Source organism: Geotrypetes seraphini, chromosome 16 (assembly GCF_902459505.1).
Source record: "Geotrypetes seraphini chromosome 16, aGeoSer1.1, whole genome shotgun sequence".
Classification (NCBI taxonomy): Eukaryota; Metazoa; Chordata; class Amphibia; order Gymnophiona; family Dermophiidae; genus Geotrypetes; species Geotrypetes seraphini.
Genome location: NC_047099.1, coordinates 17,671,723 through 17,743,758, shown reverse-complemented (window position 1 = coordinate 17,743,758; position 72,036 = coordinate 17,671,723). Strand labels below are relative to the sequence as shown.

Genomic DNA, 72,036 nt, shown 5'->3' with positions numbered 1-72,036 from the left:
TTAGACTGCTGCCCACCAAATATCATGAAAGTTACTTCAGTCACCTTTAAAGCCAAACTATATAATTGGCTTTCTTCTTTACTATTGACTGGCACATTTCCCGAGGATTTAGATCAGATCTTGATCACACCGATTGTAAAAAATCCCAAGGAATCTATTAAGTTGACATCTAATTACAGACCTATTGCGAGCACTCCCTTATTCGTAAAACTGATGGAAGGTTTGGTTAACCAGGACTTAGTAATGTATTTGGACAAATTCAGAATACTACAAGACAGTCAGGTTTTTGATCTGGGTTTAGTACTGAAACAGTCATTGCTTCATTGCTAGATTTCCTACATAGTTTATTTAGTCAAAGTACAAGTGCACTAGTTCTACAATTAGATTTAAGTAGTGCCTTCGATTTAGTCAATCATGTTATTTTGATTGACTATTTGGAGTCAACTGGACTTTCTGGTAATGTGTTAAAATGGTTTCAGGGTTTTTTTGAGTAAACGATTGTATCGTCTATAGTGATAATAAACAATCCTGCAGCTGGGTAAACTCTTGCGGCGTTCCGCAGGGTTCTCCTCTAACCCCTACATTGTTTAACATTTACCTTGCCTCAATGGGGAATTTATTGCATAGATTAAAAGTCAAATTTTACATCTATGCAGACGATATCACTATAGTTATTCCCCTTACAACCCTGACCTCAGAGACAAAGAATCATCTGTCATTTATTTTAAAGCAAAATGGATTATGGATGACCAAATTCAAATTGAAACTTAACTCAGATAAAACCAAATTTTTAACAACGAGCCCGATTGACAAAATTAATGACTCATCGATTTCTCTGAATAGTCAGGACTTCCCTATTGACTATTCCATAAAAATTCTGGGAGTGATTTTGGACCGTCACCTAACTTTAGATGTACACACGGATTTATTGGTTAGAAAATGCTTCTCGATATTATGGAAACTCAGAACTATCAGAAAATATTTTGATGCAGTATTTTTCTGCTTATTGGTTCAATCTTCCATTTTAAGCATGCTTGACTATTGTAACATCATTTATTTGGGAACCTTAAAAAAAAAAACCTTCAAAGACTGAGTTATTCAAAATTCGGCAGTTCAACTGATTTTTGGTTTAAAAAAATGGGAACACATAAGTCCTTACTATCAAAAATTTCACTGGCAGCCCCTGGAAGCAAGAGTTTTGTTCAAATTTTTCTGTCTTTGCTTTAAATCAGTATTTGGTCTGGCCCCTATGTACTTGGTCTCTCAATTTAATTTGCATAGCTCTATTAAGCCCACACATAGAATTCATATGTTCACCTATCCAACAATAAAGACCTGTCGTTTTAAAAGATTCCTGGACAGAACTCTTGCTTTCCAGGCAGGTAAATGGAACGATTGGCTGGGTAACATTATCATGCATTCCTCATCCTATTTTGGTTTTAGAAAATCAGTAAAAACAAAATTGTTCAATCGATTTGTAACCTAATAATTCTATAGTTTTTTACTTCTTCTATTCTGTATGTATGTATCTGACGACTCTATAGTGTGACTATTTTTCTGATTGTTCAGCACCTTTTATTGTAAACCGCCTCGAACTATTATGGCTTTGGAGGTATATAAGAATAAAATTATTATTATTATTACTGCTCTGAATTTAATTGGCTGAGCAGGCAACAGGCAGAAGCTGCTCAGCCAATCAAATTCAGATCAGTAGTGTTTGGGCGTTCAGGATGTTTGGAGAATCCTCAGCCCAAGAGCCCTGCTTTTTTTGTTATTGTTGTTTCTTTGAAGCAGTTTGACTGGTTGAGCAGGATGCCTACTAGTGCTGCCCTATTCAGGAAAAAAATTTTGATTCGATTCGATTCAGCCTATTGGATTAATTTTACGATTCGATTGATTTTTCTGCCCAATTGGATGTTTTTTTAAAACATCCTGGTGGGTTTATTTTATAGCCTCTTCACCCCCTCTGCCTTCTCCTAACCACACTGGCGCTGTGGTGTAAACAAAATAAACAAACAAAAAAGACTTTTCCTCTCTCTGTTAAATCCTAGCTCATGTTTGCGGTCTAACACCAGAAGAATGCACTTTTCAAATCTGACATATTGTAATCACAAAACAAAAAATAAAATTATTTTTTCTACCTTTTGTTGTATGGTCATTAATCAAATCTTGTTGGTCCCAGGCTCTGGTTGTCTTCAGATAACTTGCTTGCCATGGTCTCCTTCTTTTTTCTTTCTCTGTGCTAACCATCAATCTTTTATCTTTGTCATCCCCTTCCGTTTCATTTCCCTCCCATGGAGGTCTGGCATCTTTCCTTATTTTCATCTCCATCCACAGATCCACCTTTTCTCAACTACCCTTTCATCCAGCATCTCTCCCTCTTTCCCCACCTCCCCAAGGTCCACCATCTCTCCCTTTCTGTTCCTTTCATCCCTAAATCCCATTGTCCACCATCTCTCTCCCTCTCCTCTGCTTTTAGATCCATTATTTCTTCCCCCCAAAGTTCAGCATATGCACGTCTCTTTGAACCCCCCCTTCCCTCCCTCCCTCCTTGTACTTCTACACCAGGGCCCCCTGCCCTGAAGATCTGTCCCCTCCTGAAGGTCTGTCCCCCCTAAAGGCCTGCACCCACCCTGAAGGCCTACACCCCACCCCTGAAGGCCTGCCTATCCACCCTGAGGGCCTGCACCTCCACGAAGGCCTACATCCCATCCCTGAAAGCCTGCCTGTCTCCCTGAAGGCCTACACCCCCCCATGAAGGCCTACACCCCACCCCTGAAGGCCTGTCTGTCCCCACTGAAGGCCTGTACCCCCCACTCCTCCGGAAGGCCTGCATGTTCCCCCTGGCCTCCCGGCATCAATTTACCTAATTTCAGCAGCCTGCATAGGATCGCTAGTGCTAGCGATCTTTGCAAACTGCCATAGGTCTTCAGAGCTGTTTCCTCTGCCACGATCAAGCCTCTGACATCAGAGGAGGGGTGATACCGCGGCAGAGAGATGACAGCACCAAAGACCTATGGCAGCTTGCAAAGATCGCTAGCACCAGCGATCCTATGCAGGCTGCTGAAATTAGGTAAATTTATAACGGGAGGCCAGTGGGGAAGCCAGACACCAGCGGGAGGCCAGCGGGGAAGCTGGACACCAGCACTTCCCGACTGACCCTCCCTACTCGCCCTCTTAAGCAGGAACGGCAGCGGCTGGCCAACAAAAGGCAGCACTGCCACTCCTGCTTTAGGAGCAAGGGGGGAGGGTTAGTCACCAAATCGGGAGGTCAATTTTTTGTCGTTGTAAATCAATTTGAATCGATTCACCCGAAGTGAATCGATTCGAATCGTGAATCAGGCAGCACTACTGCCTACTCAACAAATCAAGCTGCATCAACAAAAAGTAGACCAAAAAAAACCCCCAGCAGGGCTGTAGAGCTGGGGATTCACTGAATCCCCTGAAATCCCTCCCCCTCATGCCACCGCTGCCCATAATGTCCCAACCCCCCATTCCATCTCACAGCTATGCTTGAACAGAAAATTAATCCAGATTTCCTGTTCCAAAATATGTGGGAAGCAGTGACATAGTGAGGAGCGGAGCATCCAGCATCTCCCTCTCCAGGAAGTGATACCCAGCATTCGCCACCCTGCCCTCACAGGTTGTAGTGTCTGGCATTTGTCCTAGTACCTCTTCATGTGTTTACTGGCAGCGAGCAGCATGTCTTTCCCACAGCTTGCGCCAGCTGAGCCTGCCTTCTGGCATCACTTTCTGGTCCTGTGAACAGGAAGTGATGTGAGAGGGTAGGTTTAGCCAGCATGAGCAGTAGATAGGAGCAGGGAAATAACCATTCTCTTAAAAATAGTCCAAAATGTGATTTTTTTTAAAAGAATGGCCTACCTGTATGTTCAGGCATTTAATTGCCCTGACCGCCACTACGACTATCAAGAACATAAGAAGTGCCATCCCCGGAACGGACCCTAGGTCCATCAAGTCCGGCGATCCGCACACGCGGAGGCCCCGCCAGGTGTATCCTGGCATAGTTTTGGTCCCCATATCGCTCTAAGCTTCTCGTAAAGAGAAATGCATCTAGCTTACCCATGTCACTTCATGCCACTCATAAGGAGATGTACATCTAACTTACCCTTAAATCCTAGAAAGGTGGATTCCGCAATTACCTCTTCTGGGCGAGCATTCCAGGTGTCCACCACTTGTTGCGTGAAGCAGAACTTCCTGATATTTGTCTTGAACTTGTCCCCCCTTAGCTTCAGCCCATGTCCTCTTGTCCATGCCACATTGGACATTGGAAATAACGTTTTTTCCTGCTCTATATTGTCGATTCCTTTCAGTATTTTGAATGTCTCGATCATATCCCCTTGTAGTCACCTTTTCTCAAGGGAGAACAACCCCAGTCTCTTAAGTCTTTCCTCGTAATCCAGGTTCTCCGTACCTTTCACCAGCTTTGTTGCTCATCTCTGCACCCTCTCTAGCAGTTTGATATCCTTCTTTAGATATGGAGACCAATGCTGGACGCAGTATTCCAAATGTGGTCTGACCATCGCTCTATAAAGCAGCATTATGACTTTCTCTGATCTACTCATGATTCCCTTCTTTATCATGCCTAGCATTCTATTCGCGTTCTTCGCTGCCACCGCACATTGCACCAACGGCTTCAGTATCCTATCGATTAATACTCCCAGGTCCTTTTCCTGTTCAGATTTTCCCAGAGTTGCACCTGACATACTATACTTGTGTTCATTATTTTTTCTGCCTAAGTGCATCACTTTGCATTTTTCTACATTAAACTTCATCTGCCATTTATCTGCCCAATTCTCCAATTGGCTCAAATCACTCTGGAGTTCCTCACTGTCCTTCTGTGATTTGATGGCCCAGCATAGCTTTGTGTCATCTGCAAACTTGATGATCTCACTGGATGTTCCATCCTCTAGGTCATTGATGAAGATATTAAATAAGATGGGCCCAAGTACCGAGCCCTTGGGCACACCGCTGGTCACATTTTCCCAGTCCGAGAACTTCCCATTTATGTCCACTCTCTGCTTTCTCTTCTCCAGCCAGAAGTGGCCTAAATAAAGGGGTCTCTAATTCTGCACCTAGTTGAGACCATGTCCCTAGACTCTGGATATCTTCATTAGAGGTCCCTGAAAAATTTCATCAATTTCTGAGATGGTCGTGGGGAGCTCTGGACCACTTGACGTGGAATGACCATATGTGAAAAGGTGGGATATTTAGCTTATTTAGAGAAATATCAACTGCATAAATCTGCAAAGTTAGCCTCAGGTATGAACAAATTATGTCTGTTAACACATTTATCAATAAAAAAGTAATTAAGTACCTTTTAGGCACTTGTGGGGTTTTTAGGCTGTAGAACACGAAAAACAACTTAGTTGAGGAAAAAATTGTATAGTTCCTTTCCACTGACCTTACAGTACACCAAACTTTCAAAATAAAAGATGCCCAAATTTACCCCTCCAAACTTTTATAGCCTTTGTCTCTGTTATTTGTAACTTTGCCAGTTTGCCAGTTTGCTAAAATCAGGTTTTACATGAGTAAGTAAGTAATATACACCTATAAATTGTGAAAACCCCTAGGAGGGGTTTAAACTTTACTGTTTATGAAATGTTAAGTGCTATTAAATCTTACCTTTAAATTGCACTTTGGTTTGTGTTCATCTGTAGCTCGTTACGTCCCAGTCAGGGTTCCCTGGCATGCCACGCTTTTTGTATGCAATGTTTTGGGGTGCAACCACCAGTGTTGGTGCTGCTTTATCCCTCTCCTGGTGTTTATCCAAGACTAGCACCTCTTTGTATCTCTCGTAGTGGCTTGGAGTCTTCATGTCAGTGTTGAGGCCCTTTGACCCTCTTTTGCTGCTTTGAGGTCATCATGGCACTCTTAAGTCTTGGAATACTATTGCCTCTGTGGCAGATTCATGCTAACAAGTTAAAAAATTCAATAAAATGGATGGAAAGTCCTACCGTTAGGGTGAACAATTGTAAGCTCAATTAAGATCTTAGGGGTGATATTAGATTGCTACTTAACATTAGAAGATCATACTGATCTTATGATAAAAATTGCTTTGTGATCTTCTGGAAACTGCGTACTATTAAAAAATATTTTGATTTTGTTTCTTTTAGATTATTAGTCCAATCTCTAGTTCTATCTGCTCTTGATTATTGCAACATTATCTACTTAGCATCCTATAAGAAAACTTTAAGGGCTCCTTTTACTAAGCTGCGTTAGCGGTTTTAGCACGCACTTAGCATGCTCTGCATTGCCCCGCGTGCTAGACACTAACGCCAGCATTGAGCTGGCATTAATTCTTGGTGTGTAGCACAGGGTTAGTGCGCGCGGCAATGCCGCACACGCTAAAAACACTAGTGCATCTTAGTAAAAGGAACCCTAAATCGCATTCGAATAATACAGAATACGGCAGTTCGCTTGATCTTTGGATTAAAAAACATGATCGGCAACTGCATTGGTTGCCATACGAAGCGCAAATTCTCTTTAAATTTAGCTGTACAGTACTTGCTTTAAAGCTCTTTTTGGGCTGGCTCCAGGATACCTATCCTCCCAATTTAAAGTATATAAGTCGAATAAAAATACTCGCAATGTCTGTATGTTTATGTTCCCATCTACTAAAGCTTGTCGCTATAGAAGATTCTTAGATAAGACATTCGCTTTCCAGTTAGGAAAAAAGAATTCCTGTTTAAGTCCTCTGATTTCTCCAACACAATCATATCAGGCCTTTAGAAAGTTACTGAAAACCTATTTGTATGATAAATTTGTATTAGGATTATTCTCTTGACTTGTTTACATGTATGCTTCACTGATTGTACTGTCCTTATTGATTGCTAACCGCCCGGAACTCATGGTTGGGCAGTATACAAGAATAAAGCTTATTATTATTATTTTAATGGACCCTGAATGAAATGAAGGAAGCAAAGTTTTCCAAATCTAAAATCGAATTGCAAAGCTGATTGACACCAACAGAAACTAAACCAAACATTTTTCCTGTGCACATCTCAGTCAATTATCTATACTGCTACCGGGCATATGCAGTTCTGTACACCAAACATGAAAGAGATAGTCCCTGCTTTGTAAAAGCTTACAATCTAGTTATGACAGGCAAACTGGACAAAAAAGGTGCATCTATACACAATGCTCAGGTGGAATTACAAGGGAAATGATAAGACAGATGTGGGTGTTTAGCAGACGGGTTGAGTTAGGAATTGAAATCAGCTTCAAAGAATTGGGATTTGAGCATGGATCTGAATACTGCCAGAGAGAGAGCTTGACATACCGAGTCAGGCAGTTTGTTCCAGGCATACGGTGTAGAAAAGATGAAGGGACAAAGTCAGGAGTTGGTCATAGAGGAGAAGGCTACAGAGAGACTTACCCGATGAGTGGAGTTCCCAGGGAAGGGTATAGGGAGAGAGGAGAGATATTGAGGAGTTGTGGAGTGAATATACTTGTATATGCGGAAACGGATAGGGAGCCAATGAAGTGACTTGAGGAGAGGGGTAGTGTGGACATAGCAACATTGGTAGAATATAAGGCATGCAACAGAGTTCTGAACAGATTGAAGGGGAGAGAGATGGTTTTAGCAGAAGACCAGCGAAAAGCAGGTTCCAATAGATTACCATCTCATCTCATAAAATTTAAATTCCAAAAACATAAATATGCCTGGTTGCAAGGACTTTGGGTAAAGGTTCTTGTACCAGGTACCACCGATGGTCACTGAGGCAGCAGGGCTCTGGAGGTCCAAATGAGGTAGGTGTGCTTACTGCATCTGAGAAACAGATCCTGTAGCTTGGAGAGAAGACCTAGTCTGGCCCCTTAGGCTGGGGCACTCCGCTTTCTTTGAAGACAGGACAAAGAAGTGTTCTCCCTGCCTATAGGTCTCCTCCGACTCAGCGAGGGCATCCTTACCATCTTCCATGATCATTTTGCACTTTGTATCCAAAGGGGGGAGCCACAAGGGCAACAGGGCTCTGGAAGTCCGAATGAGGTAGGTGTGCTTATGCATCCGAGGAACAGATCCAGTAGTTTGGACAGACCTAGTCAGGCCCCTTAGGCTGGGGCATCCTTGCTTTGTTTGTAGACAGGGTGGAGAAAGGGCCTCTCTGCCTACAGGTCTCCTTCCACTCAGAGAGGGCTTCCTTACCTTCTCCCACTGATCGATTTAGTGCACCGTACCGACATGTTGAGTGTCCTTGTAGGCCAGCAAGTCCTATGTTCAGGCAAAGTGGTTCCTCCCTTACCACTTTGGGATTTTCTGTGACAGAGGACTGGTGCCCCACTAAGAGTCCATCTATGGCAAAGTGAGGCAGTGTCTGACAGGTAGCTCTCCCTGCTGTAAGAGCTCAGGTGTCTGAATTCAAAAGGGCCTGGGATAGGCACGTGGGATCTCTCAGAGAGATAAAGAGATAATGGTTACTGTGGATGGGCAGACTAGATGGGCCATTTGGCCTTTATCTGCCATCATGTTTCTATGTGTATGATCTCAGGGCCCTGAAAGAAGGGTTAGGCACCTTCCTCCCTGACAGGGAAGCTTGGTCTGGCCCCTCCCTCTTGCATCTCTGCGTGACAGAAACATGTTCCTCATACTTCCACTTTGAAACTTGCCTCTTTCAGCGGTTAGCATTTTGCAAATATTTAAAAATTCTATCTGTGCCTATCTCTGAGAATGGCTCCTCTCAATATGACCAAAATTATGCACAGTGTGGAAAAAAATTATACTTTTAGCTCCATTAGTAGGGAAAATTTTCAGACAACCAATCATCAACAGAAAACAAGTGCAGATGTATAATGGGAAAAAACCTTCATACCCAAGCACATGGTTTTAAAATCTGCCTCCTCTATATTCTTAGGATTGTTCCACGGTGTAAGAACTAGAAAACTCTTACCTTCATCAACTGCCTCTGCCACAGTCATTTCTTGTCACAAAGGTTTCAGCGCCTACTGGAAGCAATACACCAGAACTGATACTGCAGACAGTAAATAGGGTCCCCACTAGCTCCAGGATGGTCCTGCTCTCTTTGGGGGATCAGAGAAGTACAAAAACGATTTTAATAAATGAAGCCAGTTGGTGCCACAGTGCCACTGTCCCCCAGTTTGTCCAACTCAGAAAGAGTTGACACTGTGTGTGATTTCTGGTCTCCAAGCAACAACCTCTGTCATAAAGGACAATAATGATCAGGGACACCAACTCCCCCACTGTGACATCATCACATCTAGTCCCCATAGAAACCTTTGAAAAATACTTATGCGCATAGTTTTGATTTATGGTAACAGATACAAAAAAGGGCTGAATTAACATAAATTAAAAACTTCTGATCAATAGAGTCAATTGGAAATTATTAGACCATGGTTAATCTCTATTTTGCACATCTTTCACATCCATCCATAATTCAATTACCATTAAAAATATATATGAAGTACATTAAGGGGCTCATTGTCAAAAAAAAAAGGGGCAGATAGGTGTTTTTCTCACCAAACCTTTCCAGTGTTTTATATTTGAAACCCATATTCTGGACAGATTCTATGCTGTTCATATGCAGTGCATCTAAAGGACTCGGGACCGTGTTTATAGTCGCGACTGCGGGAAGGGAAAGGGGGGTAGAGGAAACGCTAATGCTGCTGCACAGAGAACTGGTGTGGGGGGAGGGAAATGGAAGGGGGAGGGAATGCTGCTTTGGACAGACAGACAGAGGGAGGAAGGGAGACAGAAAGAAAAGAAGAAAGACACAGGGGCAGGTGCACAGGGAACTGGTGTGGGGGGAGTGAAATGGAGGGGGAGGGAATGCTGCTTTGGACAGACAGACAGAGGGAGGAAGGGAGACAGAAAGAAAATAAGAAAGACACAGGGGCAGGTGCACAGGGAACTGGTGTGGGGGGAGGGAATGCTGCTTCGGACAGACAGACAGGGGGAGGAAGGGAGACAGAAAGAAAAGAAGAAAGACACAGGGGCAGGGAGATACACAGAAAGACAGACAGACAAAGGGGACCAGGGACAGAGACAGACAAAAAGAAAGACAGCAGGAGTCGCGTCAGGAGGGGTGCGGGATGCAGCAGAGGGAACTTTTCCAATGGGTGCAACTGGGTGGCTGTCGGGAACCTCTGATCAGGGGCAGAGCAAGATAAGAAGTAGGAGGGGGGAGAAAAAGGAAGGGACGCCTACTGCTGGACAGGGTGAGAAGGAAAGAAGTGCTGATGGACAGGGGGGGTGAAGAAAAAGGAACGGAGGCCTAATGGACAGGGGGAGAAGGAAAGAGGTGCTGCTGGACAGGGGGAGGTAAAACAAAGGGAAAAGGTCTGCTGCTGCATAAGGAGAGCTGTGAAGGGGTGGTGGTGGACACAGGGGAGGTAAAAGGAAGGGAGAATGGACAGGGGGAGCAGGCAAGGGGTGGTGATGGACAGCCAAGGAAAAAGAAAGACAGAAAGAAAGAAAGCGGCTAAGGAGAGAGAGAGAAAGAAATAAAGAGAAACACACACACATATATTCTAGCACCCGTTAATGTAATGGGCTATAAGACTAGTAGACTTATATTTCGGATAGTATTACTGCTTTACAATATATTTGAACACTTTTATATACGTATTGAAATGGTACAGAGTTAATGTCCTGGGTAAGTAGGTGGAAAGGTAAGAAAGGGGGATTTGTTCAGAGATGTTTGGGGGTTGCATAGAAGAAAAACTGTGCACTGGTATGCTAATCTTTGTTTGAATTTTAAAAAAAGAAATATAAGTGGAAATAAAAAAGTAAATAAAAAAACAGATAAATGGGGTGGGGTGGGCAGGTCCAGGGAGGGCCCAGTGTACTTGTGTGCCTAGGGGCCCTCAAAGAATTAATCCTGCCCTAGGCACTTATGCCATCTGACTGCCTATGAGAGGCACATCCTGTAGACAGTCAGCCGGGGCTGGCAGCTATCCTCCTCTGTGTCTCGTGGCACACAGTTTGCAATATACATGCCTAAGGAATGAGGTGTATACTTAACATAGCCATTTATTTTTTCCTCAAAATGGGGCATCTACTAATTTTCTCTCTCCATGCCCCCCTTTCTCTCTCTCTCCCTGCCCTATCCCCCACACTGCCAATTTCTCCAAGCCATCACCGCTGATTTTTTCCTGCTTTCCAGATGACGATGCAGCAACAGGCCAGGTGCGTGCAGCGACTTTACAAGCGGTGGGTCCACAAGCCTTCTCCCCAACATCAATTCCAGCCCAGAACTTCCTTTACAACATCAGAGTTGACGTTGGATGGGGGGGAGGCTAGCGACCCCGCTGCTTGTTAAGTTGGATCCCATTGTCTCCAAGCACAGTGCCTTTTTTGAAATTGTTACAGTGGGTTGCTCTCTTTCTGAAAACAGGACATTTCAGCATCTCCAAGCTATGCTTGGGGAGAATGGGATAGGCTACCTAAAAATGGGATGGTCCCATTCAAAACAGGATGTATGGTCATGTTACGTATACTCCTCTCTAACTAGTAGAATATGTGAGCCTTCCAAACTCCATCCTAATCCCACTGTCCCTACATATAAGTGACAACTGACAGCAGGAGGGATGCCCAGTCCCTCCTACTCGCAGGCCCACCACTCCAAAATGACTCAGGGGAGGAGCCTTAGGTGTCTGAGCCCCTCTTCCTTATTATGCCACTGAGTACCAGCAATCCTAACCATCAACAGAAAAGAAGCCAGCAAAGGTAAAAGTTAACAAGTGGATCTCGCGGACCTCAAAGAAGCGCATGGCCTTAAAAAGAAAGCAGCCATGGCATGAGGTAGGCAGGGATGCACGTTTTTGTTTTTTTTACTTCTGCTTTCCTCATGGATCCCATTCACTCCACAGATCCTAGTTTTAACTCCAGTGGACCAAATTGATCCCATTCACCCCATTAAGAACATAAGAATTTGCCTCCGCTGGGTCAGACCAGAGGTCCATCCCGCCCAGCGGTCCGCTCCCGCGGCGGCCCCTCAGACCTATCACCTGTGCAGTGGTCCCTGACTATTCCTATAACCTAGCTAAACTCCTATCTGTACCCCTCAATCCCCTTATCCTCTAGGAACCTCATCTTCCACCTCCTCCTCTCAGTGGGATCTGTGAGGTCCATGAGGAGCCCTGCAAACCCCATGTCACAGCTGCTTTCTTTTTAAGGCCATGCACTTTTAGTTCTGTGGGATCCGCAGGTTCCTCTTTTTAATTTCTACCTTTGCTGGCTTCTTTTCTGTTGATGGATGGGATTGCTGGTACTGAATACTGGGGGTGAGGTTGTATAATTTTGTGTTGGTTCTACAACGTGCTGTTGTAGAGTGGAGGCAGTCTCTCTATTGTTTGTGTGGGTGGATTTGCAAGATTTGCAAAACGCTTAGTTTTGTTGTGCCCAGCTTTTCTGTACCCGGAGCTAAAGCGCACAGCCTTAAAAAAAAGCAGCCATGACGTGGGGTCCGCAGAAATCCTTGTTTTAAATCCCATGGACCATGGAGTTACTTTGGGATTCCGGAATCTTGTTACTCTTTTGGGATTCCAGAATCTTGCTATTTTTTTTTTTTTTTAATTCTGCATGGAATGTTGCTACTATTTGGGTTTCTGCAAGGCACTTGTGACCTGGATTGGCTACAGTTGGAAACAGGATACTGGGCTAGATGGAATAATGGTCTGAGCCAGTATGGATTTTCTTATGTTCTAATTTTCTCACTGCATTAACAATCTACTAAGATTGGTCAATCTATCAGCAATAGTTATATGACAATATAAGAAACAGTGCATAATCTTTAATTTAGAAATCTAGAATTATTTTTTTTTATAAAGTTACTCTGGCTTTTACAAAGCCATGGTAAATGTTTCTACTACAGCCTCCCTAGGTAAATGCACCAATGCTCAATATGAGCATCGGAGTATTTACATCACCGGCCAACGGTAGAAACCTCTGCCTCGGCTTTTTAAAAGGAGCAATTATTTTTTTAGAGATTTCCATGAATTTCCCTTCCCTTCTGTTTATCCAAGCTGCTAATAGGCATTAATAATTTATTGAGCGTTCCTTTGGTCAGACACGACACATCTTTGATCATAACTCTGATCCTGCCTCCCTAACACTGTTGTGGTGCTAATATCTACTTGAGTATTTGAGTCAACGTGTGATTTTTTTTTTTTTTTTTTTACCACAAGTGCATTTTTAACCTACAAAAGAGCTTCTTACTGCCGGCCGGTGAGGTAAATGCTCTGACGCTTATTGGAATTAAGTCAGCATCGGAGCATGTACCTCATCAGCCCAAGTTAAGAAGCTATTCCACGGTTTAGTGCAAGGAGACCTTTGTACTGAGCAGAATAATAAGGAAAAAATTAATATCTGCATTAGAAGAAGAATCAAATCAAGTTAGAGTAGAAAATTCAATTTCAGGATTACAATTCTACCAATAAGTAATGAAAGTACATAAAAATATTCACACTCTATTTCCAAGAATACCTCATGTTGGAGAACATTAATTCAGTATCTAGTCTATAGTGAAGCAAGGTTTCATTACCTACTTTGCTGGTCAATGGATCCTCTATCTCTGGTAGAAAGAGTCTGATGAGTATGGAGTGTTTATATTGGCTTATGGGCCCATTTGAGATCTGATCCGTCGACATACAATCCTTGTTAGTTATCCTCTGAATCTTTTGGTAATTATATAATCCTTGCAATATGTTTATGTTTATTTGGCATTTATAGACCACATTTTGCTTTAACATCAATGTGGTTTACATAAAAACAATAAAGAAAGGAACACTATTTCATTTAAAAGGAAAGATAAAAGAAAGAGAGTTGATCCCAAGATTTTGTCATTCATTGGCTCCAAACACATCCCTAAGCATTATGGTACTTTGCGTAATGAACTGCTGCATTCATCCGAAGATGTTTTGGGACCTTGGGTTGGCCAGCTAAAGCAGAATCAACATCATTATCTGATGGGATCAATGGCTTCTTAGAATACAAAAATTATTTTGTAATTTACATGAGATCACCTCATCCAACCAGATTGCTAACATGTAATCATTAACCTACTTAGTGCAGGAAGAGGCGGTCGGAGCGTACCACGAGTGATTTCCTACATTCGCGGAACTCCAGCTGCTCTCCTGCTGCCCTCTCCCGCTACCCTCTTCAGGCTCCCCCATGAAAAACCGTATTCACGGTTTTTCGAGATTCGCGGGGGTTCCTGGAACGGAACCCCTGCGAATCTCGGGGGAGTATTGTATTTCAGTTTTCTTTCTGTGACTCCATTGTAATCAACCACTTCTTCTGTGACCTACATAGACACTTCAGCCATTGACACTATGACTTTTTGGATATCAGTAATTTCAGTCTTTACCCCATTTTGCCTAACTCTGACATCCTATGTATTTATCATTTCCACCATCCTGAAATTCCGTTCTACCGAAGGGAAAATCAAGGCCTTCTCCACCTGCTCCTCCCACCTCACAATCATCACTCTTTTATATGGGACACTGATAGGAATGTATGTGCAGAGCTCAATATCATTTATTTATTTATTCTGTTTCTCTACTGTTCTCCCAGGGGGGCTAAGGATGGCATTTTTGGGATGTTGGAAGCTGAGGGCTGCTCCTGCGTGGGCACGGCATTGTTGTTTCTCTTGTAAGTGTCTTTCCGAGTGTTCTAAATAAAGAATTATTATTTTTAAAAAAATTTGTTCAGGTACTCAAGCATTTTCCCCGTCTGTCCCAGTGGGATCACAATTTATTTAATATACCTGGGGAAATGAGGGACCAAGGGTCAGATTCTCAAAAATTGATGTTAAATGTCGACGGAGCACTGTTGCAGGCAATCTTCTAGAAATTTCAGGTGACTGCAAGATCAAACAAGCTGCCCACTGCAATAGATGTTGTGATTTTACCACTACTGAACCCACTTATTTATAGCTGGAGAAGTAAAGATTTAAATGTGGCCCTGAAAAAAATCCAATCCTTCTGATCTTAATTGTTCAAAACATCTAAATGACACATTCATGACTCGATGACGTGACATGTACATGTTTCGGCCCTCAGGCCTGCCTCAGGAGTCTATAAATACATATATAAAACAAATAAGTGAATCAAAGAAAGTGTATATATATATATATATTGGCAAACTGGCCTCTAAAGACCATGGAGATGCATATATATCGAGAACATATAAATCTTAATAAAACAATTTAAACAGCACAATAAATATTCCTAAAACAGGATATATATGGTAACATCTTGCATCATAAAAATCATACACTAAGTTTTAAAGCTAAATTTACTAAAAATATCAAAGAATCATTAAAAATCATTATCCTTAATTAAAAAACATAATGAATAGTAATAATATAAAGAATGCATATCATTTAAGACATGTAAAAGGACCAAAAGGACCAAAAGGCTATATAAGTAACAAAGAAGAATAAATAGCTAGCACCAAAACATATTAACAAAAACAAATCATATATAAGCACCACATTTTGATAGAAAAGGTATAAATAAAAATGTATATAGAAATAGTCAAAATGGTACAAAACGAAGGTATATACCTTAAAGAGCATGATGGCTGAAATGCATTATACACTGGCACTCAATTGGAACTGAATAAAAATCAATTATGGAAGAAAACCATCTAGTCATATAGTAAAAAGAGAAATAAAAATGATTAACTGACTTAGCTATGTATAAGAGTTGTATAAAACAATAAATATAATAACAATTATACTGCAGGATCAAAAATTGGTGAAAACCAATTGCTCCCTCTTTATAATTTTAAAATTAGGAATTAAAACTTAACAAATAAAAACTATACTGCAGAATCAAAAGTAGTGAAATCCAAACGCTCCCTCTTAATTTTAAATTAAAAAATGGCAAGTTAAAACTGAAGTCATTTCTATTGAAGAAAAACAATGCTGGCTCACATCTTCATCAGATTACACCAGATTACTGATGCTGTTATACAAAATTATTTCTAGTATGAAACAGATATGGAGCACTTCAAAAAACAAGCTGGGAACACATGGTTAATATAAAAAATGCAGTAATTTTTGAGCCCCATGCAATTAATATATAATAAAAAATGAAAAAATAAAAAATATTTTTTCATTTTTTATATTAGCCATGTCTCCCTCGTTTGAATGACACTCTAGTTTGTCAGTACACTTGGGAAGTTCGGTATCACGGCAATATACACTCATTGGCCGGTTCCAATAACGTGCCACGTCATACGTTTCAGGCAGCTTTAAAATGGTGCCCTTTACTTTCCTCTTTTTCCAAACTGATGCGCGGCGCTAATCGATAGTACCTGATGTATACGTGATGTAAGTAATACTTTCAAGTTCTTCACATGTTTTGCAAGTCTGGTTTGTAGGTGCTTATACACTAAGGGCAATTTTGTATAATAGATTTGTGTTCCCAGCTTGTTTTTTGAAGTGCTCCATATTTGTTTCGCAAGTTCCGTTCGTGTGGTCTGTGCTTAAGGCCCCACCCATAGGAGGAGCCTAAGACTCCCGGGCCTATTCTGGTTGGCCTATTCAGGCCCCACCTGTGGGTGGGGTTTCAACCGCCTGGGCCAATCCGGCCCCATTCCGGAGCCGATTGGCTGCCAGACGGTCGGGCTTGGCACCCATCCGTCAGACCAACGTTTTGAGGTACGGGGAAGGGGGTGTTGTGGGGGGTCATGGGGTCATCAGGGGGGTCGTGGGTCGGCGTGGGGGATCAGTGGTTCGGGGGGCGGTTGTTGGGGAGGGTTTGTGTCGAGGGCAGGAGGGCCTCCTGCCCGTATTGTAGTGGGGGTGGGGGGTAGGGGATCCGCCTGGGCAAGAGGGGTTGGGCTCCCTCGTACCCGATCTTGTAGGGGGTGTGGGCGAGAGGCCAGGAGGGCTTGGGCTTCCTCCTGGCCCGATCGTAATCGGGGGGTTGGGGATCGCGGGGAAGGAGGGCTTGGGCTCCCTACTGCCCCGATGTCATCGGGGAGTTCGGGGGTGCCTGGGGCAGAAGGGCTTGGGCTCCCTCCTGACCCGAACGTAATCGGGGAGTCGGGGTGTCGCCGGGGCAAGAGGGCTTGGGCTCCCTCTTGCCCCGAACGTAATCGGGGAGTCGGGATGCCGCCGGGGCAAGAGGGCTTGGGCTCTCTCTTGCCCTGATTATTGTCGGGGGGGGGGAAGATGGATTGCGGCAGAGGAGATGAGCCATCTCTCCTGCCACAATCATTGCTGTAGGGGGGTAGGCAGGTTGCTGGGGCCACTGAGATGATCGCAGCAGCCACGATCAGCTCAGCGGCCCCTTTTTCGGCACTTATACCTGCTTTGATTTGGTCTAAGTCAAAATGTATAAGTGCCGACTAGGCAACCTGTCAAATGTTTTGGTTATACCTGCTGCACGCCTAGGTCTAGGTCGGCCACCTCCTGCCCACCGCCCGCCCTTTCCCCGCCTCTAAAAACGCCTCTTTTCTCTCTGTGCGTTTAGAGGCAGGGGAAAGGCCTAAGCTGGTTTTAGATATGTCTTAAACCAGCTTTGATTATGGGTACTTGGACAATCAGGCTTTTTGATCGTCCAAGTAGCCATTTAGGCCACTTTTTAGACTTTTTTTTCTTTTGATTATGAGCCCCTTAGGTTTAAATGGGTAAGAAATTTTTTTAAATATATATATATAATGCTTGCCAAGACCTTTAGTGACAGCCTCATGGCATTTTAAGTCCCATGGTTCCTGAAGTACTCACAGTACTTAAAATACTTAGAGGTTACCACTAGAGGTTGCACCAGCCATTTTGAAGAACAGGCCACTCTGGCAATCGCTCCTGCCCACTTCCCCTTAGACCACCAGGGGCCTACAAAAGTAGACCCAGGGGGTGGGAGTGAGAAGGCTGGGGCCGGCTTAGGTTTTCTTTCAGAGAGGTGGGTGGGAAGGAGAATCTTAAAAGGGGGATTCTGAAGTTCTGGAGGGTGGGATAGAAGATTTGGGGCTAGTACCTAACCAGAATTTTCTATGTGGATCCTGGCCAATATTCAGAAAACCTAACCTAGCCTGAATTATCTGGTGCTAATTCTGCTACAGCAATCAGTATTTCAACCGATTTTTGATTATATATATTTATTTTAGTCAACTGATGGCTGTCTACTACTCGTACTGTATGTTTCAAGCAAAGATATTGATTGTGGTATCAAAACATTATGCAACCAATGCAACAGGTAGTTATTCAAAGATTCATCAGGCTTAGAGAAGAAAGAATGCCAAAATTATGAAGTCATTTCTTCTCAGGGGGTTTTTGAGAAATATTAGTGAATTGATTCAGAGGACAATTAGCAAGGTCTGTATGTCCAGGGATCAGATCCCAAATGGGTCCACGATCAACATAAACACTCTGTTCACATCAGGCTCTTTATTCTTGAGTTATAGAAACTGTTGGCAAAGGAGGTAAGTGGAAATCAGACTTTTCTTTACTTTGTGCTGGAATTTCTACTAATGTTGTCCAATGTGAGGTACTCTCAGAAAGAGTGTGTAAATAGTCGCATTGGAAGATGCTTCCCATCTTGCTCCTTTGAAGAATTGTTTCCAGAAATAGAAAGATTTGTTTTTTGTTTTTAAGTTCAAAAAAGTTTTATTAAATTTTTCAGAACAAATACAAATATCAAGATCAAAGGATGCAAATTGAGAATACATTAATTTGTTTTAACAATATCATTTTTGACCTGATGCTTCATTTGATCTTTATATGAATTGTCCTCTTAAATCTCAACAGTATTTATAAAATAATTCTTTCAGTATATTTTTGGCTTCAAAAATCACAAAATGAATCAATCACTCAAGTAGATCCTAGTACCTGGTGAGGGTGAGACTGGCAGGATCTGAAATATCATCTGAGATATTTCATGTCCAACTAAACCAATCCTTAAAAGAACGACAGCCACTTGGAATAATCAGAAGGGAAGGGAAAGGAAGTGATTTACAAATATCCTGGAAATTAAGCTTTAAAGGGAAAGATGATAAAATTAGAAGAGAAACGTTCTAGTTTTTTAAAATTATTTACTGTTCATTATATTTGCCTGTAACTTGCGGATAGAGAAGCAACTGCTATAAAGTATATTAGAAGACTGTTGATACAGGGAAAAATAAAGGGTAAAAAATTGCTAATAATTATTCTGCAATAATGCCAGAAGAAATAACAAATCGATTCTGGAAGAGATCAAACCGGCTATGTCACTCAAAGCCCAAATGATGAAGTTATGACTGTCTTATTTTGGTCACACCGTCAGAGGAGAAATATCATTGGAGAAGGACATTATGTTTGAAAAGATAGAAGCAAGGCAAAGAGGGTGACCTCCAATCAGATGGCTGGACACGTTGAAAAGAACCATGGGATTGATGCTGGAAGACTTTACTGGTCTGGTACAGAAAAAAAAATCTCTTTTTAGATCTGTAATTCAGCATGTTGCTAGGACTCAAACACAAGTCAATGGCACCCAACTAATTAATAATGCAGCTAAACAAAACAGTGGCATATACACCTCTGTTGATATTCCTGCTGAATGCTATCCTGTAACTAAGCACATAGGTTTGATAGCATTCAGAAGGCAGGTATCCACACAGGCATTATCTGGGTGGGTAGACACATTTAGAGACATAGCTCACATAGCTTACATGTGTATGTCATGTGTATGTCATGGGCTGGTCTCAGTTGGGGCGCTGGTCTTTGACCAGAGGGCTACCTCGTGAGCGGACTGCTGGGCACAATGGTCCACTGGTCTGACCCAGCAGTGACAATTCTTATGTTCTTATCTAAATAAATATTATAAATACTAAATTTAAAAAAAAAAAAAAAGATTTTAGGCATGAGCATTGCACTCTGAAATTCCTCAGCCTTAGCCCAATGGAGAGGGCAGCTTCTTCTTCTCTGTAGACGTATGAGGAGAGACTGGAAGCCCTGACGTATGAGGAGAGGCTGGAAACCCTAGGGGAAAGGAGAGACAGGGGAGATATGATTTAGACATTCAAATACTTGAAGGGTATTAACGTAGATCAAAATTTTTTCCAGAGAAAGGAAAATGGTAAAACCAGAGGACATAATTTGAGGTTGAGGGGTGGTAGATTCAAGAGCAATGTTAGGAAATTCTACTTAATAGAGAGGGTGGTGGATGCCTGGAATGCGCTCCCGAGAGAGGTGGTAGAGAGGAAAACAGTGACTGAGTTCAAAGAAGCGTGGGATGAACACAGAGGATCTAGAATCAGAAAATAATATTAAATATTGAACTAAGGCCAGTACTGGGCAGACTTGCACGGTCTGTGTCTGTATATGGCCATTTGGTGGAGGATGGGCTGGGGAGGGCTTCAATGGCTGGAGTAGGATTTAACGGAGATTTCAGCAGTTGGAACCCAAGCACAGTACCAGGTAGAGCTTTGGATTCTTGCCCAGAAATAGCTAAGAAGAAAAAAATAAAAAAAATTTAAATTGAATCAGGTTGGGCAGACTGGATGGACCATTCAGATCTTTATCTTCCTTCATCTACTATGTTACTATGTTACATGCATAATTTGTGCTGTTATCCAGGCTGGACTCACTCTCTTTAGAGGAAACATTAGATATAAGAACAACCAGAGTATACAAATATTTGCTAAACAGTGGAGACTAATTGGGGTAATTCAAAAGGCATTCCATTGCATGAATTCCAATAAGGAGAAGGTGTGGTTCACTGGTAGAGCGGCTGCCTCTGTACCCAGAAGTCGTGAGATTAAATCCCAGTGCTCCTCCTTGTGACCCTTCACAAGTCACTTAATCCTCCAATGCCCACTACCTTGAATCTCAGCTTTGAAATGCCAAAGCCACAAAAAGGTGGTATACAATTTCCCCTTACTACTGAAAGTAGTCAATCAATAGTCTAGTCCAGAAAGACAGAGATTTCTTTTAGACTGAGGAACCCAAATTCTGGGACTCTGAATCAGCCTCAAAGGCTCCTGTGTGTTCAGGTTGTTTTGTGCTGCTGTGACGTCTGTAATCTCTATCCAATCAGGTCTTGTGGTACTGAGAAGGGGAGAAGTTTAAAAAAAATTTTTTTATGGAAACTGTTCCATTTGGAGTTGTTTTGAGAAATTAGCTTTTCAATTCCTGGTACAGTCATTAATACTATATGTTCTTGACTATTGAACTAAAGTCTACCTTGCAAGCTGTAAGAAACATTTCAAAAGCCTTGCTATGATTCAGAATATAGCAGTACACTTGATTTTCAATTTGGGTAGGATTGACCATGTAATGTTTTACTTTCGTGAATTACATTGGCTCCCAGTGGAAGCGTGGGTCATCGTTAAACTTGATTGTTTTGGGTTTTGTTACATATAAAGTGCTGTATGGTTTGTTACTGAATTATTTAATGGATTTTTTTTTTTTTTTACTTCAGTACAATCTTTGTGTAATTTGTTATTTTTTTTTACATTTCTTTTGACCCAAGGTTGAGTTTATAAAATGCATCTGGGGCAATTACTTTTTTATCAAGTCACCAGAGGGGAGCCAGAGTTTTGTTCGAGAGAATGTCACAGTGACAAAATTCATTACCGTTCCTATCCCCACAGATAACCACAGGAAACAATCGCTTGTCATTCTTTAGTGTCTGTCTCAACTTCAGTCCTTCTACACCAGCATTCTTCAATGCAAGGCTTGAGGGTCAGTGGCTGTGCCCATTCATACTCTGATTCTTATGTGAGCCAAGTTTAGGATAATGAAGCCATTGTGACATCACTGATGAGGTTGGCTCTTAGGGATTGGTGGAATGAGGCTTGTGACATCACAATCTCAGCTCTGGAATGTTGCTACTCAACCTCAGTCCTTCTACATCAGCATTCTTCAACGCAAGGCTGCTATGCCATATCTTCAACTGTTGTGAAGTTGAGACATGCCATAGCAGTACAGCAACTATATTGTCCCCCGATGAAGGCTAGTTTAATAGCTGAAACGCTCTAAAACAATCTGAGCGTCGGGCGGGCAGTTCATAATCTACCAACGTTGATCCTGGCTGGGAAGCCATTAAGATAAGTGTTGCTGTTCTCATTTCTCCTTTTTTTGTTATGCTATATTACATAATTTTGATAAATTTATAAAGTCATTTTGTTTATAGATTTAAAATTTGCATCCTTATTCAAGCTAATTGATAGTCTCTATTTAAATAAATGCATCAATTTAGATTAATAAACAAATAAATTAATAACAAAATTTTGAGGTAGGAAGGAGGTTTGAAGTAAATGATTACATCATATGCATTCGGGATGAAGACTTGAAATAAGTTATAAGAGGTCTCTTAACTGAGAATCATGCATCCTTTATGATACTTCAGCCTCTAAAATTTAAATCAAAACAATTATGTCAGGGTAAAAGTTGTGTGCTCAAAACAAGTTGCTATATGTGGGTTATTAGCAAATACAGCTTTTTACAAATAGGAAGTTAGGCACTAAATTACATTACATTATATTAGGGATTTCTATTCCGCCATTACCTTGCAGTTCAAGGCAGATTACAAAAGAATTATCCAAGATGTATTACATCAAGAACTTACACACAAAAAAAAAATTGATCATTTTCAAAAAGAGTAAGAAATGGGTAAAGTTATTTGTTTGGGGTAGTTGGCTTTAGTGAGAGGTGGAGTTTGAGACTTGCGGTATTATTTCTTTTTTCAGAGTTTTCTTGAAGAGTATGGTCTTTATTTCTTTTCTAAAAGTCTTGTAGTCAAGGGATGCCGTCAGTAGATTGGCGATTTGGTTGTCTAGTTTGGCTGCCTGAGTGGCCAGGAGGCCATCATATAGTTTTTTCCGTTTGACCTCCTTAATTGGGGTGTATGAGAATGGGGTGTGAGTTTTCCTATGTCTGGTTGCGGTGTTGTGGATGAGGAGGTTATTAAAAAACAATAAAAACTTTCTGTATTAATTATCCCTTATACCCCCTTTTTTTCTTGATTGTAGAATTTTTGTGGGTTGGATAATTTGAATAATGATCCGTGTGTTTGTTAGTTACTATTTGGGTTATTGCCAGGTACTTGTGACTTGGATTGGCCTCTAGGTAGATGGGATAGATGGACCATTGGTTTGACCCAGTAAGGCTATTCTTATGTTCTTAACGTTATTGAAGACGTATTTGTTTCAAAGGTTTCTTGGGATGGGATGATAGTTAGTAGTTATGATTTGTTATTCTGTGGTTATATGATTTTGTGTTTCACTGTGTCTATACAATTTATTGCTTTTTTATTATCCGCATAGAACTGCAAGGTTTTGTGGGATAAAAATAAAACCCCTTTTATTAAACTGCGATAGTGGTTATTAGCGCAGGGATGCACGCTGAATGCTCCGCTCTGCTCCTGACACTCATAAGAACTCTACGAGCATCGACAGCAGCACATAGCATTCAGTGCGGCTCCCTGCGCTAATAACCACTATTGTGGTTTAGAAAAAGGGGAGGTAAGTGTAGTTATAATAATAATAATAACTTTATTTTTCTATACCGCCACAATCTTGCTACTTCTAGGCGGTTTACATTCAAGAGAGCTGGACATTCAGCAAGTTACAATATGCAGATAGTCAGAGGAAATACAGAGTACATCAAGTTTAAGAATGTGAAAATATAAAAATGTACAGTACGCTAATACATTTCCGAGAGGACCTGTTAGGAAAAGGTCGCGAATTACAAAAAATATATCAAAAATTACAATATACAGTTTAAGAATTTTCAAGGGGGACATATTAGAAGACATGTCCCGAATTGCAAAATACGGTTTTATTAGGATTTCAGAGGGGGTATATTGGGAGCGAGAAAAGAAAGAAGTATTCGGTGAAGATTCTGTTTAGGTGATATATTTGTCGAATATGGCAGTTTTTATGAGTTTTCTAAAAGCGTTGTAGGTCAGTCTAGCTTTATTAATGTATTTGTCTAGCCCAGAGGTGTCCAATGTTGGTCCTCGAGGGCCGCAGTCCAGTCGGATTTTCAGGATTTCCCCAATGAATATACATGAGGTCTATTTGCATGCACTGCTTTCATTGTATGCTAATAGATCTCATGCATATTCATTGGGGAAATCCTGAAAACCCGACTGGATTGCGGCCCTCGAGGACCAACATTGGACACCCCTGGTCTAGCCAGTGTTGTTGTTTGTTTGCTTGGTATGCGAAAGTTCTATCCAGAAAGATTTTGTATTTACAATTGGTAATGCTTGGATGTGCAAAAAGATAGCGGTTTATGGTTTGTCTTATAGGGCTGTCGAATGTGAAGTGAGATAGCAAGTACATAGGAGTTAGTTCCCAAACTAGTTTGAAACATATGCAGGAGAACTTGAAAATTATTCGTGCCTCGACTGACAGCCGGTGCAGTAATTTGTAGTAGGGGGTGACATGTTCGCTCTTTTTTAATCCAAATATCAAGCGGACCGCTGTGTTCTGAATAATTCTGAGTTTTCTCACTGTTTTTTTGGGTATACCCATATAAACGATATTGCAAAGTTATGTCACTGTTTCCTGTTCTCTGGTAGGGAATATGGGAGATGTTTCTAGACCAGGGGTGGGCAATTCCAGTCCTCAAGGGCTGGAATCCAGTTGGGTTTTCAGGATTTTCCCTAATGAATATCCATGAGATCTATTTGCATGCACTGCTTTCAATGCGTATTCATTGGGGAAATCCTGAAAACCCGACTGGATTCCGACCCTCGAGGACCGGAGTTTCCCACTCCTGTTCTAGACCTACTCAAATAAGGCATAAGGACTTCCTACAACTGAAGCCTAAGAGGGGCATAATAAAAAAAAAGTCTAAGTCCCCTTTTGACCTAAGGCCTTAAACATTGAAAGTAGAAACAGGAAAAATGTCCATTATTAAAAAAAAATGTCCAAAAGGAGTTTTTTTAAAAATAATGGCCTGCCTCTACGTTCAGCTTTTTAAATGCCCAGACTACCACTACGTCTTCACTAACAACATATCGTCAACCTAAAAAAAGCCTAAGTCCCAAACGTCCAACACAAGAGTTTTTAGGTGAAGAAGGAGCCAGTCCTTTGCCTAAAAGCTGGATTCTGTAACCGGTGTCTGTCAAAGTGCCGCGGTTCGGAGGGGGGTGGGCGAACACCATCGCGGCAGGAAAGATGAGCCATCTCTCCTGCAGCGATAGTTGCAGTAGGCGGTAGGCAGGTTGCTGGGGCCACTGAGCTACAGCGATCAGCTCAGTGTGCCCTTTTTCGGCACTTATACCTGTTTTGACTTGGTATAAGTCAAAACGTATAAGTGCCAACTAGACAACCTGCCTAAACTTTTGGTTATATCTGCTGTACGCCTATGTCTAGGTCGGCCCACCTCCCGCCCTTTCCCCTCCTATAAAAACGCCTCTTTACGTTCTATGCGTTTAGAGGCAGGGGAAAGGCCTAAGCTGGTTTTAGATACGTCTAAAACCAGCTTTGATTATGGGTACTTGGACGGTCAGGTTTTTTGATCATCCAAGTACCCATTTAGGCCACTTTTAGACGTTTTTTTAAAATTATTATGAACCCCTTAGGTTTTAGAGACGGCAGGCACTTTCTTTTTAAAATTTCCTCTTAAGTGTCTGGTAACAATAAAGAATAATTCTTATATTTTTGGATCCTACTCATCTAGAAAGTTTTCTTCACAGTAAAGTACCTTAAATTAAAATATTTCTTGATTGGGGTTTTTGAGGTGCAAAAAGGAAAATGTTTTTGTTGGTAGTTCTAGAAATGTAGCTTTTTTGCATTTATTCTTTTCTTTGGGGAGTTATTTTTCACTCAACTGATCCTCCATAATGTGGGCTAAAATGCTAAATGTGTTAATTGAATATTTCTCGTTTTGTGTACGATTTTCATGCAATTGTTTTGAATGTTATTTGGAACACTATAAGAAATTTCAGAGGCTACATTGATGTGATTTCAGTGGTCACTTTGACATCATAAAATGATGTTTTACTTGTATCATATTCTATTTTTGTTTTCCTTCAGCGTTGCCTAGTTTCTATTTATTTCCCTTCATCTTTCTCTTTCAGCACCTTATGGAGCATGAACATGGGGAAATAGGAAATCACAGCAGTGTGACAGAATTCCTGATTCTGGGGTTCTCAGAATTCCCAAACCTTCAACTCCCTCTCTTCACTCTCTTCTTGCTCCTCTACCTGATGGCTGTACTGGGGAACCTCCTCGTTATCTGCATAATTTGTGCTGATCAACACCTTCACAACCCCATGTATTTCTTCCTAGCCAACTTGTCTTTCCTGGATATCACTTCTGTAACGATCACTGTGCCAAAATTATTGCAAATCCTCCTAGTACAAACAATGACCGTGCCTTTCAATGAATGTATTCTACAAATGTCTTTTTACTCAGCTTGTATTGAGGTAGAATTTCTGCTTCTCACTGCCATGGCGTATGATCGTTATATTGCGATATGCAATCCCCTACGTTACCTCATCATCATGAATAAGAAGGTCTATGCTGTTTTGGCTGCTTCTTCATGGATTGTGCCTCTTCTAGAGACACTGCCTCACAATATTGTTGTATCTCAGTTCTCTTTCTGTGACTCCAATGTCATCGATCATTTCTTCTGTGACCTCACTGCAGTAGTGAAGCTTTCCTGCACAGACACTTTAGTTATTGACACTATGACTTTTGTGATATCAGTAATTTCAGTCTTTACTCCATTTTGCCTAACTCTGACATCCTACGTGTTTATCATCTCCACCATCCTGAAAATCCGATCTACTGAAGGGAAAAGGAAGGCCTTCTCCACCTGCTCCTCCCACCTCACAGTTATCACTCTCTTATATGGGACACTGATAGGAGTTTATGTACAGCCCAATTCAGGTGACTCTGCAAAGTCAAATAAGCTGCCCACTGCAATATATGTAGTGACTCTCCCACTACTGAACCCCCTTATTTATAGTTTGAGAAGTAAAGAGTTAAATGTGGCCCTGCAAAAAGCCATCAGTAGGGGTGGAGGGAGAGCTGTGATTCGGGGAAGCAGGCCATGGCTCTGACGCCTGATGCTCCTGGCTATGTTATTATACCAAAGCAGAAACATGTGGGCCAGTCGGGATGTTTCCAAATGAAATTTTTATTGATGGAAAGAACAGGTACAATTCTGCAGAGAATGACTCTATGCTGCAAGCGTTTCGGTATAGCGGATTATACCTTCTTCAAGAGTGTTGATAATAGGCTATCGCCTGTGGATTCAATGCTTGGGTGCATGAATATGAAAGCAGTACATCGCTGGAGTTTTCTCATTGGAGTTCTCTCCAGTTCTTCATTGGATCCACAGGCGATAGTAGCCCTATTATCAACACCACCAGCTGTATGGCCAAAACACCTGAGAAAGATATAGTCCACTATACCAGGGGTAGGCAATTCCAGTCCACAAGAGCCGGAGCCAAGTCAGGTTTTCAGGATCTCCACAATGAATATGTACGAGATGGATTTGCATGCACTGCCTCCTTGAGACGCAAATCTATCTCATGCATATTTATTGTAGATATCCTGAAAACCTGACCTGGCTCCAGCTCTCGAGGACCGGAATTGCCTACCCCTGCACTATACTGAAACGCTTTCAGTGTAGAGTTGTTCTCTGAAAAATTGTATTTCTTCTTTCCATCAATAAAGGTTTCATTTGGAAACATCCCGATTGACCTGCTTGTTTCTGCTTCATTCGTGGGACTACTCTGTTGCTTTATATCCCATATGTTATTTTACCATGATTTTATGACCGTAATGGGGGAATTCTATAAACGGCACCCAAAGTTAGGCCCCGGGAAGATCAGTGCTATTCTGCTCAGAGTAACCTTTTATTTAATACTAGTTTAAGAGAGGAATTGACAGCATCTACCAAGATGAACGGGTAAATAGTTAGCTCCATTCCATCTTTCACAAATAGTTGTTAAGCCTCTCCATCGACAACTTAAATTCAAGTTTATTATTAAATTCTTGGTGTACCGTCCATCAATAATATATGGAAAGTGTACAATTTACAATTAACTTAGGGGGGAATAAATGGAAAACAGGAGAAAAAGAAAGTATCGAGAAAAGGGAACGTAAGGGATTAAGAGGAACTGAGCCCTTAAGGATTCCAGCTGCTGCTCCAGTATGACTTCCTGGCAGAAATCCGTGATTATTCTTGTGCTGAAGATGGGCCTAGCAGTACAGCCCATGTGCTCTAAGGAATCCAATGGAGAACATGGTGCAGGCGAATGTGGGGCAACTTCCAGCGCTCTGCCACTCACTAGGGATGAGTATTTGCAGTGGTTTACTGAACTGGGCTAAGATGTTCTTAACAGGACTGCATGCAGATATGGGGAGTCACTCCCAGACCATCCTCAGTTTTAAGGCCCATTTGCCAGCTTTGTAAAATCAAAACGTAGATGTCTAAATGTGATAGACATCTAAGTACAGACTTGCCATGAAAGAAGTCATGAGACCAAGGAAAGGGATTGGAACATGTATACTGCCTTTTTGTAATTTTGCAACCACATATTGTTGGATTCGTATTCTATGCTTTAAAAATCAATAAATCTCTTTGAACTAAAAAAAAAAAGTAGTCTGCATACAAGTACTTAAGCATTTTCCCTGTCTGGCTTGCTCACAATCTATCTGATGTATCTGAGGCGGTGGAAGATTAAATAACTTGCCCAGGGTCACAGGGAGCAATGTGGGGTTTGAACCCACAACCTCAGGGTGCTGGGGCTGTAGCTCTAAACACTGCACCGCACTCTCCTCCAATGCAACGTCAGAAGTGAGCCAGTAAAGCCATTGTGACATCACCTGATGAGGTTGGTTCTTAGGCATTGGTGGAACGAGGCATTATGACATCAGGGAAAGGGATTGGGACTTATATACCACCTTTTTGTAGTTTTACAACCACACTCAAAGCAATTTACATACAGGCAGTGATGTAGCAAGGGAGCCAAGGGGGCTGGTCTGCCCCAGGTGCCAAGTTGGTGGAGGTGCCAGCATCCTTCCTCCTCCTCTCCGCCGCCCCCCCCCCCTTGCCTTTCCCTGTACCACTAGTTGAAGTTGTTGCTCACGGCAGTCAACTATGTGCTCCTCACAACCCCATCTGCTCTCCTGTTGACATCACTTCCGGGTGCTGTGCATAGGAAATGATGTCAGCGGGAGAGCTGATGGGGCAGAAGGATCACATGGTTGACTTCCACAAGCAACAACTTCAGCTAGAGGTACAGGGGACGTGAAGGGGGTGTGCAGCAGGGAGGGTGGGATCTGGGTAGGACTAGAGGGAATGGAGATGAGGGCAGGGGAGAGGCGCACTGCCCTGGGTGCCTTTTACCCTTGCTACACCACTACATACAGGTACAGTACTCCCCCGAGATTCACGGGGGTTCCGTTCCAGGAACCCCCGTGAATCTCGAAAAACCGCAAATACAGTTTTTCATGGGGGAGCCTAAAGAAGGCAGCAGGAGAGCAGCCGGAGCACCGCGAGTGTAGGAAATCACTCGCGATACGCTCCGACCACCTCTTCCTGCACTAAGTCGTGCCTTATCCAATCAGGAGCTGCTTTGACATGCAGCTCCTGATTGGATAAGGCCCGACAGTGCAGGAAGAGGTAGTCGGAGCATACCGCGAGTGATTTCCTACACTCGCGGCGCTCCGGCTGCTCTCTCCTGCCTCTCCCGCTGCCCTCTCCTTGTCGGCGGTTCGCGTTCGGAAAATATCGCGAATGACCGGTACCGCGAACGACCGGGGGAACACTGTACTTCAAACATTTTCCCTCTCTGTCCTTATGGACTCGCAATCTATCTAATATACCTGGGGTAGTGGAGGAATAAGTGATTTGTGCAGGGCCACAAGGAGGAGTGCAGGGTTTGAACCCACAACCTGAGGCTGTAGCTCTAACCCAGGGGTAGGGCACTCCGGTCCTCGAGAGCCGTATTCCAGTCGGGTTTTCAGGATTTCCCCAATGAATATGCATGAGATCTATTTGCATGCACTGCTTTCAATGCATATTTATTGGGGAAATCCTGAAAACCCAACTGGAATATGGCTCTCGAGGACCGGAGTTCCCTACCCCTGCTCTAACCACTACACCGCACTCTACTCTCAAGGAGAGATTTGAACCCCTTTACCTACTCTCCAATTAAGAGAGCAGAGAAAAAAAAACCTGCTCTTCAAACCTGATCTTCCAAGCAGCAAGACTGGATGCAGATGTCAGAATATTAAGAGCATGATGTAATGTAATGTAATTTATTTCTTATATACCGCTAAACTCCGTTAGGATTCTAAGCGGTTTACAGAAAATAGACAATAAAAATAAGATAAATAAATAAAGAATAGGTACTTTGAAATTCCCTTACTGTCCCGAAGGCTCACAATCTAACTAAAGTACCAAAGAACAAACAAATTAGCAAAATAATAGAGAGGAAAATAAGGATAGAGGAAAAAATGAGATATGAAGCATCCTAACAAGAATACATTGAACTCTCAATACCATACTGTTAAACAAAACGTACATTCCAAAATAATAATGCAATGGAAAGAAACTAATTAAATAGAAAATAATTTTAAGAATTAAATCAAATATTGAAATGTAAAAAGAAAAATAAACATTAGAAGTGAGGAAAAAAGAAAAGGTAGAGGAAGACATATGAATAGAATGGAAAGGGAAACAGTTAAACAATAGAATTCTAAAAAATTTTAAATGAAAACTAAACAAATAGACATGTAAATCTGTCTTGGGGGGCTTTCAGTGCGCTTCGCCCACTCCCCTTTTTTAGCAGATGCTAGAGCTGTTGGTTTTATTCAGGGGGGGTTTGGAGGGCCCTTCTCCTTGGGGATAGTCTCTCTTCTCCTGCGCAGGGCCGGGCTCCAGCGGCCGGGCACATCGATCTGCTGCAGGAGCTGCCGGAAGACCTCCAACACCTGCCGGTTCTCAAACTATAGACTTTTCTGAAAGGAAATAAAAATCATGTGATTTAGGAAAATATGTCAAGCTATACTGTATACTAGATTGAAAATGAAATTTTCTGGAATTCATCAAGAACGGAAAGGTTAAAATGGAATGGAAGTCAATATATGTAATGTAATGTATATGTGTATCGACATCCAAAGTAAAAATTGCAAGTGAAGAAAAAAAAGCACCTTAATAAAATAGAGGAACTAGTGCGTACAAGAAGGGAAGGACTAGATGAAAGTGGCATGTGATATTATAAGGGACCTTTTACTAAGCTAGAAAATGGCCCATAGTAGCCACCGTGCAGGTGTTTCCCATGTAACTGAGGCCACATTTAACGCTGCCAGTAAAAGGCAGATTTCTATTTTTCCAATAATGGCCACATACTAATGTCAACCAATAATCACTAGGCAGAGAGGAAATTCACTTCTATCACACTAATATCCACTCTTTTCTGACAGGGGTCACTATATTGCTCCAAAAAGATATAAACAAATAAATGTGGAGAAAAAAGAGACCTCAATTCACATCACATTGCAATGCAACAGCCTCAACTGTGCAAAGCATGCAGCAAATCTATGATAGGCTTAGAATCTATGATAGGCATTCAATCAAAATTTTAATAAACTTGAAACTTGATTGGTCTCAAAAAAAAAACTCCACACTGTTATTTCTTATAGAGCAAAAAATAGTGAACGGGGATGCCTCATCTCCCCTACCGCGATGCCATCACTCCTCTACTCGACATCATCTCCCATACACACACACAACATGGGCTCCCTCTTGCCCCGGCGATCGTGCCCCCCCCCCCCCCCGCCGAGTACGATCAGAGGGAGCCCAAACCCTCCTGGCCCCGGCGACCCCTCCCCCCCAACTGGATCTGACCAGGAGGGAGCCCAAGCCCTCCTGGCCCCGGCGATCCCCTACCCCTCACACCCCACTACAATATGAGCAGGAGGGATCCCAGGCCCTCTTGCCCTCGACACATCCCCCCTCCCCCCCCCCAATGACCGTCCCCCGAACTCCCAATCGGGCCCCCCCGCCGACCAGTGATCCCCCCCACTTTCCCTGCTTCTGCTTTCAATGTTTAAGGCCTTAGGCCAAAAAGGGACTTAGACGTTTTTTTTTATTATGCCCCTCAGACTGTATAAGTCCGTCCAGCATCGGCTTTGCATAATTCTGCATCTGATGCTAATTCTGCCTGCAGCAGTCAGCATTTCAACAGATTAGTGATTATTTTTATTTTATTCAATTGACGACTATCTAATACTTATGCTCTATATTTCTTTATTTTTCAAACAAAGATATTGATTCTCGTGTAACTGGCATAGCCAAGGTCCCAAAACATTATGCAACAAATATGGTAGCTAATTATGCAAAATTTCATCAGGATTAGAGATCATATAGGAAGATAAAGAATGCCAAAATTATGAAGTCAAGTCTGTTTTCAAGGGTGTGCAAGCGACAAAATTGTACAGGAGTTTTTTGAGCAATAATAGTGAAAAGATTCAGAAGACAATTAGCAAGATCTGTATGTCCAGGGATCAGATCCCAAATGGGTCCGTCATCAACATAAATACTCTGTTCACATCAGGCTCTTTATTCCTGAGATAGAGAAACTGTTGGCCAAGGAGGTAAGTGGAAATCAGACTTTTCTTTACTTTCAACTGTAATTTCTACTAATGTTCTCCAATGTGACGTATTCTCAGAAAAGGTAGGGAGAACGAAAGGGCAATCTCTAAAGTTGAAAGGAGATAGATTCCGTATAAATGTAAGGAAGTTCTTCACCCAGAGAGTGGTGGAGAGCTGGAATGCTCTTCCGGAGTCTGTTGTAGGGGAAAACACCTTCCAGGGTTTCAAGACTAACCTGGACAAGTTCCTGCTAAATTGGGACGTAGACAGGTGAGGATAGACTCATTTAGAGCACTGGTCTTTTGACCTGGGGGCCGCCGCGTGAGCGGATTGCTGGGCAGGATGGACCACTGATCTGACCCAGCAGCGGCAATTCTTATGTTCTTAAAGGGTCTTAGTGAAAAATCCTTCCCATCTTGTTCCTTTGTAGAATTGTTTCCAGAAAAAGAAAAATTTATTCTAACAATATTTATTCATTCATTCCATTTTCTATATCATTCTCCCAAGGGAGCTCAGAACGGTTTACATGAATTTATCTAAAGCAGTGGTTCCCAACCCTAATGAATATGCATGAGAGAGATTTGCATATAATGGAAGTGAGAGGCATGCAAATCTGCTCCATGCTTATTCATTAGGGCTATCCTGAAAACCCGATTGGCCTGGTGGACCTCCAGGATAGGGTTGGGAACCACTGATCTAAAGCACCTGGAGCAATGGGGGATTAAGTGGCTTACCCAGGATGAGGAACAGTGTGGGTTTGAACCCACAACCTCAGGGTGCTAGGGCTGTAGCTTTAACCACTACACCTGATACTTCATTTGATCCTTATATGAATTGTCCTTTTAAATCTCAAAAGTATTTATAAAATAATTTTTTTTATTATGGATATGACTTGAAAAATCACAAAATGAATCAATCGCTCAGGTAGATCCTAGTATCCGGCGAGTGTGAGATCTGAAGGATCATTTGAGATATTTCATGCCCGACTAAACCAATCCTCAAAAGAACATCAGGGTTTGTCAGCAACTTGAAATAATCAGAAAGGAAGTGATTTTCAAATATCCTGGAAATTAAGCTTTAAAAGGAAAGGTAATAAAATAAAAATAAAAATGTTCTAGATTTCTAAATTATTTACTGTTGATTTTATTTGCATGTGACTTGCTGATAGAGAAGCAACTGCTATATTTAGTAGACTGTTCATACAAGGAGAAATAGGGATTGGAAGGTACTAACATTATACTACAGATGTGCAACCAAATATATGCACAAATCTGCCATATTCCTGCTCATAATATTCTATAACTATGCACATATCTTTGATTTCATGCCGTTTGAAGGAGGGCATCCGCACAGACATTATCCGTGTACGTTAAAAGAGACATAACTTACAGAATATTGTACATTACGGGCCTGATTCTCAAAATGCGCATTCCAATTGGAGGTGGCTATACTCTTTAATTCATTGCACGTAAAGTTTCTCTTTATTGTATTTACATTTCCTTCATTGTATTCACAGTTTCTTTTAATGTAAACCGCCTAGAAGTCGCAAGATAGCTGGCGGTATATAAAAATAAAGTTATTATTATTATTATTATTACACGTCATACCATCATCTGGCAGCCAATCGGGATGCACATTTATAGAAAAAATTGAGCAAGGACGGGTGCCCACATTGTAGGCATCTGGAGTGCATCTACGGAGACATGAAGGGATGCTTAAGCACACCCAAGGCAGGGTATGGTCATGGTTTCACATGTCGCCAAAGGCATGAGACAGGTGCCTTAAAAAGAAAAAAAAAAGAGAAGTTAGCGCATTATTAGTTGTGTGTGAAGTTATTTTAGCCTACGTTTAAGGCAGGGGTAGACAATTCTGGTCCTTGAGAGCCGGAGCCAGGTCAGGTTTTCAGGATATCCACAATGAATATGTATGAGATAGATTTGCTTCTCAAGGAGGCAGTGCATGCAAAGTATTAACTTGGATTCAATTTGAACCAGCTTACATCGGGTCCCCTGAAGCAGGGAACGAAACGGGGCCACGTTGGGACCCCCTCACTCCTGTTTAACAACTAAGTGGACTTTTTCATCAAGTATGCAGTGATATTAACAACAAGAACAAACCTTATTTTGAACTTTTGAAACAGTTGAACTTTTTAGCCTTTCCAGGTTGTGATCAAAAAACATTTTCATAGAATAACAATGACTGGATGGTAAACTCTTTACCCAAGGGAGGTCTTGTAGCTTTCCTTTCAGAGTTTCATATCGCTGAGTAATTTTATAAAATATTTCTTGATCACCCTTCAAAGGCTTGTCTATATTTACATGGTCAGTTATATGTTTTTGTACCCCTAGTTTAAGGCGATGTTCAGCGATGTAGATGCATGATTAAAACACCACTGACATCCTATAGAGAATCAGGCCCTACTTGTGTATGTCGTGAATTTAGGCACGAACATTACACTCTGAAATTCCTCAGCCTTAGCCCAGTAGAGAGGGCGGAGTCTACTTCTCTGTTCACATGCATAATTTGTGCAGTTATCCAGGCTGAACTCCCACGCTCTTCTGAGGAAATAAGAATGAGTCCTGGGTGTCATCTTGGACTCATCATTTACATTTCTTTCTTTTTAAAAAATCTTAGTGCAAAACAAATGATAAATCAGAAAAACTGCACAAAACACACTATTCACTATACCAGGTGTTTCCAAAGTGCTTCCTCGAGGGCCGAATCTAGTCAGGTTTTCGGGATTTCCCCAATGAATATGCATGAGATCTATGTGCATGTACTGCTTTCAATGCATATTCATTGGGGAAAACCCGAAAACCTGACTGGATTTGGCCCTCGAGGAGGGACTTTGGAGACCCCTGCACTATGCTATTCACTATAGCTATTCTGGTTCATAGGAAATGTTTGGTAGTATTTCATTTGAGATCTGCAGATCCCTCATCACTTACATTTCATGAACAAATAAATTCCATGACAAAAAAAGTGTTCTTTTAGTCTGCACATGTAGAGGAAGGTCAGATCACTATTCCATCATAAACATTTCTCAGTGTTGGTACAATCCATTGTGCTTTCTCAGCTAGATTATTGTAACTCAGTTTATCTGGGCATTAAGTAGAGCAGTCGAAAACGACTTCAGCTGACACAGAGCACTGCAGCTAAGCTCATCTTTGGGAAACAAAAGTATGATCATGTTTCCCCTTTGTTGAGAAAGCTTCACTGGCTTCCAGTTCGCTTTAGGATCCAGTTTAAATGTGCATGCATAATCTTCAAGCTTCTCTATGGAATATTTGAACGTTTTGTCCCCTTATGATGGCATACCCTTAAACTTTGCCATTTGAGAAACACACAAAGATATGTTAGCCTTCCCTTCCTTTAAGGGAATTAAATCTGCTGGGAAGCTCAGTCGATCTTTTCTTTTCAAGTTCATAGAGATCTGGAATGAACTTCCTGACTCCATTAGGCATGATAATATTATAGTTATTTTTCTTATGTACTTTAGTTTTTAATTAGTTCTTCCTTCTTCTATGTTTTCTGTCATGTACTCTAGTCTTAATTATATGTGAACCGAGTTGAGCTCCACTGGGAGATGACCTGGTATATAAACCAAAGATTAGATTAGATGTACTAAACCGTGGAGACTAATTGTGGTAATTCAAAAGGCATTCCATTGTCTGAATTCCAATGAATGTTGTCAATCAATAGGCTGGTCCAGAGGCACCGAAAGACAGATGATTCTTTTGGACTGAGGAACCCAGCAAATTCTGGGATTTTGAATCAGCTTCAAAGGCAGGCTCATGCACGTTCAGGTTGTTTTCTGCTGCTGTGAAATCTGGAATCTGTATTCCATCAGGTCTTTTGCTACTGGGAAGGGGGGTCGCTTTTTTCCTGTTCACTGGTAGGGAGTATGAGGGACTGGTTTCCTGTACTCGGAGACTTTCACAGTCGCAAATAGAGAATGACACTGTGACAAAATTCATCACCGTTCCCGTCCCCACGGATAACCGCTGGAAATAATCCCATGTCATTTTCTAGTGTCTATTTCAATCTCAATTCTTCTACACCAGCATTCTTCAAAGCAAAGCTTGTGGGTCAGTGGTTGTGGCCATTCATACTCTGATTCTTATGTGAGCCAAGGATAATGAAGCCATTGTGACATCACTGATGTGATTGGCTTTTAGGCACTGGTGGAATGAGGCATTATGACATCACAATATCTGCTCTGGATACCAGAGACTGTCATTCTGTAGTGTCTGTTTCAACCTCAGTCCTTCTACATCAGCATTTTTCAAAGCAAAGCTTGCGGGTCAGTGGTTGTGGCCATTCATACTCTGATTCTTCCCTCTCTCCTTAAAGAATGACATAAAGATGGTTTCCCGCGGTTATCCGCGGGGACGGGGACGGTGATGAATTTTGTCACCGTGTCATTCTCTAGTCGCAAACTCTATGCCGCTGGAGCTCACAGACACATAAGCAATCATGTGAAAAAATCGCGGAAGAATTGTACAGGAGTTTATCAAACAAACCTAGAGACCAATAGTCAGTACAAGAATGAACTGCTGCGGTGACTGCGTCGGTTGCCTTTTGAAGCCAGGGTATTATTTCAATTTGGGACTTTATGTTATGAAGCCTTACACGGTCAAGCTCCCAGTTATTTCCTGGATCAATTTGCGCTCTTTAAAGTAGAACATCCGCTGTGGATTACTTTGATGTTTGTATTTCCTTCAGTGCGTGGCTGCGTTGACAAGAAATTTTTACATCGAACGACTGCATTCCTGGCAGCCAGTCGAGCTTCCGAGTTACGTATCTCGTTTGCTACTTCAGGCTCCTATCTGCACTTCCGAAAACTACTGAAAACAACTTTACTTGTAAGATTTGGGGGAAATTAATGAGTAAGTCACAAATTTTGTAATTCACTGATTTGTACAGTCTCTTGCTTATGTAAACCGCAGCGATCTGGAAGGTTTTGCGGTATATAAATGTAATGTAACATAAGAACATAAGAATTGCCGCTGCTGGGTCAGACCAGTGGTCCATCATGCCCGGCAGTCTGCTTCCGCGGCAACCCCTAGGTCAAAGACCAGCGCCCAAACTGAGACCAGCCCTACCTGCGTGCGTTACGGTTCAGCAGGAACTTGTCCAACTTTGTCTTGAATCCCTGGAGGGTGTTTTCCCCTATAACAGCCTCTGGAAGAGCGTTCCGGTTTTCCACCACTCTCTGGGTGAAAAAGAACTTCCTTACGTTTGTACAGAATCTATCTAGAGCTTAAATTGTGATGTCATAATGCCTCATTCCACCAATGCCTAAGCTCTGTCCTCATCTGCACAAGCCTCAAATGCTTTAAAATCATAAGTAGCAACATAGGAACATAAGAATAGCCTTACTGGGTCAGACCAATGGTCAGTCAAGCCCAGTAGCCCATTCTCATGGTGGCCAATCCAGGTCACTAGTACCTGGCCAAAACCCAAAGAGTATATTCCATGCTACTGATCCAGGGAAAGCAGTGGCTTCCCTCATGTCTTTCTCAATAACAGACTATGGACTTTTCCTCCAGGAACTTGTCCAAACCTTTCTTAAAACCAGCTACGCTATCCGCTCGTACCACAGCCTCTGTCCCTGCGTTCCAGAGCATAACTATTCTCTGAGGGATACAGTACTTGCATAAGGTTTTCATAAAGATCTTTTCTACAGTTTTTCATGCTGTATTCATAGTTTGCATATATCAGTGTGATGTTCATATAGCTGCTGATATAGCTGACTCAGCAACACCTCTTGCCAATATTCAAAAGCATTTATGTGACTGCTGGCAATGGGTTTTTTTTTTTTATTAAGAATACTTAAAGTGATATTTTTCATCTAAAACGGTTGGGGGTTGAGACATGCTTATGTGAGACATAGACACGTGAATGACCCATGTGCTGCTGGTGCACTGTTCTACAACTGTGTTGCATGAAGCGTAGTTGCAGGGTCGGTGTTCACATGGCCATAGTCTGGGCATTGTCTGGGCACAGTGGCGTAGTAAGGGGGGGTGGCACCCCTCCTTCCCTCTGCCCTTCCCCCGCACCTCTCCTTGCCATGTGTGCACGCCCCTTGCCTTCCAACCCTCCACCCCCCCGAGGCCAGCAGCGCTGCTCCCCCCCCCCCATGAGAACCGGCATTGCTCCCCCCGAAGGCCACCCCCCCTGCCGCCATCGGGCACCCCCCACCGCGACCTGAGGTCCCCCCAACCCACCCGAACCCTCTTCTTACTTTGATGTAGCCTCCGCACCGGCACCAGCACCAGCATGTCCTGTGCTGGTGCCGGTGCCCGAAAATCTGCCTCCGGTGCTGGGCCTTGAGCATGTGCGCATGCTCAAGGCCTGAGAGTTCACGTTGGACGTGAGAGTTCACGTTCGACATGAACTCTCAGGCCTTGAGCATTCGCACATGCTCAAGGCCCAGCACCAGAGGCAGATCTTCGGGCACTGGCACCAGCACAGGACATGCTGGTGCCGGTGCCGGTGCTGGTGCCGGTGCGGAGGCTACATCAAAGTAAGAAGAGGGTTCGGGTGGGTTGGGGGGACCTCAGGCCGCGGCAGGGGGTTCCCGATGGCGGCGGGGAGGTGACCGATACCGGTGGGGGGGGGGGGTGCCGGATTGCGGAGGGGAGGGTGCCGGTTCGCAGGGGGGGCGCTCGCAAATCGAGGCGCGCTCGGTTTATGAGGCAGCAAATTTGCAAATGTTTTGCTCGTCTTGCAAAACACTCGCAAACCGGTGTACTCGTAAACTGAGGTACCACTGTACTACAATAAAATTAATCACCAAAAGAAAATAAATTTGATCACGTAACTCCCCTTTTAAAGGAAAAGCATTGGTTACCCGTAAATCACAGAATTACATATAAAATAGCATTACTCACACATAAACACTAATGAACAAAGCTCCTGCATTCCTAGAAAGGTTTCTAATCCCTTATACTCCCACATAATCTTTAAGATCTGAAGAAAAATCTTTCCTTTTAGTCCCTTCATTAAAATTCATTTATTCAGGAAGGGATACAATATTTTCTGTTACGGCTCCTCAAATTTGGAACTCGCTCCCGATTAATATAAGAGAAGAAAAATTAATTAGTAAGTTTAAAAGTCTTCTGAAAAGCTGGCTTTGTAAGGACGCCTTTAATTGAGTCATTCAAATTTTATTAACTTAGGATACTATACAGCGGACTAATAGTGCAGGTAAGCGAAAATTAAGCGGGTAACCTTTCCCAACCTCTTGTTTCACTACCTATCCCTTTTTTTATTTGTTTATGAATTGTATTTAATCCTTTCATTTCTCCTCCTCCCCCCCTTTTTTTTTTTCTCATGTATTGTTTTGTTAAAATTGTAACAATTGTCTGGTTCAAGTAATGTGACTTTTTCTTTTTACCCTGATTATATAGCTCTGTGTAAATCGCAATGGATTTGGATTTTGTGATTAAATCAAATTTTTAAATAAACTTAAAACTTGAAACCTCGCCAGCCCACAATAGAAACCTCTACCACCGTTTAGTAAAAGGCACCCTAAGTTAACTATCACATCAAGACTGGCAGTGAAATCCAGAGCTTATTTAAGTAGGTAAAATTACCTAGTGATTTTCTTACTATTCAGCACCTAATTAAAAATTGATAGCAATTCAAACCACTTTGAGAACGTGGAAGAATGCATCCTTATTATCTTTTCAGTTCTGGTGGAACTCTGTGTGTCTGACTGGAAAATGTGAGACTGTAATTATGGAGAATCTAATCTAATCTTTGGTTTATATACCGGGTCATCTCCCAGTGGAGCTCGACTCGGTTCACATATAATTAAACTAAACTAAACTAAACTAAGCCTTAAGTTTATATACCGCATCATCTCCACGGAAGTGGAGCTCGACATGGTTTACAAAGCTTAAAAAATAAGAAGAGAGGGGAGAAGGGTTTAGAAAAGCATATAAAAAGAGGGGATGTAGACAGAAGGAGAGAAAGTTATATGCTAGGGAAAAGCCAGGTTTTCAGTTGTTTTCAGAATAGTTGGAGGGAACCCAGGTTCCGCAGCGGGACAGTGAGATTGTTCCAAAGGCCCGTGATTTTGGAGAGGAGGGATTTTCCCAGTTTTCCTGCATGGAGGATGCCGTGTAGAGAGGGGAAGGATAGTTTATGTCTGTGGGCTGATCTGGTGGTGGCAGGCATCTGGGCGAGTAAGGTTAGAGGGATTAGTGGCGGAAGGATGCCGTGAATGATCTTGAAAGCTAGGCAGGAACATTTGAAGTGAATTCTGGAAAGTACTGGGAGCCAGTGAAGATTGGTAAGTAGTGGGGAGACGTGATCAGATTTGCATTTAGCAATTAAGACTAGAGTACATAGCAGAAAACATAAGAGAAGGAAGAACTAATTAAAAACTAAAGTACATAAGAAAAGCACAAGAAAAATAACTATTATATTATCATTTCGTTGAGTACAACAAAGTTTTCAGGAATTTATGAAATAATGGCAGCTGGCCTAAAAGCCTAATGGAGTCAGGAAGTTCATTTCAAATCTCTACGAATTTGAAAACAAAAGATCAACTGAACTTCCCAGCAGATTTAATTCCCTTAAAGGAAGGGAAGGCTAAATTTTATAGAATATGGTTACCCATACAAGAATATGTAGCTAATAGTAGGAATGAATGTGTGAGTGAATGTTGGTATGTGCCACTCTCTGCATTAGGGATATGGGAGGGAAGGGTTGGATTGGGTGTTTTTGTAACATATTTCAGGTGAAAAATTCTCAAATACTCTATGCTGTGGATATGTTTGTATTTATGAGCTTTTTTTCTTTTTTTAGCATATGTTCTCTCCTATTTAGATTTGTTATGTATATTTCAAAATTCAATAAAAATTTGGAACTGAAAAAAAAAACATTGATTTCACACTTTATACTGTAAAATGTATTGTTTATCACGTCAGGTAGATAAAGGCCAGGACATTGATGCTATTTCGCTGGTCTAGATGACATCATAAAAGCTGTGATTTACTCGTATGGTATCTTGACTCTTCAATGTATCACTTTAATAATTATGTGAAGGGATTCTATTGGTTTTGGTTTTATTTCTTCAGTGCTGCCTAGTTTCTATTTATTTTCCCTCGTCTTTCTCTTTCAGCACCCTTATGGAGCATGAACACAGGGAAATAGGAAATCACAGCATTGTGACAGAATTCCTGATTCTCGGCTTCTCAGAATTCCCGGAGCTTCAGTTCCCTCTCTTTGTTCTCTTCATGTTCCTCTTCCTAATGGCCGTGCTGGGGAACCTCCTTGTTATCTGCATAGTGTGTGCTGATCGACACCTGCACATTCCCATGTATTTCTTCCTGGCCAACTTGTCTTTCCTAGACATCACTTCTGTGACGAATACTGTGCCAAAATTATTGGCAATCCTCCTAGTACAAACAATGACCGTGCCTTTCAATGAATGTATTCTACAAATGTCTTGTTACTCAGCTTGTACCGAGGCAGAATTTCTGCTTCTCACTGCCATGGCGTATGATCGTTATGTTGCGATATGCAATCCCTTGCGTTACCTCATCATCATGAATAAGAAGGTCTGTGCTCTTCTGGCAGCTGCTTCCTGGATAACTGCTCTTCTAGAGACACTGCCACATGCCATCATTATCTCCCAGTTTTCTTTCTGTGACTCCAATGTCATCAATCACTTCTTCTGCGACCTCACTGCAGTAGTGAAGCTTTCCTGCACAGACGCTTCCATTGTTGACACTTTGACTTTTGCGATGTCGGTGCTCTCAGTCTTCCTTCCGTTTTTCCTAACTCTGACATCCTACGTGTTTATCATCATCACCATCCTGAAAATCCGTTCCCGAGAGGGGAAAAGCAAGGCCTTCTCCACCTGTTCCTCCCACCTGACTGTCATCATGCTCTTATATGGGACACTGACAGGGGTTTATGTGCAACCCATTTCAGGGGTCTCCACAAAAAACAAGCTGCCCACTGCAATATATGTAGTGACACTCCCACTGCTGAACCCACTTATTTATAGCTTGAGAAGTAAAGAGTTAAATGTGGCCCTGAAAAAAGCCATCAGCAGGAAGTCTGCCATATGACATTTTAAAGGGTAAAGTTATCAAGGAATGGTAAAAGTCAAGCATTTACAGCACCTTTATGTATCATGAGAGTCTATAACTGTGCCACAAATTCAGGTTCAGATTATATTATATAGGATTAACTGCCCAAGAAAACTGCATTATTCCAGCAGCCCAAGAACCTAAAGATGTCATTCCCCTGCCAAAGCATCTCCACTATTTTAATGAACCAACCAGACCTGTGCCTGCAGCTCTAGTGGTCTTTGAGAAGGAGTGATTCCCAGTCTCCTTCTTCCTTATATGGAAACATAATTTCTATCAGTAACAGTATATGACTGTTACTAGGGGTTTCACTTTGGAGATGGCACCAGCAAGGTAGGAAAGGCTAGTGATTGCTCCTGTACGAAGACCACTTTTGCACCAAGTACAGGACCCTAAGATGGCTGGGGACCCTTTGAGTTACTGAGAGGTTGTGATCGGGAATGGAGGATCATGACTGGGGGAAATCAGACCTGATGCTCCTGGCATCATAAAATTGTCACAATACCTGTAGAGCATACATTTTACCTCTTTTCCTATATAGTAATTTATGTAAAGTAGGGGCGTGAAAGTCCCTCCTTGAGGGCCGCAATCCAGTCGGGTTTTCAGGATTTCCCCAATGAATATGCATGAGATCTATTCGCATGCACTGTTTCATTGTATGCTAATAGATCTCTTGCATATTCATTAGGGAAATCCTGAAAAGCCGACTGGATTACGGCCCTTGAGGAGTGACTATGACACGCCTGATGTAAAGGAAAGGACAAATGCTCAACTGAATGTAGATTACCTGATGGCAAACATCTACATTCATGAAATTAGTCAGAAAAACCTTCCCTCAATGCTTTTTCTTAAACTATTTTGTGCCAATGTTTTTACAATGTCAAATTTTCTTTCAATTTATGTTAAGCGACAACTTCATTGAGGTGTCTTATGCTCAACAGATCTTTCCTGTTTCACTTTAGTTTTATCAGGAGAAACCACCAAATGTCTCTCGACTGCTGACTTTCACATTCAAAGATAGTTCCTAAGACATACCCAAAAGTCGGCAATCAAGTCATTTGGTGGTTGCTCCTGATGGCGCTAAACTGAAATAATAATAAACTTTATTCTTGTATACCGCCATACCATTTAGTTCGGCGGTTCACATTCAAGAGAGACTGAACAGTTCAGTGACAATACATTCTTTGAGAATACAGAGTGCAACTGACGTTTAATTTATAAATTTTTCAAAAAGATACGTTTTCTGTTGAAGAGGTCGGCGAAGAGTTCGTCGTTGCACAGCTCCAGATTCGGCACCGAGGACATGGAGTCGATGTAGGAGCTGAAGTTGTTGGCGCTCTCATCCTTATACATGGCGGGCGGCACAGCTTTGCTCAGCTCCATCAGGGAGGTCTCCTTGCAGCCTGGCACCCGCATGCAAGAGCCCAGCCCGCCGCTCACCTTCACGCTCTCATAGAAGTTGGTCAGCTCCACTGCCCTGCTCCAGTAACAGAGCGGAGACTCCGGGCTGTACAGGGCGCTCATGGGCGGCGACTGCTGGGGGCAGGAGGAAGAAGCTATGTTTGTGTACCTTCACATATTTATTTATTTCGATTTCTATCCCGTTCTCCCAGAAGCTCAGAACGGGTTACACTTTTCTTATTAAATGTGAGTTAGAACCATGTTGAATTAGGATGAAATTGGTGTATTTCTAATTTCATAGCAGTGTTGCCTTTCAAATAAGTATTCATTTTCAATCGGCTTTTTATTTAAGGCTCTATTTATCACATTGATATCACTTGTATAGAGAATTTTAATCAAAATTCTCTTCATCAACAGACAGGACTGTCCTTCAATATAGCTGGTTGCCAGATAACTCCTTCTTTCCAGACTAGCCCTGACCAGTCTTTTATTTATTTATTTATTTTAATTTCTTAGAGACCTTTTTGTTATTGATTCATAAAGTGCATTCCCTTCTTTCATTACAATCGAGAAAACACTAAACTCGCCCTATGTTTTCTATCAACAAGCTTTTCGGTGGTTTTTATTTCATTTTATAACGTGAGCTATGATGGGAATCATTCAATGTGGGCTAGGACAATTTTTATCAGTTATGCCCACTTCCAATTTCTTGCTTATGAACTTAGGGATCCTTTTACTAAGGGCTCCTTATACGAAGGTGCACTAGGGTTTTTAGCGCTCGCACAAAATTACCACATGCTATAGCGTGCGGTAGCTGAAAATCTACTGCCTCCTATAAAGGAGGCGGTAGTGGCTGGCGCGCTCGGTAATTTAACGCACACTATTGCGCACGTTAAGGCCCTAGCACGCCTTTGTAAAAGGATCCCTAAGGCACGCTAACTGATTTAGCATGCACTAATCGATTTAGCGTGTGCTAACGATTAGTGCGCGCTAAATGCTAACCTGCCCATTATATTCTATGGATGCGTTAGCATTTAGCGCATGCTAATCATTAACACGTGCTGAATCAATTAGCGCATGCTGAATCGGCTAGCTCGCCTTAGTAAAAAAGGGGGTTAATTGTATCAGGCCCTAAGTGGTAGATTCTGTAAAGGACCTCTAGCTTTAGGCGTCCACAATCTGGACGTCCATTGACTTAGGCGTCCAAATAAAGTGGATAATAAGCCCAATTAATGACTTTAACGAGCATTAATTGGAACTTAGATGTCCAAACGCTGGACGCAATTCTACAAATAGACGTCTACAATTTCGTGGACGCCCATCAGAAAAAGCTGAGTGTGATTCTCTATAGTGCGTCTGTGCATTCTAGAACTGTGCGTAGCTGGATGTCTAAATGATGCCTTTACAGAATCTACCCCTAAGTGCCCACCCCTACTTTATATGTAATACTATCTGACTGTTAAGTATGGAGACACCAGCACTGACTATCACCTGCGTATCTTCCGGGTTCACTCAACTCTGTTGATGTATTACAGAGGCTAGACTAATGCAATGCATTGTAGACTAGACTAATGCATTGTAGGCTAGACTAATGCAATGCATTGTAGACTAGACTAATGCATTATAGGCTAGACTAATACAATGCATTGTAGACTAGACTAATGCATTGTAGGCTAGACTAATGCAATGCATTGTAGACTAGACTAATGCATTGTAGGTTAGACTAATGCAATGCATTGTAGACTAGACTAATGCATTGTAGACTATACTAATGCATTGTAGGCTAGACTAATGCAATGCATTGTAGACTAGACTAATGCAATGCATTGTAGGCTAGACTAATGCATTGTAGGCTAGACTAATGCAGTGTATTACAGAGGCTATACTAATGCAATGGCATCATTCAAATGCAGATCTCTGCAAGTGGTTCAAAACAGTGCAACTTGTTTAATGTTTGATAACAGTAAATTTGAGCATGTGACACCTTTAATGCAACAATTGCATTGGCTACCTATTAAGGGCTCCTTTTACTTAAGGTGTGTTAGGGTTGTTGCCGTCAAGGCACTATCCCTTTAAATGCTGATGAATATCTTCTCCCACCTCACTAATTGGGGTTCAAACAGGAAGAAACCCCATTGAATATCTAACCTCAGATACCATCCTAGAATTGTATTGATAGGGAGGGGTTGGTGTTCGATTAGGGCTGCATGAGATATCATGAATCACTCAGGCTCAATAAAACATAGGGCTTGGGGAAGACAATGGAAGATGAATTAGGCATGCTAAATTCTAATGGTGATATTATACAGTATTACTACACCACTTTTTCATTGCAAGCTGCACAAAATGCTTTATAACTTAATAAAGCTATAATAAAGGAATAGTAATCTGTAATGGAACACATAGTTTCAGAAGAGGACTATAAAGACCAACATTGCTTCGCCAACTGAAACAATCAAGGTGGGCAAAATGTTATGACGTAGTTTGGCGCAAAATTTCATAATAGCCTGGACATCAGCCTCGAAGCTGTGTTTCATCACATTCACTCTGTGAGAAGAATTTGAGAAGAGATGAGGGTTGGTTATTACAACAGTGATGGATGATGGAGTTGGTATTAAATTCATGGGGAATATTGGATACAATGAATCAACATCTGTAGCTCTCCAGAAACTGCTTTGATTAGTGCCATTAAGTTGATTTGGGACATTTTTTTTGCTTTTTCCACAGAAATGAAAGAACTGGATGAGGTTAATAATAATAATAATAACTTTATTCTTCTATACCGCTATAGTCGAAAGACTTCTAGGCGGTTCACATTCGAAAAAGGCTGGACAATCAGCGAAATACAGGATGTAAGAAGAGAGGGTTACATAAGAATTAGGTAAATGAACAGCAAAATTACATCGAGGTAGAGAGAGGGAGAATATATCATTTGGAGGCTTCTGTTTAGGAGATGAATTTGTCAAACAGAATGGTTTTGATTGATTTTCGGAATGCGCCGTAGGTCAAACTGGCTCTGTTTATGTAGTTGTCCAGCCAGGACTGCTGTCTGCCTGCTTGGAACTTGAAAGTCCTGTCCAGAAAGGATTTGTATTTGCAGTCTGTGATTTTTGGGTTAGTAAATATGTTTCGGTTTCTGGTTGGTCTTATGGGGTTGTGAAATATGAAGTGTGGTAGCAGGTAGGAAGGAGCTTGAAACAAATGCAGGCAAATTTGAACAGAATGCGCGGCTCCATTGGCAGCCAGTGCAACTTTTTGTAGTAAGGGGTAATGTGGTCATTTCAGCCTGATGGTGATGTCTGGGGTGGGTTGGGATAGGTGTGCTTTGTCACAAACACTGCTCAGAGCGGAGCTCCACTGTGACAAACCTTATGCTCTGGCGTGTCCCCTATGGCCTAGGCCTTGGAGAACACAAGGTAAATACTGGCTTCAAATCACCACACCTCAGACAGAGTTCTTCAAGAAAGAATAATGGATTTTATTCTGACCTTGGTGGTCCAAAAAGATGTAATACACAGGCAAATATCTGCAGTATTTCATAAATTCAGCTTCAAAACAAAAGAAAAACCAAAATACAGCTTGTCTTGCTTGAGTTCTTGCACTCTGGCTCAGCAATGAATTTATACTGGCATTCAAAACAAAAACTAAACTTCCTCCTAGCAATATTTGTCTCCAGGTTATGAAAGATAGATTTCCGGCAGTCATATAAACTTCAGATAACTCTTATAGCAGAAAAGGTTATTTCCTCTGTTAGACAGCAAACAACAGCACAGCTTTGCAAACAGCTCACTTTCACTGCAGCTACCTCTTGGAAGGCAGCACAGCTGTGGGAGATAATGTGATTATGCTACCAGCAAACGGTAGCCACAGTAAGGTTTCAAAACTAAAAAAAAACATTCATTCAGCTCCCAGGTTCTTTAGCCCCAAACTTTACTTTAAGAAAGCCAGTTATCAGCATTCAGGTAAGTATACTTCTTAAACTACAAATAATGGTTAGCTCAAAGACAGGCAGTAAATTCCTAAGGCATTTCTTGCTCAGAAAGAAAGAGAAAAAAACCACCAGCTGCTTCCCAGCTACTCGCTGCCTTTCAGTTTGTGTCCATGACCTCTGCCTGGCTTTCTAGCAAAAGGCCAGCGTCTTGCACTTCCATACCTTCCACACCTTCAGGGATCTGGAAGACTGAGGTGGGGAGGCTTTCTTCCACCTCCTACATTGACCAATCTGGAATAGAGAGTTGCGCGGGGACAGAAATCCCACCCGTCCCCACCCGTCCCCGCCAAAATCCCACCCGTCCCCGTGAAGAATCCCTCCGTCCCCACCCGTCCCCGTGAGGAATCCCTCCATCCCTGGCGGGGATATACCTGGCGGGGCCTCCGCGTGTGCGGATCGCCGGACTTGATGGACCGAAGGTCTGATCCGGAGATGGCGCTTCTTATGTTCTTATGTTCTTATCCCCACCCATCCCCATGAGGAATCCCCTCCGTCCCCACCCGTCCCCGCAAGGAATCCCCTCCGTCATCACCCTTCCCTATAAACTTCAGAAATAGTTATTTTATTTAATTATGCTACTGAATTAAAGGCTCTGGTAGAGACCCATTTACAAATAAGCAAAGAGACTTTACTAATTTGGAAAAATTAATTGGGAAGAATACATACTTTGTAAATGGGTTTCTACCAGAACCTCTAATGTAAATATAAAATATAAATACTCAGCTGATGAGAACCCACAAACTGTCAGCTGAGGACTTCCTTTGAAGTTGGCCGGGGGTCCCTTTTGCCAAGCTTGGCAGGCAGCAGTAGCGTCCCTGAGTCACAGAAGCTGGCACCTCAGTGGCTCATGGATGCTGCCAGCGACTGCTGCGCTTGGTGGAGGGGAGTTCTGGCCATCTCTAGAGGAGGTCCTCTGCTGGCGGTGCTTGGGGATCCCCACCAGTCACAGCAAGGGTCAACAAGTACTTTAACACTGTAGAAATAAAACCAGAAATGCATTTCCTTTTCTTTTGAACATAATACAAAGACATCTGCCATATACATTTCCCAAAGCTAACATATTTTAGTCAATAAATTCCGTTTTTTACCTTTGTTGTCTGGATGGTCCCAGTTTCTTTTTTCCGCTTTCCCATCTTCTGTAAATTCTTCTGTTGCTGTCCATTGGTTCCCCCTACCATGGTCCAGCATTTATCTCTTTCTCGTCTTTCGTGCCTGCCCTCCAGCCCCATGCCCAACATTTCTCCTTCTATCACCCCTCTCCAGCATTATGCCACATCTCTCCCTCCATTCCCTTCACCACTGTCCAATATTCCTCCCTCTTGCATCCCTTTCAATCTGCCCCATTGTTCCCTTGCCACATTTCTCACTCTCATCTTTTTCTTCCCTATCATATTCTGTACCTTCCTCCCTACGACCAAAAATTCTCCTCTTTCTTCCATTTGCCGTGTGTACACAACCATCTCTCTTTCCCACTCATTGACACACCCACACCCAATTCTCCCTTTCTATTCCCTCCCCCACCTCAGCATCTCTTTCCCTCCTTTCCTCTCTCCCCAGTTCATGACTTCTGTGTCCAAAAATGCACTCCCTTCCACCACTTCATTCGAGTCCAGATAACAGCAGGGGTTGGAGGCAGCCTGCAGCAAGCCATATGTAGCCGACCCAGAAGTCTTCCCCCGAAGTCAGAGCTGACATCAGAGGGAAGGCTTTGCATCAGTCTGGCGGCGGCTGAGGTGTCAGGTGGGAAGGGGTAGATACTGGATGTAGGAGGTGAGAGGAGACAGACTGTAGATAGAAATGGGGAGTGATCAGACACACTGGATGAAAGGGGAAAAATAAGACAAACTGGAATGCCTGGGGAGAGAGAAAAATACAGATGATGGATGGAAAGAAAAGGAGAGGGGAGGAAGACATTGAATGGAAAGGAGGAGAGGGGGAGGATACGGATGGAAGGGAGGAAAGAGAAAGATGGAGCAGACACTGAATAGAAGGGGGAGAAAGAGAAATGAAGCAGATGCTGGGCTGAAAGGGGGGAAAGATGGGCAGATGCTGGATGGAAGGGGGGGAGAAAGAAGGGTGGATGATGGATGGGATGACAGAGGGGGCAGAAAGGAGGAAGAGAGGAGACAGATCAGATGCTGGGCAGAAGCAGCAGACAGAGGGGCAGATGCTGGATGGAAAGAGGGGGAGGGGCAGATGCTGGATGGAAAGGGACCTCAGGTCAGCATCTGAATGGCCGTGCAAGTCTTCATGGGTCCAAATGGTGCCACACATTGCTAGACCCCCCCCCCCAGTCCATTGTGCTTTCTAGAAGCCAGTATTGTGGTGCAGCCTGGTCCCTGCTAGGTTTTCTCCCCCTAGAATGGGACAGACTGTGCTTTTGCCGGCAGAGGCAGAGTGGTGAGCCTGCACGATGTCGCAAACTAGCCCCCCTCCCCACCCCACCCCACCCCACCCCACAAATGTCCTCCACCCAGAACAGGATCGAATCTGGGTTCCCAGTAGCTGAGCAGTGAGCCTACCGAGGTATCCCCTACCGAGAATGGAACCAACTCTGCAGTAAGAAGACTTAAAGAAGACTTAGAGCCATAGAGCACGAGACTCCCACGGGGATGAAAACAGCCTACCTAAATTCTGGCGATGCAGGCATGCAGCTTACAAGTCCGGCGTCGCAGCAGGAAATAGCCATGCTGAGCACTGTGCTCAGCACGTACACAGATGAAAGCCTTGCTTGCTGATTGGTCCGGCGGCACGGCGGGGCGGGGCCGCCGGACCAATCAGCAAGCAAGGCTTTCATCTGTGTACGTGCTGAGCTCACTGCTCAGCATGGCTATTTCCTGCCGCGACGCCGGACTTGTAAGCTGCATGCCTGCATCGCCAAAATTTAGGTAGGCTGTTTTCATCCCCGTGGGAGTCCCATGGGCCAGGCGGCATCCCCGTGGGAGTCCCGTGGGTCAGGGGGGCATCCCCGTGGGAGTCCCGTGGGCCAGGGGGCGTCCCCGTGGGAGTCCCATGGGCCGGGGGAGAACCCGCGGGACCCACTGGATTCCCGCGATCCCCGTTCCCGTGCAGACCTCTAATCTGGAACCTCTGTCCTTCTTTCTTGGCTCCTAAGCTCTTGTGCTGCTTTGGGCTGCTGGAGTGACTTACCCTCATCACTCTCTCCTCCCCCTGCTGTTTGCTTCAGCCTGCTTTTAATCAGTCCACAGCTAATCCCCTTCAGCCTGTAGAGGGGGATGGGCTTTGGAGCTACTGCAGGCTTTCCTTGTTTGTATTGCCTGGGTTTCCTAGGCTCACCTAGTTTATCTTTAGCTGCCATTGCTGATTTATGAACAGCCTGCTGCTGCTGCCAGTCTGCCTGCCCCTGATCCAGATCACCACTGCTCTGGTCGTATGGGCAAGGGAGGTCAGACTCAAGTTGGTCACCAGAATTAACCTGGTCAGCTCTTCTGCACCGGATCCTATTAGGGGCAAAACTAGTGCTGGTGCTAGGTTTGTCGCAGCTTACATAGGGCTTCTTTTACGAAGCCGTGTCAGCGGTTTAATGCGCATAATAGCACACGCTAATTTGCCTCTTGAACAAGCGGTAGTTTTCGGCTAACATGGGGGGTTAGAGTGCGCTAAAAAGGTGTGTACGATAAAGCCGCTAACGCAGCTTCATTAAAGGAGCCCATAGTCTCAAATCTTCTACATTTACAAAAAAAAAAGGGGTACTGTATACTTGTATTAAATCTTAGTAAGAAAAGCTTATCACAGAGCCCAGGTAGCAACAAACTAGAGAATGTGAAATCTCTTCAGTGTGTTATGATGTAGTCAATAACAAGGAGTCCTTTGCAGTGAACCACACTTATAAACATTTGAGATAATGTAAATATGAATGTTGCTCTGTTAAATGTGTCTCCCCCATCTACATCTGCTTTTCTCGGGTAAGTTGCATTGTCTACTGGGTCTCCTTGCTTTGCCTCTTACTGGGAGGTGGGGGGGGGGGAGGCAGAAGCACTGCTCTATTACCTGTCCTTTCATGCCACCAAGAAACGAAGCAAAAAGTGTACAAAAATACAATGCAAGAGAAACTCTGATAAAAAAAATATATTTGGTTAAAGACCAAGAGCTTTACTTATTAATGTAAAATTCTTACGTTTAAAATTCAATCTAGTTTTTTTTCTCCTTTCCAGGTTCTTGTCATAAAGCTGTATTTGAAAGGTTGCTTATTATGGATTTTTAAAAAAATGTTCTTGATCTAGTATTTAAAGGTATATTATTAGGTGAGGAACATTTCAAATTAGAAATGAATAGAGCCCCAAGGTTGGATGACAGCCTGATAGACCAAGGCCAGTATCGTTGTTAATTTCTGCTCTGCAAGAAAATAAAACCATCCCTACTGCAGCAGAAATGAGCAGTCATTTAGGCCTTGGTCCACCAGCAGTATTTTTGCTTGCTATCTGTGAGAAGATAATAGAATAACAAAAATCTGAGCTGTACTTCTTAGAGGGAATGAGAGAAAACCTTTTTTTTGTTTTGTTTTCTGAATGGGGAAGCTTTTACCAAGGGGTACTAAATACCAGTCATGTAATTAAAAAAAAAATGTATGTGCACTTCCTGTCTATTTCACTGATTCAGGTCTAGAGAGTTCCACGGGGACAGAAATCCCACCCATCCCCGCCCGTCCCCACCAGGATCCTCTCCGTCCCCACCCGTCCCCATCGGGATCCTCTCCATCCCCACCCGTCCCCGTCAGGATCCTCTCCGTCCCCGCCCGTCCCCACCAGGATCATCTCCGTCCCCACCCGTCCCCATCAGGATCCTCTCCATCCCCACCCGTCCCCGTCAGGATCCTCTCCATCCCCACCCATCCCTGCAAGGAATTACCTCCATCCCCGCCCGTCTCCATAAAAAGCAGCAATTACTTCTGACAGGATCATCAATTCCACAGTTTCTTTTGTGTTTGCACTGCTGTTTTCCTTGTGGAATCTCTTTGGTGGAACCCTTTATTTGTTTTCTGTTCAGGTAATTAACTTATAAACCCCCTCTTTTACTAAGGCTGACGTGTCCATTATATTATATGGACAAACCCTGCTTCCAAAGCCTTCCATCCCCGTGGGAGTCCCGTTGACTAGGGGAGGTCCCCGTGGGAGTCCCGTGGGCCAGAGGGGGGTCCCTGTGGGAGTCCTGTGGGTTAGGGGGTATTCCCACAGGACCCCCGCGGGATTCCTGCAATCCCCATTCCCGTGCAGACCTCTATTCAGGTCTTTCAGGTGTGTTTCAGGTAACACAGAAACGTTTTCTTGATTTAAAAAAACCCCAAACTAAAGGGCTCTTTTAGTAGAATGTGTTAATGTATCTTTTGACAGCAAACATGAATGCTCGTAAATGCAAAGGCTACACTTGTTAAAGCCAATTATTAATAGTTGTCTCTAATTAAATGCCAGTTAGTTTACACATATAAGTAAGTGACCCCAGTTTATCACTGCACGTCCAATTGCTCACCTGTCTTTGGGCTGGATTCACTATGCAAACCGATCATGTACCGATCGGTTTGTGACCTCTTTGCGACCCGATTTTACTCTGCCCTGATTCACATACCTCTCTGCCGATCCGATTCCGATCTGATCATGCAAATGAGGGGAACGGCATGCACAGTCGGCAGGAACCCGATTCACTAATTAAATCTTGCAAACCGACTGGGCTGGCCAATCAATCCAAGAAGCGACTGCTGGGCACCAGTCGCAAATGTCCTTTCTGACTCTCCAGCTCCATTGCCGCCCTGCTCTCTGCTACCCCGACAATCTCACTGCCCCGAATCTCTCCTGCTCTTCCCTGCACTGTGAGCCCGTGGTTTTAACCCTCAGGTTTAAAGCGGGTTAAAACCACGGGCTTGCTGGGCTAGTAAGTAAAAATTTTTTTTTTTTAAGTTGTGGCTCAGATGGGTCTTAGATGCATGCGCAGACCATCTACAGATGGTCTGCGCAAGCGTCGGGATCACACACTACCAATCCATGTGGTCGGAGGGAGACGTTCCTCCGATCGCTCTCATTTAAATGTTTTTGTTTTTGGAATTCGGCAAGCTTGCAAGGATCAGCCGCAGATCGGGCACGCAAAGCAGGTACTATTTTTAGAATGATGGAGGCAGTGTCACTGAAGAACCACAAGTATTTGATGCAAAGAATGACGCCAAGACATTTTGAAACCCTCAATACTTAATGGATATTCCTTTAAAAAAAAACAATTATTTGATAAAAGATTCAGGAGATAATAAACAAGGTTCATACATCCAGGGATCAGATCCCCTATGAGCCTCTCAACTAACATAAACACTCTTAGCTCATTATTTTCTTCATATCAGCAACACAGGATCCATTGGGTAATAACATAAGTAATGAGTCTTCATTGTATTTCGAACAAATTCATGATACTGCATGGAGTACAAAACTTTTACTATAGAACTGATTCTGTCCTACTGTTCTTGGATATGATTCTTCACCAGATATAAAAGTTTGCAAATGCTTCTCACTGGGTTTAAAAAAGGTTTGGACGAGTTCCTGGAGGAAAAGTCCATAATCTGCTATTGAGACAGACATGGGGAAAGCTACTTCTTGTCCTGGATTTGTGGAATAGAATGTAGCTACTATTGGATTTCTGCCAGGTATTGTGACCTGGATTGGCCACTATTGGAAACAGGAAGATGGGTCTGACCCAGTATAGGTATTCTTATGTGACTGAAATAAATACCTACTGTTACTAGATTATTTCTAGACTGATTGATTAGGAGGTTGAGAATTAAATATGTCCTTTATAGAGCTTTTTTTAATATAACATTTCTGGATAGAAGTGCACAGTTGACTCCCCCAACCCAATAAACATTAGACCTGGGGTAAAGTTTCTATGGCAGGTCCTGAAGTGTGATTTAGGATGGGTCACAAATAACCCAGTAAAAAAAGAGACAGAACATGAGCACATTTCAGCAGGTTAGAAATGCACAAGGGAAGGAAAATGGTTGACTGGTTGAGCAATGATTTTGAACTTCCTATAAAGCAACTGCAAAAACGGAGATTATGATTATAGAACGAGAAGATGAATTATAGAGGGAAATATTTTCCTAGATTTCTACCTTACAATGATTGTTTATGACTGACATTTGACTATAACTTCTGCTGATATCAAGGAAACCTGACAGTACAGTTTCCAGGCAGCAGGACTGAATGTGGAATCTTTGTCATAGGATGGAATATCTGGCGTGAACAAAGGCAGTGACATACTTGTTCGGAATTATTGTCTCGTTTTTTTTTTTTTTCTGGCACTGCATCCACATTGCAAATCCAAAGGGAACGCACATGCCATGTTTCTCACTTTCAGAATTAAGAGGTGTTAAACCACAAGTCTACTGGATTAATTAATCACACCCATTCCAAACTTCCTAAACTGACTTTTACTAGTAGGTACGCTTGACCACATTTTTTATTTTTGCATTAAACTCCACAGCTAAATTTAAGGCTCCTTTTACTAAGGTGCGATAGCGTTTTTAGCGCACGCAGGAAATTACCGCGCGCTATACTGCACGCTACGCTTCTAGAACTAATGCCATCTCAATTCTGGCGTTAAGGTCCAGCGCATGCGGCAATGTAGCGTGCGCCATTCTGCGTGTTAAAGCCCTAACGCGGCTTAGTAAAAGGAGCTCTTGGTTTCAAGACGTGCTGCTGGCTATACTACCATTTGAAATAAGTTAACTGTGCCTTGTGAACTTGTTCCATGCTACATATGGCTTTATTACTTTGTAAATCCCACAATCAGAAAAATACACAGGGCTCCTTTTAATATACTGCAGAAGAGCTCGTTCAATTCCTATGAGCATCAGAGCATTTACCTTGCCTGTCTATGGTTCTACTGCGGTTTAATAAAAAGAGCCCTTAGTATGACTTAATCCCCAGGACAATTGCAATGCATACAGAAAAAAACAAAAATTAGGGGGAGAAAGAAGAGACCTCAGAAATTTTGCTCTGATATTATTCAGCAGTCAAAGCGGGTCTTATAAAGGAGCCTAACACAGTCATCGGTGTCATATAAAATATCCACAGGACGTGTTGAATCATTGATGGTGCCCATAACGGATGATAAAAGAAGAGGAATTGATAAAAATAAAACATTTGTGCTATGTCATTAGATGTGTCATCAGCTTTTAACATGGTTGATATTAAGGTTTTGTCAGGTACTCTGTCCAATATGGAGATAGGAGGATCTGTTTTTAATTGATTTGTTTTGTACATTCAGGATAGATCTATACAGGTTGTGACAAACCCAGCACCAGCACTAGTCCGGTCCCTGATAGGATCGGATGCAGAAGAGCAGACCAGATCGATTCTGGCACTCACCTTGAGGCTGACCTCCCTTGCCCCCATAACCAAAGAGATAGTGAACTGGAACAGAGGCAGGCAGATTGGCAACATCAGCCTCCTGTCTCTAGAGCAGCTAGTGAAGCCACGAGGAAGGTAGCTGCAGTAGAAAAACCTAGGCAGAGAAAAACTGCTGTAGAGCCAAAACCCATCCCCCGCTACAGGCTGAAGGGGATTTGCTCTGATCTGTTTAAAAGCAGGCTGAGTCAAGCAGGAGGAGGGGGGAGCGAGTGACCAGGGCGGGTCACTCCCACAGCTCAAGGCAGGTGAAGAGCTGTGGAACAGAGCAGGAGAGGAAAACGTGCTGGATTATCCCATGCAGGATTTGGAGGAAATCCTGCCTACTTCAAACTACCAGGTTCTAGATCGTGTGGAAGGCATGGAGATAGAACTGGCTGGCCCTATGTTAGAAAGCCAGACGGAAGGTATGGAAGTTGCATGAAAGAATGCAGCAACTGAGAAACCATTAGTGGTTTGTGTTTCTTTCTTTCTTTTGCTGATGTTTGGTTTGTTTCTGCTGTGCAAACTATGCCTGCAGAAGTTAGGATATGTTTGAACTTTATAAGTATTTTGAGAGTAAGAATAATACTTGCTTCAAACTGAGGAATGGATTTAAAAGCAAGTTTGTGAACCTGAAGCTCAAACTGACATAGTTAAGTTTGGTTTTTGGAACTTTAAAAATCCTGCTGTGACTCCCGTTCTTGAAGCTAATTAGATTATCTGTCTCAGCTGTGTGATTTTGCCTGCATGTGGGAGCTGAGAGAAAAGCTGAACTGTTACCAGAGTTTGCTGTGGCTATGTTTGCCTAAGGAGTTTTTATTTATTTTGAATTTGCAGTAAAGCTTTATTTTTGCAAATCTACTATTTTTGTTGAATGACCTGCAAAAGTGATGTTTGTTTTCTGTTGCATACTTTTGACCTGTGGGTCAGAATAAACAACTTATTCTTTCCTAAAGAACTTGTTTTGGCTGGTGATATGGTGAAACCTTTTTACTTACCTTGCATCTCTTAGGCTCAGGCAGTTGCCTAGGGCCACCTGAAAAAGTCCTGAAGGTACCCCTGGTTGGAGGGGACACGCCAGAATCCCTGTGTTTGTCACCTGGCAGCCCTACTCTGCGGAGGGTTGGTGACAAGGTGAAAAGCAAAGAATGTATTTTTCAAAGCTGACTTTAGATAGTGGATACTATAAGGTTGTGCTCTGTCCGCACTTTTGTTTAATCTATATTTGGCATCTTTGGGTAATGTATTCTACAAAAAGTTTGGATAATTTCCAAAAAGAAGAGTCCATAAGCCATTATTAAGATGGACTTGGAAAAATCTACTAGGATAAGCAACATAAAATCTGTTTTGTTCTTTGGGATCTTACCAGGTACTTGTGACCTGGGTTGGCCACTGTTGGAAATAGGATACTGGGCTTGATGGGAGCCAAGTATAGGACAATTAAGCCACTGTGACATCACTGATGAGGTTTGCTCTTAGGCATTTGTGGAATGAGACATTATGACATCACAATCTGAACTCTGGAATGTTACTACATTTTGGGTTTCTGCCAGGTACTTGTGACCTGGGTTGGCCACTGTTGGAAGGATACTGGGCTTGATGGACCTTCGGTCTGTCCCAGCATGGCAGCTCTTATGTTCGCCAAATATAGGACAATCAAGCCATTGTGACATCACTGATGAGGCTGACTCAGGCAATGGTGGAATGAGGCATTATGACATTACAGTCTTAGTTCTGGAATGTTGCTACTCTTTGGGTTTCTGCCAGGTACTTGGGACCTGGGTTGGCCACTGTTGGAAACAGGATACTGGGCTTGATGAACCTTCACTCAGTCCCAGTATGACAATTCTTATGTTTTTATGTTATCATATGTATGCAGACAATGTATAATTTTTCTTTCCTATGTCAGATTGGCAAAGTGAGTTGAAGGATAAATTGACATTATATCTGCATGCAATTAATGATTGCATGATGTATCATAAATTAATCTTGAGTCACTCAGCTGCTCCTCACTATCTCTTTTTGCTTAAATCCCCCTGCCCCCCCCCCCTCCCCATGAGCTCTGCTCAGCTGGTAAGTCCCTCATATCTATGCCCTTCTCTTCAACTGCCAACTGCCAACTCCAAACTCTGTCCCTTATATCTTGTTGCGCCGTTTACTTGGAACAAGCTGCCTGAATCCCTATGGCGGGCTCTGTCTCTGGCAGTGTTTAAGGCCCAGTTAAAAGCCCACCTCTTTGAGACTGCTTTTGACTCCTAACTCCTCTCACCTTGGGTTCTGCATCCCCAACCCTATATGTCATGTCTTTCTGTCCAAGTTAGATTGTAAGCTCTTCCGAGCAGGAACCATCTATAAATGTCAAAATGTACAGCGGTGCATACACCTTTCAGCACTATATAAGTGATTAGTAGTAGTAGTAATCTGGCAAAATCGGAGCTGATGTTGATAGCAAGGGTTGAGGATTCATTATGGACAGAGGTTATGGAGGTAGACAGTATGATGCATTCAGTGTGAAAGAAAATGAAAGTTTTGGGTGTCTGGATGGATTCTCTTTTGTTCATGAAGGATCAGGTCTTTCACATGTATCTTTTAAGAACACTAAATTCAATGTTCTCCCCATATGATTTTCACCTTGTATAATTTTGTATTATTTATATTCTGCATATCCTACAATTCTATGTGGATTCCAAATTATTCAGGCACTCAAGCATTTTTCCCAATCTGTCCTGGTGGGCTCACACTCTGTCTAATGTACCTGGGGCACAGGGAGATTAAGTGACTTGCCCAGGGTCATAAGGAGCAGTGCGGAATTTGAACCCACAACCCCAGGGTGCTGGGGCTGTAGCTCTAACCACTGTTCCACACACTCCTTGTAGTTCACAATCAAAGTTTCAAAGTTCAAAGTTTCAAAGTTTCAAAGTCAAAGTTTCAAAGTTTATTATTTTCTTGATTAATCGCTTTATCTAATTCAAAGCGATGTACATAATAAAAAATAATTAAAAGAAAACATACAATACAAACTTTAAATACTTACAATGAATAATATAAACTACATTACATTGGGAAAGAGGGGTTTATGAAATACATTTGTTAAATAAAAGAAATACATAGGAGAAACACAAAAGGGGAAACATTAAAACGATTGGTACAATAATATTGGAATTATTGATTTGAATATGATTAAATTAAGTATTAAAAGCATCATTGAATAAATGTTTTTAATTGTATTTTAAATTTTACCAAGTCTTGTTCATTACGTAAAAAAATTGGAAGAGCATTCCAGGTTTGTGGGGCTGTTACAGAAAATATAAATTGTCGTCTGGTGTTTATAAATTTTAATGAGGGAACCGTAAGTAAATTTTGATCAATAGATCTTAATGTTCTAGTTGGTTGGTACGGTATTAGCAATTTATAAATGAAAGCAGGTGTCTTATATAGTAATGTCTTGAATGTGAGTAGACAAAGTTTATACGATATTCGATGGATGACAGGAAGCCAATGAGCGTTTTTTAGCAGAGGGGTAACGTGATCGAATTTTTTAGATTTAGTTATGAGTTTTATGGAGACATTCTGGATAATTTGTAAACGTTTAAGTTCAGTTAGTGTTATACCTTTAAAGAGAGCATTACAGTAATCAAGTTTGGCTATCACTAAGGAATGGATGAGAATATTCAATGATTTTGAGCAAAGAAATTTTGAGATAGATCTAATCCGTCGTAATCTATAGAAAGACGTTTTAACAATATAGCTAATATGATCGTGGAAATTCAATTTAGGATCAAAAATTACTCCTAGAATTTTTACGTTATTAACTATCTGTAGTGGAACATTATCTATACTAATAGGAGCAATTAACGTCGGGTTTTCTTTCCATGGAAAGATCATTAGGTTTGTCTTTTTTATATTAAGGGCCAGTTTATTTGTGTTTAGCCATTGGTAGACCTGGTCGAGTTTCTTACTGATCTCCTGAATGGCAGATATGTTGTTGGTATCTATAGGGTGTAGAAGCTGAATATCATCTGCATATGAGAAGACATGGAAACCTATAGATTGACACAATGTGATTAATGGTGATAGAAAGATATTGAATAATAATGGCGAGAGAATAGACCCTTGGGGAACACCGAAAGTAGTTGATGTGAATTTAGAGTTAGAATCTTTGAAAAAAACAGAGGAAGAGCGATCTGTAAAATAGGAAATAAACCAAGAAAGTATTTGATCTGTGATCCCAATAGATTGAAGTCTGTTTATGAGAAGTTGATGATCAATTGTGTCAAAAGCAGCCGAAAGATCAAGTGAGATTAATAAAGTAGTTTGATGGTGGTCAAGGAAATAATGAATGGATGTGGTCAAACCTATTAATGCTAATTCAGTACTGTGGTGTTCTCTAAAACCCGTTTGATTGGGATGGAGAACATTAGTCTTTTCTACAAAGTCGGAGATTTGGTTGAAGACAATCTTTTCCGTTAGTTTAGCCAGAAAAGGAATATTGGATATAGGTCTGTAATTACTTGGATCTGTATAACTTGCATTATGATCTTTAATAATTGGGCGTACAATTGATTTTTTCCATTCTCTTGGTACTATACTTTGGGTCAAACTTTCGGTAATTAGAGTATGAATAAATGGTCCAAAAATCTGAAAGTATTGCTTCAAAATAAAAGGAGGGATAAGATCTGCTTTTGAGCTTTTAATATTAATGGTTTTAAAAGTCATCTCAATATCTTTTTGACTCGGAAGTTTGAATTTAGAGCATTTGGAGGTCAAAGAGTCCAATTTGCATTGTAGGCTAGACTAATGCAATGCATTGTAGACTAGAGTAATGCATTGTAGGCTAGACTAATGAAATGCATTGTAGACAAGACTAATGCATTGTAGGCTAGACTAATGAAATGCATTGTAGACAAGACTAATGCATTGTAGGCTAGACTAATGAAATGCATTGTAGACAAGACTAATGCATTGTAGGCTAGACTAATGCAATGCATTGTAGACAAGACTAATGCATTGTAGGCTAGACTAATGCAATGCATTGTAGATAAGACTAATGCATTGTAGGCTAGACTAATGCAATGCATTGTAGATAAGACTAATGCATTGTAGGCTAGACTAATGCAATGCATTGTAGACTAGACTAATGCATTGTAGGCTAGACTAATGCAATGCATTGTAGACTAGACTAATGCATTGTAGGCTGGACTAATGCAGTGTATTACAGAGGCTATACTAATGCAATGGCATCATTCAAATGCAGATCTTTGCAAGTGGTTCAGAACAGTGCAGCTTGTTTAATTTTTGATAACAGCAAATTTGAGCATGTGACACCTTTAATACAACAATTGCATTGGCTACCTATTAAGGGCTCCTTTTACTAAGGTGTGTTAGGGCCGTAATGCGCGGAATAGCGTGTGCTAAATTGCCATGCACGCTAGACTTTAATGCCAGCATTGAGCTGGGGTTATTCTAGAAGCATAGCGTGCGGTTTAGCGCGTGGTAATTTTGTGCGTGCGCTAAAATTGCGAGCGCTCCTTAGTAAAAGTCTCAGGTAGTGTTTAAGGTATTGGCGTTGACTTTTCAAGCTATTCATCAAGGGATACCATAATATCTTTCACTTGCTGGGACATAACATCAGACTCGTTGATCTTTAAGATCAATGAATTCAATGTGCAAATGAAGTATGCCAGTACAACGGCTGCGAACATTTCAGTGGCGGTGGAGCAGTTATGGAATAACTTGGTTTGACAATATTCAAAGTTTTAAAAAATTATTTAAGAACATAAGAATATAAGAATTTGCCTCTGCCGGGTCAGACCAGAGGTCCATCTCGCCTGGCAGTCCGCTCCCGCAGTGGCCCACCAGGTCCATGACCTGTAAGTGATTTAAAATATCTTTTTCTAGAAGCAGCGACTAAAGGAATTAAGTGAACGATGAATATGTTATTGTATAATGTTTTTATTATGTTTCATATGGGAGGTTTGTGCATTTTATGTATAATTATGTCTGTATTTTGCAACCTGCATAAGTATAAGCAAGATATAAGCTTTTTATACAAATTAATTAATTAAAATTAAATAGATAATTCATTGCAATTGTCCTAGGGATTAGTTCTTACTGTATTTTTTGATTCTTGGGACTCATTTTACAAAGCCGCGCTAGCGGTTTAATGCGCGTAATAGCGCACGCTAAACCTCTGGCCGCGCCAGCCGCTACCGCCTCCTCTTGAGCAGGGGGTAGTTTTTCGGCCAGCGCAGGGGTTAGCACGGGATGAAAAGTTGCGCGCGTTAAACCCGCTAGCGCGGCTTTGTAAAATGAGTCCCAAGAATCAAAAAATACAGTAAGAACTAATCCCTAGGACAATTGCAATGAATTATCTATTTAATTTTAATTAATTAATTTGTATAAAAAGCTTATATCTTGCTTATACTTATGCAGGTTGCAAAATACAGACATAATTATACATAAAATGCACAAACCTCCCATATGAAACATAATAAAAACATTATACAATAACATATTCATCGTTCACTTAATTCCTTTGTAAAAGGATCCCATGGATTTTCAGATTGTTTGTATAGCCCCTCCCTTTTTTAATTTTTTTAGAAAGCCACAGTATCAGCTGCTGTGTGACAAACGCTCTGATGTCCATTAAATCCCCACCCGAGCAGCAGCCGCTACCACAGCGTTGTAAAAGGATCCCTTAGGGCTCCTTTTACTAAGGTGCGCTAGCATTTTTAGCGCGTGCTAACCATGCGCTAAATGAAAAATACTAACGCCAGCTTTATGGAGGCGTTAGCGTTTAGCGCGTGCGATGTTGTAGCGCACGCTAAAACCGCTAGCGCACCTTAGTAAAAGAAGCCCATAGTGTGTTCAGTTTTGCTGAATGGTTTATTACCCTGAGTCATATTTCCTCTCAGTTGCCCCTTTTCCAGGTTTAAAAGTCTTTCTTGATAATTTATTGATTTATTTATTTCGATTTCTATCCCGTTCTCCCAGAAGCTCAGAACGGGTTACAAGTAGACATTCACAATCATTTGAAGATAGACTAGTCACGACAACAAATAGGTTACAGTAGACAATAACGGAGCTTATTCTAGAGACCAGACTGGTCATAGCGAAGACTACTAGGAGAAGTCTATTGAGGAGGCAGTTTTTAATGGCCCGATTGGCAGAAGAGGAAGGTCTTTACTGCTCTGCGGAAGGTCATTAGTGAGTTTAGTGACCTGCTCTGTGTGGGTGGTCGGTTCCATAGCTGAGGTAGGAAATGGCTGTAGGATATTTTGTACGCCGTACTCATTCGGAGGGATCTCCCTGCGGGAATGCTGAGTCTTTGTTCTGCTTTGGAGCGGAGGGGGCAGTTAGGGGTGTATAGGCGTATCTTGGATGCTATGTAGGCTGGGGTTTTTTGGTAGAATCTCTTGTGTGTCATGACCAGGGCTTTGAAGATGCGTCGCTTTTTGACTGGTAACCAGTGAGCTGCATAGAGCGCTGGAGTAATGAGATCTTGGTAGCTGAGGTTGTATAGGAGTAATGGCAGCATTGTATCCCCTTCTCATATGTGGTTCTCTTTTCTGCACCTTTATTAGTTCCACACAATACTCAAGGTGTAGATCTAACTAAAGCATTGCTATAATTACAACTGGGTTTTCTATTCCTCTCAAAATTTTCTCTTAACCTTTTCTTTTTCATTCGAACCAAGGTCTGGTTTATCTCCTTAGTGGAATTCAACACTGTCCCCCAAATTCTCTATATGGTGTCAATTTTTGCTGACAACTTAATTGTTTTAGAAGCCTAATCGGTGCTGGTAATTAGAAATTAACACCTCATCACCGATGCTAATTGTCACTAATTAGAAGTTACACACACAACTTGGGGCTAGATTCATGAACCTGCCCTATCGGGACCGATCCGTGTCCGATTCGGGCAGGTCCGATGGATTCTTGAAACTGCAACATGCAGATGGGGGCTGGTGTGCGATCCCGACGCATGCGCAGACCATCTGCTTTGCCTGCAGATGGCCTGCGCATGTGTTTGATATCCGTGGTTTGTTTTTGGGTTGTTTTTTTTTACTTGCGCAATGCTGGGCACAAGCCGCAAACTTCTCCGCAGTTCGGTTCTCCTCCATCCCCTGTCAGCAGCACTCACAAACCAGCATCTAGTCCAATGCCGTCCCTTCCCGTTCACCTAAAAGAGCAGTGCGAAGTGCAAGCGAGGGGTCAGCTACAAGTTCTTATCAGCGTGAATGTCACATTATTGCAAAGCCCCGTTGTGTGGTCTGGGGCAGGAGAGTTGGGGCACAGATCGGGCCAGGAGAGTCCCCTTCGCCGACAGCAGCTGGAGACTTTTAAAAGCAGGCAATTATTCTCTCCTGCTCTCTGCCCCCCTTCCCCGCAGTGCAGCCCCGCTTTAAAACCACGGGCTCGCACTGCGGGGAAGGACGGCAGAGAGCAGGAAATCAGGGCAGCGGGAGAGTCAGGGCTGCAGGAGGCGTTTGGGGCAGCAAGAGATCGGGGCTGACAGGGCAGAGAGCAGGGCGGCAGAAGGCAGGGCAGTCGGAAAGGGCTTGAGCGACTGGTCCTCAGCAGTCGCTTGTTAGTGATTGGCCATCCCAGTTGGTGTTGCAGGGTTTTGGTTAGTGAATCGCGTCCCTGCCTACTTTGCATGCCACTCCCCTCATTTGCATGTGCAGATCGGAGGATGGTCGGCAGAGAGGTAAGTGAATCGGGCCAGAGGGCAATCAGGTCGCAAAGGGGTCTCAAACCAATCGGTACATGATTGGTTTGCTTTGTGAATCTAGCTCTTGGTGCATTCTATAAAGTACTGGGCATCAGTTCTACTGCAATTAATCTGAAAAGGGGACAAAGCCAGTAAAGGAGCATGAGGGATTATGAGCATTCCTAAAATTTATATACCCAATGTGTGCACAACTTAGGCATAGGTATTTAGACCTAGATCCCCTTGGCCTAAATGGGTGTGCCTAAAAGTTATGGCTTGCCCTGATGCTTAAAATGATTCTATAAGGTATGTGTACCTTTTATAGAATCAACTGTTCTAGTTGTCACCAATTATTTTGGGTGCCATATATAGAATATGACCCTGGATGCCGACTTGGGCAAATAAAATGATGCTCCTCTTAACCATGTGGCTCCTGTGGTTCTCCAGGAAGGAGCTTGATCATTATTAAACCATATTAAGATTCTTCTACCCTTTCAACCCCAAACCTTTGCCCTGCTGCCCTTGAAGAAGAGATAAAATATATGAACCATAAAAGGAACACAGATTTTAGAGAAAGAAGGAAAGGAGAAGATGGAATAGAAAGGAGATAGCCCTATCTTCTGAATCTTAACCCAGACCTGTTCACTGTGCATGCAGCCCCAGAGAATTATTCCAGCATCACTACCAGAAACATGTGAATGTGAGATCTGACGTACACAAGAGGTTTCAGGGAGAATTCTTCAAGGAATGCTAAATGCTAAGATGTCCTTAGGAGTATAATGGATTATATCAAAGCACCATAGTGAAAATTCAATTCAGAACGAGACCGATTACTTAATAGACTCTAACTGTAGAACAATCCCTTTTTGTTCTCATTCAAATATCTTAATCTGTTGATTTTTTTGGTCCTCAGAAACACCATCTTAGGCTCCTCTAACTCATTGTCTTAGGCTTTAAGTGCTGTTTCCTCACCGCATCCTTTTTAAGTTTGTACTACTATTTTAAATATATGCGTCTTTTATAAATAATTTAGCATAGTGACTTAATAGTTCAACTTATCTTAATGTGGTCTTCCTTAATGGGATAACTTTGCCAACATGTTTCACTAAGAAGTTTTATCAAGGCCGTTCATCCCTTATGCAAGCTCTGCGCTATTCCACCCGACCACAATATATAAGTTGAACTATTAAGTCACTATGCTGCAAAGTTACAGAAGAAGTGATTGATTACACTGGAGTTACAGACTTATATATTTAAAATAGTAGTACAAACTTAAAAAGGATCCGGTGAGGAAACAGCACTTAAGGGCAAATTCTATAATAAGTGCCCAAAAGTTAGGTGCCTAATTAGGCACTGTTCAGCGTGATTCAAGTAAAATTGGGTGCTGATTAGTGAATCGCGTTGAGCGGCACCTATTTGGGCACCTATAAAGAGGCCAGCTGTGGGCACAACTAAAAGTTAGGCGCCCATGCGAGCGCTTAAGCACCCTTAAGAGCAGTGATTCTGTAAGAAGGCGCCTAACAGATAGCCACGCCCACAACTAACATACATAGCGCCTATTTTTTTGAAGGCCGCCTAAATTTTTAGAGGCGCCTTGTTACAGAATCGCGCTTTCTTGATAAGCGCCTGTGTTTCAATCAGGGCTTGTTAAAAAGCTTAATTGAGCTTGTTCTTCAATTTAGATAGGCGCCTATCTAGTTGAGTGCCTCCAAAATAGGTGCCTATCTTTAGGCGCTGGTTACAGAATTTGGGCTTAAAGCCTAAGACAATGAATTAGAGGAGTCTAAGATGGTGTTTCTGAGGACCAAAAAAATCAACAGATTAAGATATTTGAATGAGAACTGGAGGTGGAACAAAAAGGGATTGTTCTACAAGTGTGTCTACTTAGGAATATAATGGTCATCTTAGCGTTTAACATTTGCTAATCATTAATGTGTGATAAATTATGTAGCAACCTTTGATAAATTACCCTCTTAGGCTCCAAAGTTACTTGCCAGGTGCCATCGACTCGTGCTCGAGTCCTAGCGACTTGATGGATTGCGGATCTGAAAAGAACACAGACTCTTCCAAACTTCCTGAGAGAATAATCTGGAAGAACCAAAATATAATAAATATAAGCAATATTCTTTATTATGTCAGTCAGTGCCAGCCACCTAAATCAGGCCTCACTTATTTTCCTTTCTTTCTCTTTCTTTTCAGCGAGGTCACAATTCTGTCTGGTTTTCCCGTATTCTGCCTCTTCCATGGAGAATGAAACCATGAATCACAGCATTGTGACAGAATTCCGGCTTTTGGGGTTCTCGGAATTCCCGGAGCTGCAGCTCCCTCTCTTCGCTCTCTTCTCATTCCTCTATCTGATGGCTGTGCTGGGGAACCTCCTTGTCGTCTGCATAGTGTATGTTGATCGACAGCTGCACAATCCCATGTATTTCTTCTTGGCCAACCTGTCTATCCTAGACATCTTTTCCATGACTGTCACTGTTCCAAAATTACTGGCAATCCTGCTGACTCAGAGTAACCCCATATCTTTCAGATCATGTATCGTACAGATGTATTGTTATATGAGTTCCGTGGAGATAGAATATCTGCTCCTTGCAGCAATGGCCTATGATCGTTATGCTGCGATATGCAATCCTCTGCATTACCCCATTATCATGAATAAGAAGGTCTGTGCTCTTCTGGCAGCTGCCTCATGGGTAACTGGCTCCTTAGAGACATTGCCACATACAATTACTATATCACAATTTTCTTTCTGTAACTCCAGCATAATCAATCACTTCTTCTGTGACTTTGTAGCATTACAAAAACTTTCCTGCACAGACACCTCAGTCATTCAAATTTTGACTTTTGGTATATCAGGGCTTACTCTTCTCACTCCATTTCTCTTAACTCTGACATCCTATGTGTTTATTATCTCCACCATCCTGAAGATCCGTTCTAGAGAGGGGAAAAGCAAGGCCTTCTCCACCTGCTCCTCTCACCTGACAGTCATTACTCTCTTATATGGCACTATCACAGGGGTGTATTTGCAGCCTGAATCTGGAGGCTCTGTCAAATCCAACAAGCTGCCTACTGCGATGTATATATTCACTCCGCCACTCTTAAACCCCCTGATTTATAGCCTGAGAAGTAAAGAGTTAAATGTGGCTCTGAGAAAAGTCATAAACAGGCAGTCAATGTTGTCAGATAAAAAAAACTTCAGGTAGCTAATCCTAATGAAGAAATTGTTTGTTTGGTAACCAAGACATGATACAATCTAATCGTAATCAATGGAAATGTACACTTATGGAAAACAGATCTTAATACAATACGATTGACTGAACCATATCAAACTTGTTACAAAACCAAGGCTTTGGTTGGGTTTCAAGTTTGTAAAGTGGATATGACTAGGTCTTGTTAAAGGATAGAAATGTACTTGAGAATAGTATTGATCAACAATTGTTTAATTTAGTGAAAGTTATAAAATAAATTCAAGAGAATGAACATACGGGGGAGGGCAGGGCATATGATGATGTTGTAGCACCACCTGTTGGCAGTACCTATATAGCCAGTAGAGAACCTCAACGATCTGATTCTATAAATGGTGCCTCTAATTGAGGACTCCTAGCAGTGCCTAACTAAATTCCATGCACAACCCAAATTATGTTAGTTGGCTTAATCGGCAAGGTAATTGACCACACCATTAAAAATCAATTAATTTTTTTTTTTTGTTAACATTAATGTTCTATACGGAATCCTGCACAGTGCCTAGTAATATCTAAGTCAAAGCGCCTTACAATGCCTGATGATGCCTACCTGAAAAGCAAGCATGATTAGAGGCAGAGGATAGGTATGGTTGACTAGGTATAGTTGTGCTAGGTACCGGTAAATTAGGCCAGGAAAACCTTTGCCTAATATATAGCACCTATGAGGATATGCTGAAAAGTTCTCAGCCCAACCAACCAACTTCCTAAATTCTGAGCATTATTTTGCAGAAATTAAAATTCTATATTTTGACATTGTTTCAGATCATTGATTGAATCATATCCACGTCATTCTCTTCTTGGTTGGACTGAGAACTTTTCAGTACCCCCTGGTAGTGTAAAGAATTTCAGTCTCTGGTAGCTAGAGCTGATACTGTGATGTCATAATGCCTCAGTCCACCAATAAGAGCCAACCTCATCAGTGATGTCACAATGGCATGGTTGTCCTATACTTGGTTCACTTTTATTACATACGAGGGGGTGCTGAAAAGTTCTCAGTCCAACCAACCACCTTCCTAAATTCTGAGCATTTTTTTTGGGGGGGGGAGGGGTTTACCACTGTAGCTGAAAAGAGTGTTATCTTATTTTGTTAAGTGCCAATTTGCAGAAACAAAATTCTATGTTTTTGACATTGTTTCAGGTCATTGATTGAACCATATCTACATCATTCTCTTCTTGTTTGGACTGAGAATTTTTCAGCACCCCCTTGTACCTCTAGGATGTCAAGCAATGCCTAAGCATGCCTAGGCACTGCTAGGCATGATTCTATAAGAGGCGCCTAGTGGTTGATTGATAATCACACCAACTAGCATCTACATGTTAGGTGTGGTTAGGTGCCATTGATAGAATCAGACCTTTAACACATGTGAATGTTACAGCTTGAAGCATAAATTCATTCTTGAAAAATTCATCCAAAATATTTTTTTTTTTCAAAAATCGTCTAATTAGACGTCCAGCAGTAATCTTTAATCTTAATATAAAATTTGCATAGCATGAAAATGCAAGTGGAGATTCGTGGGGGAAGGGCAGAACATATCTCCCACTGTTACACATGCATGTGGTAAAATTATGTCATTAGCACACTAAAGCACTGCATTCAAGGCGCATGCATTTTCGATTATCACATATAACAGACATGTCAAGACAACATCGATAATCGTCCCTGTTATAATAGGGATAGAGCACATATTCAATCAATTCAGAAGTACAAACAAGCTTTATATCATACATTGATGTCAGAAAAATACTAAAAAGCGATTGACTATCAACTGAAATATATCTTAGCCTAAGAAGGCATTGGCAAATAATTGAGTTTTCAGCATTTTCTGAAAATTCATCCTCCCCATACAAAACCGCAGGATACCAGGCAAGGCATTCCATAGTTCTACGCCAGCCACAGATATCATTGACGCTCCGATCCTAGCATGCGTAGTCAACATTCTACCCAGCAAACTTAATTTCATCCCATTTACATCTCTAAGCTCTCTTCTCGGTTTGTAGATCTGGAAGAATTCGTATAAGATCTTTGGGGACGCATGATACAATGTCCAATGTATAATCGCAACAATCTTAAACTGCGCTCTTTGTTGCATAGGTAACCAGTGTAGTTTCTTCAATACAGGAGTTATATGGGTACTTCGATAATAATAATAATAATAATAACAGTTTATATACCGCAATACCGTTAAGTTCTATGCGGTTTACAGAAGATTAGTGGGGTACAAGTTGAGTTGACGTTCAAGTTGAGTTAACTTAAGGGATGTGGGAACAATGGGGAGAAAGGGCAAGAGAGGGGAAGGAGGGAAGTGGGTCAGCTCTCTAGGTATTTCAGGAATAGGTGAGTTTTGAGGCGTTTCCTGAATACCTCATAAGTGGTGGGCAATAGGAGTTGTTCTAGGTCTTTACCCCATAGAGCAGCCTGATGTATTTTAAACAACCTCTCCCTCCCTTACTTTCCTTCTGTTTCATGTACGTTAATCTGAATTTGCCCAATATTTTTTTTTTTTTTTTATTTAATATTTATTGAAATTTTCAATATATTCAAGCATATTATAACTTGTACAGAAAGGAAATTTAGCAAGAAATTAATACAAATGAAAACATATATCAAAGAACATATAAGCATAAATTTCTACTCAAGTCCTCAATAAGATCCAAGAAGGAAAATAGGCGATAGAAAGAAATTATTATAAAACAAAATAATGGCTAGTCGAATGAGATTGAGGCACCCTTTCTTAAACTAAGCACTTTCTTTCTCCAAAGATGCAGTTGTGAGAAAAGTTGTCAGTTGAGATGGCTCAAAGAAAACATATTTATAAGAATGGTAATTAACAACACATTTACATGGGTGTCGCAAGTAAAAAGTCGCCCCCAGAGATAAAACACCAGGTTTCCTTAACAGAAATTCTTTTCTCCTTCTCTGCGTCTCCTTGGCCAAATCTGGGAACATCTGAATTTTACAACCTAAAAACTCTTTTTGCTTATTTTTAAAGAAAAGTCTCAGCAATATTTTTAATATTTTTAATATTTGATAAATTATTGTTTTTATTTACTTATTTTAATTGTTTCCTATAATTTTTTTATAATGCACACCATCTAGACATGTATTTTTATAGACAGTATATCAAAAATAAAGAAACTTGAAAATTGAAACCCCTGTGATTAATCTTGCAGCAAAGTTGATAAGCATATGCAAAGCCCTTAACTTCCCTTTCACAACTCCTAAGTATAGTGAATTGTAATAATCCACCCTACTCAGGATCAATGTTTGAACCACAGTACGGAAATCGTGTGCTGGTAATATTGGCTTCAATCTATAAAGTATTTGAAGTTGCATGTATCCCACCCTGATTGTTTTTAATATTTGGTTTTCCATTGTCAAACAGCTAGCTAAGCACACTCCCAGGACATATATGCCAACTTATGCTGGTATTCCATTACGAAATCTGGATACCAGAAGCATTTATAGAATTTTTATTTATTTATGTACAGGGGGCATTCAATACTTTATCTACCTCAGTAGGAAAGAAAACAGTTTTCAATAGATTCTTGTTTTATTTTTCAATATAGTCCCTTGATAGCTCCATACACTTCATCCACTTTTCATGCAATGACTTTAACCCCTTTGAAAAGAATTCTTCTGTTTGACCTTCAAAC

At 41.9% G+C, this 72,036-nt stretch overlaps 2 protein-coding genes across 2 annotated transcripts; both read left to right on the top strand.

Moving 5' to 3' along the window:
• The first annotated feature begins 41,677 nt into the window (after positions 1 to 41,677).
• Positions 41,678 to 42,625, top strand: LOC117349754 (olfactory receptor 1F12-like). The gene has a single exon (XM_033923344.1). It carries the CDS (start codon positions 41,678 to 41,680, stop codon positions 42,623 to 42,625), a length of 948 nt encoding a protein of 315 aa, XP_033779235.1.
• Positions 42,626 to 67,395: 24,770 nt separating this feature from the next.
• On the top strand, positions 67,396 to 68,343 carry LOC117349753 (olfactory receptor 1G1-like). Its single transcript, XM_033923343.1, has one exon. It carries the CDS (start codon positions 67,396 to 67,398, stop codon positions 68,341 to 68,343), a length of 948 nt encoding a protein of 315 aa, XP_033779234.1.
• The last annotated feature ends 3,693 nt before the right edge of the window (positions 68,344 to 72,036 follow it).

Bases quoted from the DNA above. Each gene is read 5' to 3' on its own strand.
- LOC117349754 (XM_033923344.1), top strand. From the start codon at position 41,678: ATGGAGCATGAACACAGGGAAATAGGAAATCACAGCATTGTGACAGAA.
- LOC117349753 (XM_033923343.1), top strand. From the start codon at position 67,396: ATGAATCACAGCATTGTGACAGAATTCCGGCTTTTGGGGTTCTCGGAA.